Genomic DNA, 72,089 nt, shown 5'->3' on the forward strand with positions numbered 1-72,089 from the left:
TTGGAAAGCTTGACCGGGAGTTGACTTTTTGATATTGGGGTCAGATTTCGATTCTGAAAGTTGGAACAGGTCCGTAATATCAAATGTGACTTGTGTACAAAATTTTGAGGTCAATCGGACTTGATATGATAGGTTTCGGCATCGGTTGTGGAAGTTTGAAGTTTCAAAGTTCATTGAATTCAAATTGTGATGTGATTCGTCGTTCCGATATTGTTATGTGTGTTTTGAGGCCTCGAGTAGGTCCGTGTTATGCTATGGGACTTGTTGGCATGTTTGGACAGAGTCCCAAGGGGATCGGGCGTGTTTCGGATTGATTTCGGATCATTTTTCTTCATTTTGGTACTATTGTGCTCTACTGTTTTTCTGGTGTCTTAGTTCTTCATCGTGTTCGCGTGGCTAGTGTCGCAAACGCGTAGTGTATTTTGATGGCAACAACAAATTGTTTTTCGCGATCACGAAGTATGTCCCGCGTTCACATAGAGTTGGGGACAGTCCTCTTCGCGTTCGCGTATGGAGGATCGCGTTCGCGAAATGTTGAGGTTGGTAGCTGGGAATTTGAGCATTCTTCTATGCGATCGCGTAAGGTCAGTCGCATTCGCGAAGCTTTGGCAGCGATGTTCATCGCGTTCGCATGGATGTATCGCAAATGCGTAGAGTCTTTTGTAGCTGTGTGAGTTTTATTCATCGCGAACGCGATGGATTTCCCGCGTTCGCGAAAGAGGAGACCTGGGCAGATTATAAAGTACTCTATTTCGAGGGTTTCAACCATTTTTACATGTTTGGAGCTATGAAGCTCGGATTGAGGCGATTCTTGAAGCAATTTTTACCATATGAATTGGGGTAAGTGTTCTCTACTCGGTTTTGGTTATATTCCATGAATCTATCTTCGATTTTAGTTTTTGGTTGATGAATTTTAAAGAGGAAATTGGGGGGTTTGGCCTAAAGTTTCATAATATGAATTTTTGAGTTTTGAACATCGAATTGGGGTCGGATTTGAGTGAAACTAGTATGGTTAGATTCGTAATTGAATGGGTTATTGGATTTTATAAATTCTATCGGGTTCCGACGTGCGGGCCCGGATTGGGCTTTTGGCCGGTTTTGGGATTTTGATTCAAGATTTGATCTTTTCGATCGGGATTGGTTCATTTAGCATTGTTTGAAGCATTTGAGTTGTTTTTGTTTAATTTCGAGCCGTTCGGAGGTCGGAACGCGCGGGATGGCATCTTTGGAGCACCGCTTCGCTTGTTCGGCATTGGTATTGGCTTGTTCGAGGTAAGTAACTCTTCTAATCTTAGTGCTTAGGGTATGAAACCCCGAAATACATGTTATGTGATTGGTATTGAGGTGATGCACATGCTAGGTGACGGGCGTGTGGGCATGCACCCTGTAAATTGTGATTCCGTTGTTTCCATGGCACTGTATAGTGGCCCTATTTTGTTGATATCTGTGTTGTCACCATGTGATAAAGTAGTTAAGCTGTCAATTATGCTAAATTTCATGTTTAGGCTTTATGCTAATATTGTTAGGACCCATAGGGTCGTTTCTTGCTGTCATCTTACTGATTTCATTGATATATTGTACTCAGTCATATTCATGCATTCATATCATATCTGAGTCTCAGTTGTTGTGTATTGATACACCATATCATTGTTGTCGGGCTAGTTTCATGGAATTTTGAGCCCGTGAGTGAGACTAGAGAGATTGATGACTGAGTGAGGCCGAGGGCCTGAGTGAGAGTGACATTTTGGGATCGGGTTGTACGCCGCAGCATATGATATTGATTATATTTTATATGGATCGGGTTGCACACCGTAACAAGTCTTCGGGCTATATATATATATATATATATATATATATATATATATATATATATATTATTGGATCAGGTTGCACGCCACAAAAATATTGGATCGGGTTGCACGCCGCAATAATATTGGATTGGGCTACACGTCGTAGCAATATAGCGCTTGGGCTGAAGGAGCCCCTCCGGAGTCTGTACACCCCAAGTGAGCGCAGTCGACTATATATATGTGGATCGGGCTGCACGCCGTAATGGGCTTTATGGTCATATATGGATCGGGCTACACGCCGTAGCAAGTATTGTACAACACTGAGTGATTGAGTGTGCTGAGCACAGTGAGAGAGAATGCGAGACAGTGAGATTGAGTACTCTGAGAGTGTGAGTATATGAGCTCATCATTTAGATGCATTGTATTTGACATGCGTACTTGTTATACATGCATAGAGGTGCATTTCCTTCTGCTACCCAGTTGTGGGGACATTTATGATTTTACCTGTATCTTAACATGTAGGCATAGAGGATTACTTTCCTCATGCTATCTGAAAATGAAAAGTCTTACTATTTGTTGAAAGGAGTTTTGGAAAAAACCACAGCTTTCAAACTTACTCGTACTTTGGCGTTTTCGGTAAAAGATTTTGGGTTTTCACTGAGATACTTGAAATGCCTATTTTTTTGGAACTGTGAACGAAATGAGCCTTTTATTTTCGAGATACTCTTTTGTTATTGTACTATGCTATTATGAACTGTGGTGGAATATTAGTGTTGTACCCGACCTTTTTGTTAGCTCGTCACTACTTTCAACCTAAGGTTAGGTTTGTTACTTATTGAGTACATTGGGTCGGTTGTACTCATACTACACTTCTGCACCTTGCGTGCAGATGTTGGTTGTTGATGTTGTTGTGTTCGATGAGAGCTGGATTTGAAGATGTAGCTACGTCCCGGTTGTAGCTGCCCCGTGTTCTTGGTAGCTTTAGGTCTATGAATCTCTATTTATGTACTATTCAAACAGATTATGTATTTAATTCATTTCAGTTTTGTAAACTCTATTCTTAGAAGCTCATGATTTGTACTACCAGTTCTTGGGGAATATATCAGATTCAGATAATTTTTTTACTTAATTGCTTTATTGATTGTTATTGGAATTGGTTAGTGGTTAATTGGCTTACCTAGTGGGTTGGGTTAGGTGCCATCATGACTAGTCAGATTTTGGGTCGTGACAAGGTGGTATCAGAGCTCTAGGTTCATAGGTTCTACAAGTCATGAGCAAGTGTCTAGTAGAGTCTTATGGATCGGTATGATGACGTCCATACCTATCTTCAAGAGGCTACAAGACATTTAGGATATACTTCCCATCTTTCTTTCCTTATCGTGCGACACTGATTCAGCTTGAAGCGTAACTCTTTGAATTCCTTCCACGCATTCATATGCGCATGAGTGCTCGGTATCAGTTGTGCATCACCGGCTTGTGATTCTATGAACGAGGTTCGAGATGTGTATTCTGTGTTTTAGTAATGGGCCCGCAGCTTAAGCTCGGTTGCTTCAGTGGTAACTTGTAGATTTGGACTCATATGTCCGGTAATGTTCCTACGAGAGGAATTTGTGGCTCGATGAGCGGTGAAATGGCTATGTTGTGAGTATGATATGATAGCGAGATGTGTTCGGATCATTCGAATGTGACGAGAAGAGTTTACTTGAGAGGTAGAAAGGACTATCGGGTGTTTGATTTTTGTCTTGATTTGGCATATAGTCTCGAGTTATGGGTGTGTTGAGGGATCTCTCATGTTGTTTAGTTATGGAGTAAAGTAGATTCTCATGTCTTGTTGATGAGTTCAGAATCAAGAAGATTAAGTGATTGCGTAGTAGTTGTGACTGTGGAAGGGTATAGAGAGATATCAGTTTGAGGCAGAGCAGGTAGGTTATCTCCTGCGAGGTGTCCTGAGGTTGTGTGGTCCTTATGAAGTTTTGTAGAGAGTTCTCTTTTACCAGTGAATGATATATGTTGCAATTTGAGTTTGGATCGCCTGTGGAAGTTGACTTAACCATCACGAGGATGAACGCGAGATTTGCAGATGATTTGAGGTACTAGATGTTTGGTGTTGCATGAGCGGATGAAGAATTTAGTAGAATCTCACTGTGGTATTATGGTAGTAATGGGGTATGGTTATTGTAAGTAGTCAGATGTTTTATTCCATGGCTTTGAGCCAAGTGGAGGAGTCTGCTATCGACGAGTTGATTGCACAGTTATGTGTGGTAGTGGTTTCGATTCGGGGTATACTGGTGAATCAGCTATGACTACAGGGGTTGAAATCGAGGATGAATCAGGTAAAGGAATTTTTGGATACATGTTGTATTGCACTTTATGGGTATATGGGAATCATAAAATAATTGAGTGATTATTCGCAAATGATGTAGTGTACATGGAGTAGGAATTTTCTTAGTTGCTTAGGAGTGTGGGTTACTCTTTATTCCCTTGGGTGTTGATGTGCTAATGGGGCACAGGTCGTTCGGTCCGTTTGGTTGGTTTAATTGAGATTTGAGTAGAGTGGATGACTCTTGAGAATGGTTCTAATGGATTCAAGAATTATATGTAGAATTGAGAATTTCGGATTGGCATATGGCTAGGATCTGATATTTGCATGGGATGGTGTCGAGACTTGTGGCATTTTTATATCATTGTGGATTTTGCAATTCAGTATCAAGAAGGTGAAGGAAATAATTTTAGGTTCACTTTTGAGTGGGTGTCTCGGTTGTGGTGCCTTGGGGTGCTTAAGAGGGGAGTCAGCGGCTTATGGGCCTTAGGGCATTATAGTTTTATACTAGGGTCTCTTGTGTAGTGAATTTTGGTTAGGGATCGTGGTGTTCTAGCAAGGAGAAGTATCAATTTGAAGGCAATTTGGAAAGGACTTGGAGAAATAGGACAGCTTGGTAGTAGGTTGGGTTAGCACAGTAACGGGTATGATCGGCTCTTTGGGTACTTATGACATGGCTAGTCTCTACAGGTGTTTCGTGGCAATGCTCTTGGATTTTGGCAACCTGCGTGGCTGGGTTGAGTTAGAGAGATTTGGTTCAGATAGCTTGGTTATGGGCAGATGGGTTTCGAATAGTTCTCAATGGTTTTTACCAAGGTTCGAGGGGTATATTTCCTGCTGGCGTGAGGAGCATGTGGTGTATAGTGAATTTCTCCTAGATGAAATCAAATGGAAGGTCCTTGGCTAATTGAGTATGTAGTTGCTTGTGACTCGGAGCGTACTATGAAGTTCTCGTATTTTCATATGATGGCATGGTATATGCGGTGTGTTGTATGGGATTGAGATTTACGTAAGCGGGATCACAGTTTCATTTGGAAGCATAGACGGTTTTAGATGACTAGGTAAATGATATTACTAATCGGTATGGCCTGATGAGAGTATACATTTCAGAAGGAGCAATGTGTTTTGATTTATGGATACTTCATTGGTATTGTGGCATTCTTCTGGTTGATCGACTGCTGATATTCAAATTTTGCTATGTGGCACGGAAGAATTTTAGAAGTATTCCTAGTGGGATGATCTTGTATGAGAGATGTGTTAGATATTCCGGAGGTGGATATGCAATCAGATATGGTGATTTGTGTGTTTTATGGATTTAGAGGCTGGGAGTTATTAGGAGCAAATTGTTTCATGGTTGTGGACTGTGAGGTTGTGGCCGAAGCTAGCTAGATGATAGTATGTGTTATGATTCAGTCATTGTGGATTTTCGGAGGGTTATTTATCTATTTGTGGGTGACCAGAGTCGATTTAGGGGTCCATTGGTAGGCCCAATTAGGATATGTATTCTACACCGAGCCGGATTGGTTGGCTCCGTACTGCTATAGTTGAGGGATGTGCCATTCGATTGTTGTTGAGCATAAGTGTTCTGAGATGATATGTGAGTTACTCTTTTATGCTATGAGAAGTTGTGATTCGTTGGTTATATGCACATATGGTGCGGTTCTATTGGGGCCTTATAGCGGAATTTGAGCGAGATGAGTAATTGGGTATTGCATGGTTGATGGCGTATGAGTTATGTCCTTTCGGGTTTTGTGTGGCATTGTGTCATCTACTTCTCCGTGGTTATGGTAATGCACTTTGAGTACTTGATGTCGGATTGCGCGTGGTTATTGATTTTGAACATGGCGGCTGAGGTATTTCATATGGATCAGTGTTTGGATGGGGTCACGCATTGCAGCAGAGTTATATTGAGATATGATCCCTCGTGTTAGATTCGTGTGTTTTGGTTCTACGGTGTGTGTTAGGTTCTTAGCATTACGTTGTGGTGGTACTTGTTAAGCTTGCGGGATAGTTCTCCCATCTGAGTCAGGTTTCCATGGTTGAGTACATTTGGAATGTTGCTTATTGGTACACGTATTGCACGGGTTATGGCTTTAGATTGTATGGGTGTGTTATGTCACTAGAGTGGTCGTGTTGGATGAGATGAGGTCATTGGACCTAGAATGGATACTATCGGAATAGATTACAGCATGGTTGGAAGGATAATATCGGAAGTCGGCTTAGAAATTTGCTATAGTCTTGTCGAAGTAGATGGAGTACCGTGACTTGTTGATCTGATGAATGGTTATGAGTTCTGCATGTTTCTTTCATTATTGGCAGTGTACGAAGGTTTTAGAATGGAGTTTTGTTTGATATGAGCTTATTACCGGTATTGTGTTATTTTGAGCAGCTACTGTGATTAGAAATCATTGATTCGAGCATTTGAGCTATGTGATATTTGAGTTTTGAGTATTTGAGTTATGGTTACGGCTTTTGGTACAACTTGTTCAAAGTTATACAGTGTGTAGATGTGAGATTCTGATCTTATAGAAATTTCGGATGTTGGGAATTGGATTATAAGGTTTATGGGCTAGGTTGAATTAAGAAACTATAGTTATGCTGTGTTGTCGGGCCTATATGGGATAGGGTGACATGAGATCACCCCCGGGTATGTGCATGGTAAGGTTACACGGCGAGTTGATGGCTTTTGGAACAACTCTTGGCACGTTCGAGGACGAACGTATGTTTAAGTAAGAGAGGATCTAACGACCCGACCGGTCGTTTTGAGCATTTACACTTCACTCGGTTGTTTGAGGGCACAGGTAGCTCCGTATGATGTATTATGACTTATGTGAATCGTCGGTTTTGGTTTTCAGGTTATTCGGAATTTGATTTGGAAGAACGATTCTCAGCTAGAAGCTTTAAATTTGAAAGAGTTGACCAAGTTTTACTTTTTAGTAGCTGACCTCGGATTGGATTTTTGATGGTTTTGTTAGTTTCGTTGGGTGATTTTGGACTTAGGAGAGCGCCCAGATTTTGATTTGGAGGTTCGTGGTTGAATTTGGTTTGAAATGGCGAAAGTTAAAATTTTGGAAAGTTTGACCGGGAGTGGACTTTTTGATATCGGAGTCGAATTCTGATTCCGGAAGTTGGAACAGGTCCGTAATGTCAAATGTGACTTGTGTGCAAAATTTGAGGTCAATCGGACGTGATTTGATAGGTTTCAGCATCGGTTGTGGAAGTTTGAAGTTTCAAAGTTCATTGAATTCGAATTGAGGTGTGATTCGTCATTCCGATGTTGTTATGTGTGTTTTGAGGCCTCGAGTAGGTCCGTGTTATGTTATGGTACTTGTTGGCATGTTTGGACGGGGTCCCGAGAGGCTCGGGCGTGTTTCGGATTGATTTCGGATCATTTTTCTTCATTTTGGTACTGCTGTGTTCTGATGTTTTTCTGGTGTCTCAGTTCTTCATCGTGTTCGCGTGGCTAGTGTCGCGAACGCATAGTGTATTTTGATGGCAATAACAAATTGTTCTTTGCAATCGCGAAGTATGTCCCGCGTTCACGTAGAGTTGGGAAAAGTCCTCTTCGCGTTCGCATATGGAGGATCGCGTTCGCAAAATGTTGAGGTTGGCAGCTGGGAATTTGAGCATTCTTCTATGCGATCGCGTAAGGTCAGTCGCATTCGTGAAGCTTTGGCAGCGGTGTTCATCGCGTCCGCGTGGGGTGTATCGTGAATGCGTAGAGTCTTTTGTGGCAGTGTGAGTTTTATTCATCGCGAACGCGATGGATTTCCCGCATTCGCGAAAGAGGAGGCCTAGGCTGATTATAAAGTACTCTATTTCGAGGGTTTCAGCTATTTTTACATTTTTAGAGCTATGGAGCTTGGACTGAGGCAATTCTTGAAGCAATTTTCACCATATGAATTAGGGTAAGTGTTTTCTACTCGGTTTTGGTTATATTTCATGAATCTATCTTCGATTTTAGCTTTTGGTTGATGAATTTTAAAGAGGAAATTGGGGGTTTTGGCCTAAAGTTTCATAATATGAATATTTGAGTTTTGAACATCGAATTGGGGTCGGATTTGAGTGAAACTAGTATGGTTGGATTCGTAATTGAATGGGTTGTTGGATTTTATAAATTCTATCAGGTTTCGAAGTGCGGGCCCGGATTGGGCTTTTGGCCGATTTTGGGCTTTTGATTCAAGATTTGATCTTTTCGATCGGCATTGGTTCATTTAGCATTGTTTGAAGCATTTGAGTTGTTTTTGGTTAGTTTCGAGCCGTTCGGAGGTCGGAACGCGCGAGATGGAATCTTTGGAGCACTGCTTGGCTTATTTGGCATTGGTATTGGCTTGTTCGAGGTAAGTAACTCTTCTAATCTTAGTGCTTAGGGTATGAAACCCCGAAATACATGTTATGTGATTGGTATTGAGGTGACACACATGCTAGGTGACGGGCGTGTGGGCATGCACCCTGTGAATTGTGATTCCGTTGTTTCCATGGCACTGTATAGTGGCCCTATTTTGTTGATATCTATGTTGTCACTATGTGATAAAGTAGTTAAGCTGTCAATTATGCTAATTATCATGTTTAGGCTTTATGCTGATATTGTTAGGACCCATAGTGGTCGTTTCTTGCTGTCATCTTACTGATTTCATTGATATATTGTACTCAGTCATATTCATGCATTCATATCATATCTGAGTCTCAGTTTTTGTGTATTGATACACCATATCATTGTTGTCGGGCTAGTTTCATGGAATTTTGAGCCCGTGAGTGAGACTGGAGAGATTGATGACTGAGTGAGGTCGAGGGCCTGAGTGAGAGTGATATTTTGGGATCGGGTTGTACGCCGCAGCATATGATATTGATTATATTTTATATGGATCGGGTTGCACGCCGCAACAAGTCTTTGGGCTATATACATATATATATATATATTAATGGATCGGGTTGCACGCCAGAAAAATATTGGATCGGGTTGCACGCCGCAATAATATTGGATCGGCTACATGTCGCAGCAATATAGCGCTTGGGTTGAAGAAGCTCCTCCGGAGTCTGTACACCCCCAGTGAGCACAGTCGACTATATATATGTGGATCGGGATACACGCCGTAATATGGCATATATGGAAGAGTGTAAAGCACGAAGGTTGATGCCGTGCCTTTGTTTATACATTATCATGTGAGGGAGAGTGTAAAGTACGAAGGGTGATGCCGTGCCATATTATTTGAGAGTTAAAGCACGAAGGATGATGTCGTGCCATATTATTGAGAGTAGAAGCACGAAGGATGATGTCGTGCCATATTATTGAGAGTAAAAGCACGAAGGGTGATGTCGTGCGATATCATTGTGAGTAAAAGCACGAAGGGTGATGTCGTGCCATGTTATGTGAGTAAAAACACCAAGGGTGATGCCGTGCCATTATATTTATATTATTACGCTTTCATGTTATGGTGAGTTCATGGCACGAAGGGTGTTTCCGTGCAAGTGAGGACGAGAGACATGCATTGTGTTGTGATATTTCTTTCTTGCAGATACCCTCATGTCTTTACCTGGAATTGTTATTATCGTGTTCATGGTTCTTATGTGATATGTCGTTATTGTTCTGTCTTTATCCTCTATCACCTTTGTTGTCATGTTATCATGCCTTCTATTTGCTTAAACTTGCTAATATCATGCCTATTTCCTGCTGTTATGTTTTCATCCATGCCATCTGTTTTGTTGCACTTAAGTGTAGGTCTTCTTCCATACTAGTTGTGCATGTCCCTACTTGCTAACTTATAAAGATCATGTGTCGGTTTCCTTTGTCATATTTGTCTTCATGCCTTCACCTTGCTAGTTAGTTGAAATTACATTCCTTTTTCCTAATCATTGTCATTACCTATATGCTTTCTGTTCAGTCTGTTACTGATGTTCTCATGTACATTCTCGTCCTCCATAGTTATTTGCGTATTTCCCACTCTGTCATTTCTGTTATCGGCATTTCTGTCATTTGGTTGGTACTGCTTTACGCATAATTGGTGATGTCACGGCCCAAATCGATGGGCTGCGACTGGCACCCGGTACCTTACTCAACCGAGTCCCAACATGACGTATCTTTTCGTATCATACTATCATAGATAACTGAGCCGGAGAGGCTGCCGTGAGATAAGTAGAATACAGCATGAAATACCAACTTATACATATGACATACTGGCCTATAAGGCCATACCAGTATCAGTATATATGATATATGTCTACAAGCCTCTAAGAGTACATAAATATCATAAAGGTCGGGACAGAGCCCCGCCATACCAAACAATACACGTCTAAATCATACTAACTAAATAAGCAACTTTGGAGCAAATGAATCGCACCAACACTTTCCACTGAGCTGATAGCCTATTTGGAGGACTCCCGACCTGTCTATCGGGACCTGCGGGCATGAAACGCAGCCTCCCCAGGCAAAAAGAACGTCAGTACAAATAAAGTACCGAGTATGTAAGGTATGACAGTAGTATATAAAAGACATGAAAGAAACATGGAGTAAAGAACTCAACCTAAAATTCTGAATAGCTCTGTGAATCATGAAAATTTATAATGTCATGCATGTGCATATAAATACCATACCATGTATAGGTATATGTGTACATAACATCATCAAGCCTCTGAGGGCATCCCATCATATCATCTCAGCCACTGTGGGCAAAATTATCAACGTATACCAACTGATCAGGTGGTGATGCGTATATAACGCCATAACCTCTTCCCATATACCATATACATATAAGATACGCGTATATAACGCCTTCTGGTCATGGGTCAATGTACATGTATAAATGCATGAAATGCATAAGAAATACGTTAATAAGATTTCTCGAATATCATAAAATTAATATGCCTTTCGGACAAACTTTATCAATTACGTATTTTTCTGAGACCCATGAATAGGGAATATAATAATAATTCACATGGGGAATCAAGAATATAGACACCCCTAGTATTTCTATGAATAGAGTCATTTATGAAAGTTGCGTATTTTGCTCGTTTTATTTGTATCATTTGGATCATGCCAAAAGGAAAGAAGGGATAGCCTTAACATACCTTAACTCCGTTGAGTCCTTAATACCTTCCAAGAAATTCTTCAAACAACTCAATTCAATCTACCACGTCATAAGGAGATTCAAAATCAGTGTTGAGTAAAGGCTGAGTAAAGGCTAAGTACTCAACTTAAACTAGTAGCTCGTTTACGTAAATTTGGGCAGCATCTCCCCTGTAACTAGGCCCTCCTCCAATACCATATACCAACAACAAAAAGAACACAACAATAACAAAATGTAAGCATCATTTTTCAAACTTATCTCTATCACAATATATCACAAAATAGCCCACACACCCTGATCACTTCATACATAAAACGACAACCAAAGTAGTGTCAAACAACTTAAAAACATATAACGACGAACGACCATCCCACCATTCCGTCATTATGTGGTGTTTCTCCACACAATTTGTCCTCCAAAACTCTATTAAACATTAGAAAAATATACAGCCCAAAGGCAACACGAAATAGCCCACAAAACAATCCACTATAAGTCAAATAACTCGAACTCACGGCTTCCGATCACCGTCCCGTGAGGTCTAACTATTAGGAAATGAATTTGTCAACTTTTCTTGATATTTAAAAGCTTAAATACAGAAATTAGGAATTTTTATTAACAATTAAATACATTCCAAAACTCAAACTACAAAGAAAAAGAGAGGCAATATAGCGATACTTACGTTGTAGGGATCATTTTAATATTATCACTTCTTGATTTCGTGTCCGAGATGATAGTCTTGTTTGAAGCACTATTAGAGAGATTAAGCACCATTTTTATGGAGTTCTCTGGTCAGATGCTATGTAAAAATGAATAGAGAGAGAGAGACGAATTAACAAAATATATATCAACTTTTGAAAAGTCAAAAGGTGCTAGCTTGGCACCTTCTGATTCGCCCATATTCTGATGCTTATATCTTTTTATTCGGATGTCGTATAAATAAACGGTTAAGTGAGCTGGAAACTACATTCCAAGACCTTTAATTTGGTATATAATATGTCCCAAAAATACCTCATATAGCATACGAAATAGATTTCTCAAAAAGCTCTGTTACAGGGCAAATCCTTAGCCGGTGTTTCCGCAACTTTAATCCGATTTTTCTCAAACTTCATATTTTCTATCCAAACATCATATATAGCCATATTATGACTTTAAAATTATTTAAATCATGATTAACAAGTCTCATATTCATTATGTCACCTTGGTACGCACAGGGTGTAACAGGTGAGGATGAGATAAATGCACGAAGGGTATTGCCGTGCCGTTGAATTTGATGTCTTGAGTATATTTATCACATTATGAAAGTTTTGAGGTGATTGTTGTGATTTATTGGATTTCACTCTCAGCTTAAGGATTGGGTGAGATTTTGATACTTGTTGAATTGTGTTTTCTTTTAGTACTCCATTATTGCTTTGTATAATCGTTTCGTGTGCTCTACTCTATTGTACTGTAGTATAGTTCTATTGTTAGTTACATTACAAGTTTTATCAATGAGCATCTTTAAATCAAAGCCTCGTCACTACTTCGACGAGGTTAGACAAGATACTTACTCAGTACATGGGATCGGTTGTACTGATACTACACTTCTGCACATTGCATGCAGATATTGGTTGTTGTTGTTGCTGTGCTCTATGGTTACCGGGATTGAAGATGTACTTGCATTCCTGTTGTAGCTGCCTCTTGTTCATGGTAGCCTTAGATTTATAAAAACTCTGTTTATGTGCTTTTCAAACAGAAGATGTATTTACTTCATATCAGCTTGTAATTCTATTCTTAGAAGCTCATGATTTATACTACCAGTCCTTAGGGATATATAAGATTTAGATAACTCCTTTGTTAAATTGTTTTATTAAGTTAATTAAAAATGGGTAATCGTTAATTGGCTTACCTAGCGGGTTGGGTTAGGTACCATCACGACTAGTGAATTCCGGGTTATGACAGGTGGTATCAGAGCTCTAGGTTCATAGGTTCTACGAGTCATGAGCAAGTGTCTAGTAGAGTCTTATGGATAGGTATGATGAAGTCTATACCTATCTTCGAGAGGCTACAGGGCATTTAGGATAAACTTCCCATCCTTCTTTCCTTATCGTGCGATATTGATTTTCCGCTTGGAGCGTAACTTTTTGAATTCCTTCCATGCATTCATTTGCGCATGCGAGCGCTTAGTATCGACGGAGCATCGACGGCTTGTGAGTCCCTAGATGAGATGCGAGATATGATTCATGTGTGCTGATGATGGGTCAGTCTGTAGGACTTGAGCCCGGGTTGTGACTGTAGTTTGAGCATGGGGATCTCGGTTATGTGAGCATGTGCTTTTGGACTTATACGTCCGGTTGTGTCCCTATGAGTGGAGATTGTGCCAGGAGAGTGGTCGGGTGACTAAATGATGAGTAAGATGTGGTTGCGGACTATATTCAGGTGATTGAATGTGACGAAATGAGTCTGCTTGAGGTGTAAAAAGGGGTAATGGGTATTGGTTTCTATCTTGATGTGGTGTATAGTCTCGAGTTATGAGTGTATTGAAAGGTTTTCATGTTATTTAATTTGTGGAACGAATTTGATTCTCATGCCTTATTGACGAGTTTAGACTCAGGAAGTTTAAGTGATGGCATAGTGGTTGTGGCTAGAGTTTAAGATTCACATTGGATGGTGTCGAGGCTTGCGGTATTTCTACATCATTGTGGATTATACATTTCACTAATAGGAAGACTAAGTGGTGGAGGGAATGGCTTTAGATTCACAGAAGGTCCCTTCAGAGCGGGTGCCTTGGTTGTGGTACTTTGGGGGTGCTAAGAGGGGATGCAACAACTTATGGGCCTTAGGGCGGTGTGTTTTTATGCTAGAATCTCTTATGGCGAGCTTTGGGGTAAGGATCATGGTGTTCTCGCAAGGAGGGGTATCAACTTGAGGGTAATCTAGAAGGAACTCAGAGGAAACATGGAGGTTTGATAGTAAATTGGATCAACACGGTAATGATGTGATCGGTTCCTTGGGTACTTATGATGTGGTGGGTCTCCACAGGTGTTTCGTGGTAATGCTCATGGGTTTTGGGCAACTGCGTGGCTTGGTTGAGTTAGAGGGATTCGGTTCTTATAGCTTGGGTATGTGCCAATGGATTTTCAGGGGGTTCTCGATGATTTCTATAACGGTTCGGGGTGAATACATCCTATTGGTGTGAGGAAACATGTTGTGTATTGGGATTTCCTCCTAGATGAGATCAAATAGAATGTTTCTAACTGAAGGGGATTGAATTTTGGATGTGCAAGGTCACGGTTCCGTTTTGAAGGGAAAGTCATGAATTCTTAGACAACACGGACGGTTTCGGACGTCTAAATGGATGTTATTACTACTTGGTATTGCAAGAGAAGGGTGTGCATTTCAGAAGGCGCATTGTGTTATGACTTACGAATGCATCATTTATATTGCGATGCTCGCCTGGTTAGTCTGTTGGTGAGATTCAGATTTTGTTATATGACACGAAAGAATTTCAGAAATATTCCTCGTGGGATGATTGTATACGAGAGATGTGTTAGACATTTGGGCGGTGGAGTTGGGATCAGGTAGGGTGATTAGTGTGTTCCATGGATTTGAAGATTGGAGTTCTCAGAAACAGATTATTTCGTGGTTGTGGACTGTGAAATATGGCCAAAACTAGCCAGATGATAGTGTGTGTTACGGTTATGTTGTTGTGGACTTTTGGAGGGCTAATCGTCCGTTCAGGGATGACCGGAGTTAATTTGGGGGCTCATTGGTAGGCCCAATAAGGATGCGTATTCTGTATCGGATCGGATTTTCTTGCTCCTGCGTAGCTATTACCACGTGTATATCATTGGGCGGAATGAATGTTATTCGTGCCTTGGTTTATGTTATATGTTTTCCTCTGGTACTATGACGGATTGTGGGGGTTATATGGCCCTTCACACGTATATTGTAATTCAGTTTAGGCTTCATGGTACTATGGGTGAGATGTCCTTCATGATGTTGATTTGCTTATTGCACCATAGTTGTGCTTGTCCTTCTCAGTATTGTTTGTTCCTGATAATTTTCCCACGATTGTATTTTTGTGCACTCTATGGTGCTTGATATTGACGCACATATGATCATTGAGCCTGAGCGTTATGGCTCGAGGGGTACCCTATGTGGATTGATATGATAAGATCAGGTTACATGCCGCAACGGTACTATGATGAAATGTAACTCCTGATGTTTACCTCGTGTAGTTTTGCTTTCACCTTGTTGAAAATAGTTCATAGTAAAATGCTAAAATTTCCCTGCCTGCTTAACTTGTTTATTAGTCTTCTTATTTAGCTCTCCTACGGTTATCTGTCATGTCTGAATTATTACTTGTTGGTGTTCGGGACCGTATTATGTAGGTTTCCATATGATTACTATTGATACTAGTCGGTGGGCTGCTTGTAATGGCTGGGATGAGGTTTCTAGACTTGAGAATGGCACTATTGTAATGGGATGAGGAAGGTTTGGAAGAATAATACTATGTTTTGCTAGGGATTCAGGAAAAATGGCCCTGGTCGGACTAGTGAGTTTCTTGGATTATTGATCAGATGAGTGGTTAAGAGGTTATGCATGTTTCTTTCATCATCGGCGGGGTATGAAAGTTTTAAACGAGGCTCTAATCGATATGAGGTTTCTACCGGCACTGGATTTGTGTTCGGGCAGTAATGGTGGTCAGTAGTTCCTACTATGATTGTCCGACTGATGGGGCGCATCATGCGATTTCATCTTGGGGTTTATGGTTATGACCTAATACAGCTTGTTTAGGCTTATACAGTGTGTAGATGTGAGATTTGGGGCTTGTAATAAATTCAGGGTGTTAGAGATTGGGTTCAAAGGTTTAAGGACCAAGGTTGAAGTAAGGATCTCTAGTTAGGTTGTGTTGGCAGGTTTATATGGGGCAAAGTGATGCGGTATCACCCCTGTGTTTATGCATAGTAAGATTATACCGTGATTTGATAGCTTTAGAATGACTCCTGGCACGTTCGAGGACGAACGTGTGTTTAAGTGGTAGAGGATGTAACGACCCGACTGGTCGTTTTGAGAATCCACACTTCGCTCGGTGTTTTGAGAGCTCGAACATCTCCGCATGATGTATTATGACTTGCATAAATCGTCGGTGTTAGTTTTCAAGTTATCCGAAATCGATTTAGAAGGATGAACTTCAAGATTTAAGCTCTAAGTTGGAAGAATTGACTAAAGTTGGATTTTTCGGTGAACGATCTCGGAATCGGGGTTTGAAGGTTCCAGCAGGTTCGTATGATGACTTCGGACTTGGGTGTATGTTTGGATTGGGTTTTGGATAATCCGGGAGCATTTCGGCGCCTATTATGGAAGTTAGCATTTTGGAAGAATTTCATCATATTTGGGTTGAAGTGCATTTCAATGTTATCGATGTCCTTTTGAGATTATGAATCTGAGAATAGCCCCGTATGGTGATTATGGTATTGGGAGTGCGTCCGGAAATGGATTTGGAGGCCCATAGGTCATTTTGGAGTCGTTTGGCAAAACGTTAGAAATTTTGAAGTTTTTTGAGAAGTTTGATCGGAAGTGGACTTTTTGATATCGGGGTCGGAATCCGATTCCGAAAGTTAAAGCAGGTCCGTAATGTCAAATGTAACTTGTATGCAAAATTTGAGGTCAATCTGACGTGATTTGATAGGTTTCGGCATCGGTTATGGAAGTTTGAAGTTTCAAGTTCATTGAATTCGAATTGAGGTGTAATTCATCGTTCTGATGTTGTTTTGTGTGTTTTGAGGCCGCGAGTAGGTCTGTGTTATGTTATGGGACTTTTTGGTATGTTGGACGGGGTCCCGGGGGCCTCGGGTGTGATCCGGGTGGGCTACGGGTCATTTTCCTCCTATTTTAAACTGCTAAATCTGTCATCTGGTTTTCCTTCATCGCGTTCACGTCCTTGATCTCGCATTCGCGTAGTGTTATTTTGGAGGGTGGAATATTTTCTCTTCGCATTCGCGAAGTTCTGCCACCTCTTTCTTCGCGTTCGCATTCCATATGTCGCGTTCGCGAAGTGCAAACCAGGACCTGGGCACTGGTGATCATTTTCCTCTTCGCGTTCGCATGTCTCGTACGCATTCGCGTAAGTCCTGTCCCTTGTTCATCACGTTAGCATCCCGTTTCTCGCGTTCGCGAAGGGTATTCTGGGCAGCTTTTGTTTTCTTCTGCGCGAACGCGATAGTTCTTCCGCGTTCGCGATGCATAAAAGACATGGGCAGTTTTCTTTTAAAAATCGCGATTTTGACTTCATTTTAACATTTCCAAGCTCGGATTGAGGCGATTCTTGGAGCAATTTTCATCTTGTGGACAAGGGTAAGTGTTCTCTACTCATTTTTGATCTTATATCACGAATCTACCCTCGTTTTTGGTAATTGGATTATGAATTTTATAGAGGAAATTAGAGGTTTTGGCCTAAAGTTCATAATATGAATTTTTGAGTTTTGAACATCGAATTGGAGTTGGATTTGAGTGAAACTAGTATGGTTGGACTCTTAATTGAATGGGTAGTCGTGTTTTGTGAAATTTGTCGGGTTCCGGGGTGCGGGCCCGGGGGTCAACTTTTGGGGCGATTTTTAGACTTTGTTAAAGATTGAGACTTTATGATCCGGAATAGTCTCTTACGAGTTTTATTTGTACTTTGAAGTTATTTTGATTAGATTTGAGCCTCCAGGAGGTCATATCACTCGAGGAGTTCATTTTTGAGTATCGGCTTGCCTTCTTTGAGTTAAGTGTTTTGCCTAACTTTGTTGAGGAAATTTTTCCTACTATTTGACATTGTTTGCTACATGCGGGGATGATACATATATGAGGTGACGAGCATATATGCATGTGCCAGGGTAACCATGCTCAGGGGTAAAATATGTTATAAATTGTGTCTTGTAGTATCACGTGATCTTCTTGCTTCATGCCTTATTTGGCTCCTAGATACTAAGAACATAGTATTAAATGTTAGAAACTAAGACTTAGCTTATTATAACTTGATCAAATTTGATGGAAATTCTGAGAATACATTAGTGTGTTTAATTCGGTCATCAATATGCATAATCATTGATATATTGCTACGGTTGATATCCTTGAGATACTAGATTCTATACTTGTGTTGTAGATCAATTGTAAAATTTGTTGGAATACTTGAATAATAAGATTCTTGTGGGTTTATTGAACTATTATTGGCTTGAAAAGTTGTGATTGGGATTCATTTAAAATATTCGTTTAAACACTCTCTTTGACGTTATTTACGCTTCCTGCCTTGTTTGTCATTGATATACATATGCTTGGTAAGGAAGAGTGTAAAGCACGAAAGGTGATGCCGTACCATATTATTGAGAGTAAAAGCACGAAGGGTGATGTCGTGCCATATCATTATGAGTAAAACCACGAAGGGTGATGTCGTGCCATGTTATGTGAGTAAAAGCACGAAGGGTGATGCCGTGCTATTGTATTTATATTATTATGCTTTCATGTTATGGTGAGTTCATGGCACGAAGGATGTTTCCGTGCAAGTGAGAATGAGAGACATGCATTATGTTGTGATATTTCTTTCTTGCAGATACCCTCATGTCTTTACCTGGAATTGTTATTGTCGTGTTCATGGTTCTTATGTGATATGTCATTATTGTTCTGTCTTTATCCTCTATCACCTTTGTTGTCATGTTATCATGCCTTCTATTTGCTTAAACTTGCTAATATCATGCCTATTTCCTGCTGTTATGATTTCATCCATGCCATATGTTTTGTTGCACTTAAGTATAGGTCTTCTTCCATACTAGTCATTCTTGTCCCTACTTGCTAACTTATAAAGATCATGTGTCAGTTTCCTTATTTGTCATATTTGTTTTCATGCCTTCACCTTGCTAGTTAGTTGAAGTTACATTCCTTTTTCCTAATCATTGTCATTACGTATATGCTTTCTGTTCAGTCTCTTACTAATGTTCTCATGTACATTCTCGTCCTCCATAGTTATTTGCGTATTTCCCATTCTGTCATTTCTGTCATTTGGTTGGTACTACTTTATGCATAATTGGTGAGGATGAGATAAATGCACGAAGGGTATTGTTGTGCCGTTGAATTTGATGTCTTGAGTATATTTCTCACATTATGAAAGTTTCGAGATGATTTTTGTGATTTATTGGCTTTCGCTCTCAGAAAAAGGATTGGGTGATATTTTGATACCTGTTGAATTGTATTTTCTTTTAATACTCTGTTATTGCTTTGTATAATCGTTTTGTGTGCTCTACTATGTTGTACTGCAGTATAGTTCTATTGTTAGTTATATTACAGGTTTTATCAATGAGCATCTTTTAATCAAAGCCTTGTTACTACTTCGACAAGGTTAGACAAAATACTTACTTAGTACATGGGGTCGATTGTACTGATACTACACTTTTGCACATTGCGTGCAGATGTTGGTTGTTGTTGTTGCTGTACTCTATCGTTGCCGGGATTGAAGATGTACCTGCGTTCCTGTTATAGCTGCCTCTTGTTCATGGTAGCCTTAGATTTATAAAAACTCTGTTTATGTGCTTTTCAAATAGAAGATGTATTTACTTTATATCAGCTTATAAATTCTATTTTTAGAAGCTCATGATTTGTACTACCAGTCCTTGGGGATAACTCCTTTGTTAAATTGTTTTATTAAGTTAATTGAAAATGGGTAATCGTTAATTGGCTTACCTAGCGAGTTGGGTTAGGTGCCATCACGACTAGTGAATTCCGGGTCGTGACACTGGTATTTGTGAGACGACCAAATTAGTTTTGTCCATGAAAGACAAAATAACTAACTTTCCTGGCATTGCCTCATTGTTTCTTATAAACAGCCTTTTTATTTGAATGTTGAAGATCTTCCCAGTCAGTAGCTTTTGCGCGTTCACAAGAGGCGGCAATTCTTTCTCGAAAGATAAAATTGGTTATTTATGTGTGAGAGGAGGCTCAACCTGTAGAAGATACTTGTTTGTGGTTTTTTGAAGTTAACAATGTACCTTGACATTACATATATCATAAATCTCTTCCGAAGTGAGAAGCAATATTTTTTCTGCATGCTCGTCGGAAATAGTTGATGTTGTAGAACCGCTCTGGTCTGTAAGCGTCACTTCAAATTGGCACCTAGTTGTAAGATAAAATGATTGCTTAGTTAAAAAGATGGTGAATATCTAATTATTAAAAATAAACAGTTATGTGGAAAATTATGTGGAAGAATGTTGTTGCATATATACCTGGGAACCAACTGGGTAGATTGACAACAATTAGTACAGTAGAATTTTCTCCGTGAGATAGCTCGTGTGAAGTGTTGTTTGCAGTCAGAACAAGCTAGGATACAGAATCGTTGGTTCTCATTTTATAGTGCGATATTTGGCCCTAGAAAATGTAAGGATGCCGCATATTAATTTTTTGTTATTAGAGAATGAAGGTAACAGTATATAGATGAATATTTAGTATACTCACTGGAGCTTGCTGTTGGATTTCTGCAATTGGTACTATCTCCTCTTCGAAAGGAACAAATAAAAGAGAGCATGTTGGACTTGTGCTCTTTATTGTGTACGCTATAAGCATCTGCTCATTGTTTTGGGCCCTTCATGTATGTTAACATCTCAAAATTAGTTCTTGTATATGTCTTAGCATTGCACGACCAAAAAATTATTTATAGAGAAGCAAATCTGTAATACCATGTTCTCAGCGCCTTTGCTTGCAGGTATGGAGGATTGATTTCGATTTGTTGTACTGAATTTGTTAGTCAATCTTGCATGCAATTGAACATTTAGTTCTAATTTGATCGCCTGTTATATGAAAAAGTAAAATATAATTGCGTATATACATTACCTGTACTGAATTTGTTAGTCCATCCTGCATGCATTTGAGTTGCTTTACCTGACGACGACTTTGGTCTTCCAATTTTTCTAGCAAGGATGATTGGATATTCTTTAAGCTGTTTGAGTAGTTTGTTCCCGTCATGATCAATAAAATCTTCCCAAAGTGTGAGCTTTGTTGGTTTTTTCCTGTATAAAATAGAAAGAAATTGTGAAATAATTATGTTAAAGCGAAGCGGGAATCTCAATGCTTAAGTAGTACAAATGAGCACCAATTGGAACATTTAAGTGTTAGACATGATTAAAAAAAATGAACACATATTGGTATGTTAATGTGCAGAAATTTCAGTAATGTAATTAGTTTCGAAGAAAACAGATATTCCTTAAGGTCTTCACTATTGATTCCTAACAAAAGCTTCTAAAGCAAAATAGTTTGAAATATTAGATGTTTTCGAAGAGCCGATAAGTCTCAGATCTTAAATAGATGGTAGAATTGTTTCATTACACTCTAAAAATATTCAAGCTTACTAAAAGATAAATAGATATAATTCACAACTTACTGTAGCAATGTTCCAATTAGTTCCAACATAAAGATGTTTTGAATAAGTTCTGATATTGCGATGTAATTGTATTATACAATGGAAGAATATTTAATAGAGATGTTCTTAACATTGATATGCTGCTCTCTTCTATTAGATCTTTCGGCATTGGTAATATCTGCACATTTGAAATACAATAGTTTGTAAGCACATTTGTGATATACAAAGTTTTAGCATTCAGCAATGGTCGGATGAATGCTTTGAATAAAATTTCTATAATCTACTTATTAGCTCTTCTTCAAAGCCATTCAAAGGTTTATTTTCTGCCAAACCTAAAGCAGCTTGATTGAAGATAGAGACATCAAAGGATATTATTTTTATAGCAAGAAAGTGAAAATACTTGTACATACAACTACACAAGGTTATGCCTCTATAAAACACAAGATCATGTTTCCCTGCAATACTGTTTTACAGTACAATATACCTTATTGGTTAAATAACTTTATTTATCAACTCTAACTTCTTTTAATTAAAAGCTAGTACATATAAGATTCATCCATCTTATGCAATTTATGCAAGAACTACTATATCTCAAATTCCTAATAAGAGCGAGATTATGTCGGCTACAATTTGAGATAAGTTATTTATTCGTTCGGAAACATATAGGATTAGAGGAGACAAAGTCGCTCTTCTTTATTCAGCTTTCTAATCACATGAATATTCTGGCCAATCTTAATCCAAAGTACTGAATGAAAACAACATATTTTTGAAATATAATTTGATTTAAAATCCAACAACTAAACATGACATCGAAAGGATCGAATTTCTTAGCAAACCTGGATGAGTCAATAGTAGGTAAAAAATATTAAGTATAATCATAATTTTTGAGAAACTAACTTTATTAAAAAACAACTACAGATAAATCAGAAAGTCATTGTTAAAAAGAAAAATAAGCAACTACAAACCTAATTATGCTATATTTCTATATTTGAAGGCAATATGTTTTTCTCTGAATAACTCTTAGCAACAATCTAATTCTTTGGCGCATATAACAGTAAATAACGAAACATATTTTTAAGTTAGCTTTTAATAGTTTCTTCCTAATTTGTTGTCTTGCCATAACTAAAATTTGCTTTTCTGAATCATTGCTTCTAACTTTATTGAAGTACAACTAAAGATTTTTAAAATCTTAAGGGGCAGTGATATGCTTTTTAGACTCTTGGATTGGTGTGTGCTTTTAGCAACCACACATCGTCACTCCATGCAGCTATCCCAAAAATTAAGCTTATAAATAAAGAAATAAATTGAAAGTTTGAAGTCAGTCCTGAAAAAGCATAAATTAGTTGAAAAAAGCCGAGACAAATTAAAACTTACAAAATCAAAAGCACAGTGTGATATTAGTCGTAATTTTACTTAGATTCTGATATAAAAAGAACGATGAATAAGTTAATAGATAATGAAAATTATTATAGACAATAATAGTAATAATAATACTAATAAATGTGAATTTTAAGTGAACAAACAACATAGATAGTTAAATATTCAATTACCGAATTCAAATCCCTCGGGTTGATATTCAAAGTTGCCAAATGGTGTAAGATTTAGGCGCGTTGGTGTCACGACCCAAAACCTAACCCGTCGTGATGGCGCCTATCGTGATACTAGGAAAGCCGACCTTTCCAAAAAACACTTTCAAAATTTAACAGAAATAAATTAAGACATTTAAAATAACCGGAGTTTTTCATAAAACGGGGGTAAAACCCAATTAAAATATAAGTGCGAAAAAATAGCCCGAAATCAGGGTGTCACTGAATCATGAGCATCTAAATATCCAGTCTAATACAAACAGTGTCTGAATGTCAATACTGAAAAGAAAGAAAACATAGAAGGAGAGACAAGGTCTGCGGACGCTGGCAGCTACCTCGTAGTCTCCGGTACTCGATCGCGCACGAACTCAACGACCTCCGTGATCAAACACACCTGGATCTACACATGAAGTGTATGGTGTAGCATGAGTACAACCAACTCAGCAAGTAACAGAAATAAATAAAGAACTGAGAAGGTAGTGACGAGTTATACAAATACAGTTCATTTCCAATAATTCCAGCAAAGAATAGACATGCTTTCAAATCTGGTAGTTCAAGTCAAATCAGTTTATATAGTTACAGTTCAAGTAATCCGGATATAGAATCTTTCAGAAATTTTACAACAATGATAGATAACAACTAAGTGCATCAACAAATAGAAAACAGGCACAGCCTCTCAGGGCAACAGACACGCAACTCGTCACAACAGCTCAATCGCTCGGCTCTCAGCCCTCAGTACTCACACTCAATAAGTACCTGTGCTCACTGGGAGTGTGCAGAATCCGGAGGGGCTCCTTTCAGCCCAAGCGCTAAAATCCGTATGGACAACTCACGTCCTATTGTAACAATATGTGGAACCGCACAGACAACTCACGTGCTGCACGGACAACTCACGTGCCATAGTATCAGTACCTCACAGACAGGCCCTCAGCCTCTCTCAGCCATCAACCTCTCTAGTCTCTCGGGCTCTCGAAAATCACAAAGATCAACCCAAACAAAGATAGCATAGTGTATCAACAAAATCAAGAAGAGGTTGAGATATGATACGCAAGTGAAACCATGACTCAGTACAAGATAACAATTAGCAAGTAATTCAACCAGTATATGACCATTGCGGGTCCCAACAATGATATCATATGTCCTAAGCATGGTTTCTAACATGAAAGCCAATCAATTGCTCAAAGACAAGGAAAATAAGTAATAACAATGGCTATTCGACTTTACAGTCTCACGGGACGGACCAAGTCACGATCCCTTATGGTGCACGCTCACACGCCCGTCACCTAGTATGTGCGTCACCCCCAAATATTCACATTATACAATTCTCGGGGTTTCATACCCTCAAAACCAGATTTAAGACTGTTACTTACTTCAAACCGAGCCAATCTCTACTCCGAAATGCCTTTGCCTCTAAAATCGGTCTCCAAACATCCCGAATCTAGCCACAAGTAGAATAATACAATCAATATAGGCTAAAGGGACCAATTCCACAAGAAAAGTACTAAATTATAGCCAAAAATCTGAAATTGGCTCAAACTCGGCTCCCGGGCCCACGTCTCGAAATCCGACAAAAGTCACAAAACCTGAAAGTCCATTCACTCACGAGTTTAACCATACCAAATTTACTCAAATCCGATAACAAAATCCTCTTCAAAACCTCAAAATCCCAACTCAAGAGTTCTTCCTCTTTTTCCCCAATTTCTCAACCCAAATCATAAATTAGATGATAAAATTAAAGATGAAATCATGGAATTTAACCAAAACCAAGTAAGAATCACTTACCCCAATCAACTCCATAAAAATTCCTTCAAGAATCGCCCAATTCCGTGTTCTCTAGCTCAAAATATGCAAAATGTGTTCAAACCCTCGTTTTTGAAATTAATACTGCCTGCCCAGATATCCTTCATCGCGACGGAACATTCCTCGCGATCGTGAAGCACAACTACGCTGCCCTATATTTTTACCCTACGTGATCGCGAAATCACTCACGCGATCGTGGATCACTGCCTCTTATACCGACGTGATCGCATTCTGCCTCACGCGATCGCGTAGAGCATAGGCCACGCTTCCCCTCCTGCTCAAATCCTTCTGCGCGAACGCAACCTTAGCCACGCGTTCGGGAAGCACAACTTCGCACCCATACACAATCACGTTCCTAACTCTGCGATCGCGTAGAACAAACTCACCTTTGCCCCGAATAAGCTTACGCAATCGTGAATGAATCCATGTGATCACGTACAAGGAAACCAGAACCTGCTGCAACCAGACTTCACCTATCAAGCCAAGTCCAAAAATGATCCATTAATATAAATCCTCTATGTCTCACTGTACCTAATAAGGCACGATATAAAAAGCTTTTTCCAGTTCTGCCCGGACCATCAATGAAGAATGCTCCGGGTTTATTTGAGAATATTCTATCAAGGATTATATTGTAAGCTCTTCTTTGTTCAATGTTTAGTTTATATGGTAATAGTAGATTTTGTTCATTAACGATAATATTCCTTTCAAAATGTACATCTTTAGCTTCTTTGGCTATTGCAGATGGTTGAAGTTTGCCCAGAGTTAGTTCAAATTCGATGATATCATGACCCATTGAATGAAGAATATCATTAATATGGTTTAGCACTTTGTAACGAATTTCTCTTGTATGCATGTTCGGGAATTTTTTGAAATCTTCAGACATCGGAATTTCAAATTTTTCCCACAACTCTCTTGGATTAGCGGGATTACAATAAACTAATAGTACAATAAATAAGTGTCTTAAACAGTGTGGTATTTGTTAACTTACTGCCTCTGACATGCATTCTATTAAATTATTATCGTAAAGTAATAATCCTCTTTTTTCTGCAGCTTCTCTAAATATGTCACAAATTATTCTGTTTACAGTTCGCAAATCTTTATACGATTTTGGCCCTCTTACATTCATTAAGATCAATATAAGATAGCATCTTTCTCCTTCGGTTGGATGACATGTTACAACTCTACCAATAGCATATCCTTGTTGGCGACGTGACCACATTTTGTATGTTGCGGACCATACAAAATATTCTGGAAATTTCTGGTATAATAAATTCAAATTCATAGCATTTTTATTTTCGCTATTCATTGTAAAAAATTCAGTTAACATTATTTTTTTAATCATAAGATTATTTACAATTCTACTAATATTTCTGTATTTTTGAAGGAAAAAATTTGTTGTCCATCAAGATGGAGTTGAAGATGGTATACATTTGGAATCATTTCACTGATAGGAAAAGCAAATATGCGCCACGCCGCCTCAGGTAGTGTCACCCACCTAGCAGATTGGTATTTCTTTATTTCATCTACTTCTATATTCATATCATTAGGATGTATATGAAATGTAATTTTATCATGTCCTATACAAATATATTTATAAATGTACTTAACAACTTTAATATCATAGCAAATCTCCACATTTATGTGGCAATTAAATTTACTAAGTAAGAATGGATTGTAGGAAGCAACCCATGAATTATCAAAAAGTTATCCTCTAATTTCAACACATTTTTCTGTATTTCGTCTTCTATAAATAGGGTATGAATTTTTTCCTTTAGTTGTCTGTTCAGCAAACTCTTTTGGAAACTTGAATTTACAATGACCGTTTTTTTCTTCATACAGGGACTTGTTGGATTTAACTGACCGCAAGGACCATGTAGCATGTGTTATGTAATGAGCTTAAATAAATCAGAGTTTCTTTTAGGATCCGGTAATTCAGCACAAACAAATTTATCATGTGCCTCAGGAGTAAGTAGTTTGTATTTTTCATCGAGTATAATAAGAAAATGAGCATGCGGAAGTCCCCATTTTTGGAATTCTACTGTGTACATAAATGCTGCAACTTTACCAAATATTTATCTTTTTAGTATATCCTTTTTAAGATCTTCTAGTTTTGCTCGAAATATTCGGCTAACTAAATCGGATCTATTTTGGGCCTCATCTTTCGACAACAAGTTTTCTTGAATTTCAAGCCAAGAAGGGTTGCATGTCATAGTTAGAAATATATCGGGTATTTCAAAACGTTGCACTAATGCAATAGTATCCATATATCGGCGGCGCATATCTCTTGGTCCTCATGTGAAGCTAAGTGGAAGTATTCTGTTTTTACCTACCTGTGAGCCTTCTCTCTCACCGCGGCGTAAAAGATCTAAAAGTCCCGCTAACACGTCCATCCTGAATAAATCTTGATTGAAAAAAGCAAAATCCAATCTTTGAGTTTCAACTTTTATCCATTCGTCTACAACATATTGTTGTAATAATCTTCCTGAATGTAAGATAATATTTTCATCATCTCTAATTTGGAGTTGATAACAATAGTATTCACGACAAGATACGGTATCTCTTTTTCTTTTGCACTTTTTCATTACTTCAACTTCCATGTCAAGGAATCCATCATTTGAAGTCATATTGGTTACACGTGGTAATTGTTCGTATTGATAATATGGATGTGTTCTAGAAGGGGTAGCTGAAGGCTTAAGTTTTTGAATACCACAATGCCAACCATTTTGAACGTAAGGGAACAGTAATGGATATTGCAATGGGTCATAACATCTGTAATAATAGTTTACCAGCTGGCTTTTATCACTTTTTGTATATATTCGGATATGTGGTATAGGGATACAATTATTAGTATCTTCTTCTACCCATATGTCACGACCCTAAACTCAAACCTGTCGTGATGGCGCCTATCGATGGTACTAGGCCAGCCGACTCCCACAATACTACAACAATTCATTTAAAGATATGCCAAAGGTGTCATGTATAGCAAAATTTCATAAAAGAAACAAAGGTTGAACTCAAAAAATAGAAATGTGGAATGAAAAGTCCCAAACATCGAGGTGTTACTGAGTCATGAGCAACTACTAAAAATTGGTCCGACCACAATAAGACTAACATAGTCTGGGAAAAAAAATCTAAAATACAACTAAGGGGAAGACAAGGAAGAAGAAAAACAGGGCAGCGATCGCCAGGCAGCTACCTTGCTATCTCCGATGATCCGCTACTGAATATATCGACAATCGCTACCGTGTCCAGAAATGCCTGGATCTGCACACAAGGTGCAGGGAGTAACGTGAGAACACCAACTCAGTAAGCAACAGCAATAAATAAAGGCTGAGAAGTAGTGACGAGCTAGATACAAGTATAGTTCATATCACAAAAATTCCGTAAAGTACATCATGATTAAAAAAACCCAGTGTTTATGTCAAATCAGCTTGTTTAAATCCAGTTCAGGTAAAACCAATAAAAATATCTTTCAACAGTTCTCAAACAAGGACTCAAAGCAGCTATGAGCACACCGGATGAAATTATATACCGCCCTTTGGGAAAAATATCACTTAGTCCTCCCAATCACTCCAACCTCACAATCACTCATGCCTCCCAATCACTCAGCACTCGGCACTCGTACTAAGTAGGTGCCTGCGCTCACTGGGGTATGTACAGACTCCGGAGGGGCTCCTACATCCCAAGCGCTATAATCTGTATGGACAACTCACGTACTGCACGGACAACTCACGTACTATAATATCATATCAGAATCTGCACGGACAACTCACATGTTGCACGGACAACTCACATGCTATAATATCATATCAGAATCCGCACGGACAACTCACGTGCCAAGGTACAATACCTCACAAACAGGCCCTCGGTCTCACTCAGTCATAAACCTCTCTAGTCTCTCGGGCTCTCAGAAATCAAAGAAATCAGCCCAAACAACATTAACATGATGCAACAAATAGAATAACAGAGACTGAGCTATGATGTAAGAATGCATGAACATGACTGAGTACGAGATATCAACTAAAGCAGTGAGAGGACAGCAGGAAACGACCTCTAAGGGTCCAAACAATGCTGGCATAAGGCCTAGACATGGTATCTAGCATGATTTACAGTAAATCTTTCGAAAGCACATAAAGAGCATATAGCTACAATAGCCTGTTCAACTTTACAGTTGCTATGGGACGGACCAAGTCACAAATCCCCAATGGCGCATGCCCACACGCCCGTCACCTAGCATGTGCGTTACCTCCAAATAGTCACATGACACAAAATTCGGGGTTTTATACCCTCAGGACTAGATTTACAATCGTTACTTACCTCAATCTGAGCAAATCTCTACTCTGCAATGCCTTTGCCTCTCTAATTGGCCTCCGAGCATCCCGAATCTAGCCATAAGCAGTACAATACCATTAATATATGCTAAAGGAATCAATTCCACAAGAAAACTACTAAATTAGACTCAAAATCTGAAATCGACTCAAATCCGACCCCCGGGCCCATGTCTTGAAATCCGTCAAAAGTCACAAAACCCGAAAGCCCATTCACTCACGAGTCTAACCATATGAAATTCATCAAAATCCGACATCATTTGGTCCCTCAAATTACACTCTCCAAAATCCCAAGCCCTAACCCCCAATTTTCACTTCAATCCCCACTAATTAGATGAGAAATCAACGGGAAAGCACCATAGCTAGGAGTATTAGAGCTCAAGCAACTTACCTCTATGAAAAGCTCTTGAATCCCCTTCAAAAATCACTCCAAAATCTCCAAGGTCCGAATTGAAAATGGTGGAAATGAACAAAAATTCGCGAAGTCTTCTATCTATAGGTTCTGCCTAGGTTTTTGCACCTATGGCTCAAAATGCGCACCTGCAGAGTCACTTTTGCGCACAAATCTCCACATCTGCGGAAAATCACTTAAGTGCCCATCTCCACACCTGCGCTCCCTATCCGCTTATGTGACCTCGCAGGTGCGGAAAAGAATTTGCACCTGCGGCCACTGCCAGCCCTCCTCATTGCCGCATCTGCGACTCATCCTCGCATCTGCGTGCTCGCAGATGCGACCACTTCTACGCACCTGCGGTTCCAGCCCAGGTCCTCCATGTCCGTATCTGCGGCTTACCAAGCACACCAGCAACCTCGCACCTGCATCACCCCCTCCGCAGGTGCGGAAATACCAGTAGCAGCAGCTTCAGCTGCATTTTTCCAACTTCAAATAATCCGTTAACCACCCGGAATCACCCCGAGCCCCTTGGGACCTCAACCAACCATACCAATAAGTCATATAACAACATACAAACTTAGTCGAGCCTTCAAATCACTCAAAACAACATCAAAATACCAAATTACCCTCAGATTTAAGCCTAAGAACTTCTAAACTTCTGAATTCTACAAACGGCGCCGAAACCTACCAAACCATGTCCGAATGACCTCAAATATTACACACACGTTATAAATGACACCACGAACCTACTTCAATTTCTGGAAATCCATTCCGTCCCCGATATTAAATTTTCCATTGCCGACCGAAATCGCCAAATTTTTAACTTTCGCCAATTCAAGCCTAATCCCACTATGGACCTCCAAATCACATTCCGGACGCGTTCCCAAGTCCAAAATCACCTAACAAAGCTAATGGAACCATCAGAATTAAATTTCGAAATCGTTTACACATAAGTCAATATCCGGTTGACTTTTCTAACTTAAGCTTCTAAATAAAAGACTAAGTGTCTCAATCCACTCCGAAATTACTCCGGACCCGAACCAACTAACCCGTTATATTATAACATAGCTGAAAAGCACAAAAAGAAGCAGAAATGGGAGAAACGGGGATATAACTCTCAAAACGACCGGCCGGGTCGTTACATCCTCCCCCACTTAAACATACGTTCCTCGAATGTGCCATGAGTTGTTTCTAGGCCATCAAATCACTATTCCATCTTACCATGCACGTACCCGTGGGTGATCTCACGTCACCCTATTCTATATAGGCCTGACCACACAACATAACTGAAAAGCATTAATTTAACCTTAGCCCAAAAACCTTGGAGCCAAATTTCTAACATCCAGAATTCTTTTCAAGACCCGAATCTCACATCCACACACTGTATAAGACTGAACGAGCTGCATGCATGCATCGAGCCATAACTATAACCACGGATATAATCAACTAATATTTTACACAACTCGCATGCTCGTGGCACCATTCCTGATCGCAGAAACTACTCCAAAACCAACCAAGTACTAGTATTAAACCCCATATCGAATCAAACATCACCCCAAAACTTTGTACATTGTCGATAATAAAAGAAACACGCAGAATCTCGTAATCTATTTATCAGATCAGCACGTCATAGAGCTCTCTCTCGCCCCACGCAAAACCATAATCCCTTTCTTAGACGACTTTCAATGTCATCTTCCCAAATATACCGTAATCAAATCTGATAGTACCCATTCTGGGTCCAATGATCTTATATTATTAAACATAACTATCCCATAAACATGCCATACCAATATAATTCAGAGCCACAAACCGTGCAATCCGTGCGCCAATACGCAACAATTCAAATGTATTTAGTCATGGAAAATGACTCAAATAAGTGTACTGCCCCCGCCAGATTAACAAATACCGCCACAAAGAAATGTTGTAAATTCATCACACACCGAAGAACCATCACACGATTCTAACGCAAGATTCATACCTTAACATAACTCTGCTGCAATGTGTGCCCCTATCCAAATGCTGGCCCATATTATCTACCTCGAGCCACCTTGCTCAAAATTAATTACGACGGAGAGGTAAATGACAAAAATGCCACACAAAACCTGAAAGAACATAACCAATACGCAATTGATCATGCAATACCCAAATACTCATCTCGCTCAAATTCTGCCATAAGGCCCCCAATAGATCTACACCATGTGTGCATATAACTAATGGAACACAACTTCTCGTAGCATAGAAGAGTAACTCACAGATAATTTCAGACCACAAATAAGTTCAACATCAACCGAATGGCATATCACTTGACAATAGCAGTATGGAGACAACCTGTCAGACTTGGTGTAGAATACACATCCTAATTGGGCCTACCAATGGACCCCAAATCAACTCTGGTCACCCACAAATAGATAAATAATCCTCCAAAAGTCAACAATGACTGAATCATAACACATACTAACATCTGGCTAGCTTCGGCCATGACTTTACAGTCCATAACCATGAAACAATCTGCTCCTGAGGACTTCCAGTCTCCACATCCATAGAACACACGAATCACCATATCTGATCCCAAATCCACTGCCAAATGTCTAACACATCTATCATACACGATCATCCCACGAGAAATACTTCCATAATTCTCCCGTGCCATATAGCAAAATTTGAATATCAGCAGTCGACCAACCAGGAGAGTGCCGCAATACAAATGAAGAATCGATGAATCAAAACACATTGCCCCTTCTAAAATGTATACTCTCATCAGGCCATACAGATTAATAATATCATTTACCTAGTCATTTGAAACCGTCCATGTTGCCTACGAATCTATGTCCTTCCCTTCAAAACTGAACTGCGACCTTGCACCTGCAAATCTCAATCCCACACAATACACTATGTCTAGCATGCCATCCTGTGAAGAGTACAAGAATCTCATAATCACTCTGAGTCACAAGCAGAATACATACCCGATCAATCAGAAACCTTTCATTTGATCTCCTCCCAGAGAAAATCCCAATACGCAACATATTCCTCACGCCGGCAGGAAGTATACTCCTCGAACTGTGGTAAAAACCATTAAGAACTCATCGAAACCCATTTGCACACAACCAAGCTATTAGAACCGAATCTCTCAAACTCAACCCAGCCACGCAGGTCGCCAAATCCAAAAGTATTGCCACAAAGCACCTGTAGAAAACCACCATATCATAAGCACCCAAAAGAACTGATCATATCTATTACCATATTGTTTTATTTCTCCGAGTCCCTTCCGAATTTGTCTTCAGATTGATACTTCTCCTTGCTAAATCGCCACGATCTTTAGCCACAACTCACCCCACAAACCTTAGCATAGAACCACAGCGCCCTACGGCCCTTAAGCAATTGTATTCTTCTTAAGAACCTTTATAAATACCCCGACTGTAACACTCACTCTGAAAATACCTTTTGTGGATTTAAAATTGTTCTTCTTGCCTTCCTTATACTAAAGTGTAGAATCCATAGTCATACAGAATTTTCGTAAGTCCAGGCACCATCAAATGCAAATCTCAGATTTTATCCATGTACAAGTCCGGAGAAGTTCTCAATTGCTATATATAAATCTTGAACCCATTAGAACCTTCTAGAGAGTCCTCCACTCTGCTCAAATCTAAATTGCACCGCTCGAACGGGCCGAAAGACACATGCTCCCTTAGCTTGACCACACTTAAAGAAGTAACCCTACCTTAACGTCACCAATAAAATTCATACTTCGTGCGTACTACATCCAACAATAACAACTCGATCATCCCATGATTTTCATATACTCATAAAGTGCAATATAACCTGCATTCAGGAATTTCTTTACTCGAGTCATCCTCGATCTCAACCTCTGCAAGCTATAACTAATCCACAAGTATGCCTCGTGCCAAAATTAAAATTTAACACATAACCATAAAATCAAATCGTCAATAGCAAGCTCCCCCACTTAGCTTTAAGCTGCAATTATATAAAATTAGAACCCGCAAGGATTTCTCCTTCTCAATTACCGAGATCTCGCACTGTTAACCCGCCCGACTTCTCGAAGTCTTTTGTTAAGCTTTTCATGAACATTCCGAATCACCAGCCATAGTCATACACTCGACCTCTTACCGGGTAGCAAGTAATATTCCTCGCAAAAGCTTCATCAATATCACGCCACCGCTAACCCACCTGTGGAATTCCTTACCGACATATACTAACGACACTACACTGGGTTCAATGACCACGTAATCAGTAAATTCTCCTGAGCTCATGCTCTCCACCATTAGTATAAGTCTGCACTTTCCCTTTTGACGTCAACTGAAAGTTCAACAATATCTTTCGAACTCAAGTCGTATTGCGCCTGAAACGATAATCAGATCTTCACATCCCTCTTCACTTCAAACAAACTCCTTTCTGCCATATCCAATCTTTCTTCGTACATTAACCATCACTCCAAATAAAGTCTGTATGCCAAATCACATTTTATCATGATTCCAAGTCGTTCTACACTTTCTCAAGGCGCACGACTACCCTACCATTGAATTCATATGCTAATCTGCCACTCTTACTTCGGTTAAATCATCTTCTTTAAGATACTTCTCAACCTCTACTTCTCTTACTTGACCTTCTAGTACTTCAACCACCGCGAAACAATTCCCTCCATGTCTTCCCTCATACTTTGCTGCCCAACTATTACATCAAATCGAAATGTATCTCTGTTGCACCTGATCCAATAAAATGTTACCGACTCTAAATCTCTTCGAAGATCATCTTTCTCGAGACATCAACATCATAAATACCCATTCGCAACTACAATTACTACACAATCACTTACTCTTCTTGAGTCCAAACTCATTGACAAGACATGAGAATTTAATTTGTCCCACAATTTAACAACGTGAAAGATCTTTCAATATGCTCACAACTCGAGACTATACGTCAAATCAAGACAGAAATCGAGTACCCAATAACAAACTCTTAAGTCATAAGCAAACTTTATTCATCACATTCAACCCATCTGAACACATCCTGCAGTCACATCATACTTACCATATAGCCATTCAATCGCTCATCGAGCCACAAATCCTACTCGTGGGGATATTACCGGATATAGGGGTCCATATGTACAAATTCTCACAACCAAAACTACCGAGCCTAAGCTCCGGTCTAACCCCGGCCTCAAGTCCTCCAGACTGGCCCTTCAACAAAACACATACTCGAACCTCGTTCATAGAATCATAAGCCGGCGATGCACAGCTGATACCGAGCGCTCGTACGCGAATACGAAATGCGTGGAAGGAATTCAAAGAGCTATGTTTCAAGCTGAATTAATTTCGCATGATAGAATACAAGAAAGTGAAATTTTTCTAAGGGTTCGGCAGCCTCTGGAATATAAGTACAGATATCTCTGTACCGATCCACAAGACTCTACTAAACCTGCTCATGACTCGTGAGACCTATGTAACCTAGGGCTCTGATACCAACTTGTCACGACCTTAAAGTCAAACCTGCCAGGATGGTGCCTATCGATGGTACTAGGCCAACCGAATCCCAAAACACTACAATAATTCATTCAAAGATATGCCAAAAGGCGTCTTGTATAGCAGAATTTCATAAAAGAAACAAAGGTTGAACTCAAAAAATATAAATACGGAATGAAAGCCCCAAACATCGGGGTGTCACTGATTCATGAGCAATTACTAAAAACTGGCCCGACCACAATAAGACTAACATAGTCTGGGAAAAAAAATCCAAAATACAACTAAGGGGAAGATAAAGAAGAAGAAAAACAAGGTTGCGATTGCCAGGCAGCTACCTTGCTATCTCCGATGATCCGCTACTGAATATATCGACAACCGCTACCATGGCCAAAAATGTCTGGATCTGCACACAAGGTGCATGGAGTAACGTGAGTATACCAACTCAGTAAGTAACAGCAGTAAATAAAGTCTGAGAAGTAGTGACGAGCTAGATGCAAGTATAGTTCATATCACAAAAATTCAGGTAAAGTACAACATGCTTAAAAAAACCCAGTGTTTAAGTCAAATCGACTTGTTCAAATCCAGTTCAGGTAAAACCAATAAAAATATCTTTCAACAGTTCTCAAACAAGGACTCAAAGCAGCTATGATCACACCGGATGAAATCATATACTGCCCCTCAGGCAAAACATCACTCAGTCCTCCCAGTCACTCCAACCTCACAATCACTCATGCCTCCCAATCGCCCATGCCTCCCAATCACTCAACACTAGGCACTCGCACTCAACAGGTACCTGCGCTCACTGGGGGTGTGTACAGACTCCGGAGGGGCTCCTACAGCCCAAGCATTATAATTTGCACGAACAACTCACGTCCTGCAATATCATATCAGAATCTGCACGGACAACTCACGTGCTATAATATCATATCAGAATCCGCACGGACAACTCACGTGCCAAGGTACAATACCTCACAAACATGCCCTCGGCCTCACTCAGTCATAAACCTCTCCAGTCTTTCGGGCTCTCAAAAATCAAAGAAATCAGCCCAAACGACATTAACATGATGCAACAAATAGAATAACAGAGACTGAGCTATGATATAAGAATGCATGAACATGACTGAGTACGGGATATCAACAAAAGCAGTGAGAGGACAGTAAGAAACGACCTCTAAGGGTCCAAACAATACTGGCATAAGGCCTAGACATGGTATCTAGCATGATTTACAGTAAATCTTTCGAAAGCATATAAAGAGCATATAACTACAACATGTTGTTCAACTTTACAGTTGCTATGGGACGGACCTAGTCACAAATCCCCAATGGTGCACGCCCACACGCCTGTCACCTAGTATGTGCGTCACCTCCAAATAGTCACATGACACAAAATTCGGGGTTTCATACCCTCAAGACTAGATTTACTACCGTTACTTACCTCAATCCGAGCAAATCTCTACTCTGCAATGCCCTTGCCTCTCGAATCGGCCTCCGAGCGTCCCGAATCTAGTCATAAGTAGTACAATACCATTAATATATGCTAAAGGAATCAATTCCACAAGAAAATTACTAAATTAGACTCAAAACCCGAAATCAACTCAAATCCGACCCCCCAGGCCCACGCCTCGAAATCCAACAAAAGTCACAAAACCCGAAAGCTCATTCACTCACGAGTCTAACCACATGAAATTCATCAAAATCCGGCATCATTTGGTCCCTCAAATTACACTCTCCAAACTCCTAAGCTCTAACCCCCAATTTTTACTTCAAACCCCACTAATTAGATGAGAAATCAATGGGAAAGCACCATAGATAGGAGTATAGAGCTCAAGCAACTTATCTCTATGAAAATCCTTGAATCCCCTTCAAAAATCACTCCAAAAGCTCTAAGGTCCAACTTGAAAATGGTGGAAATGAACAAAAATTCGCGAAGTCTTCTATCTATATGTTCTGCCCAGGTTTTTGCACCTGCAACTCAAAATGTGCACCTGCGGAGCCGCTTTTGCGCACAAATCTCAGCATCTGCGGAAAATTGCTTAAGTGCCATCTTCGCACCTGTGTTCCCTATCCGCTTCTGCGACCTCGCAGGTGCGGAAATGACCTCGCACCTGCGGCCACTGCCAGCCCTCCTCATTTCCGCATATGCGACTCAGCCTCGCATATGCGTGCTCGCAGATGCGACTACTTCTACGCACCTGCGGTTCTAGCCCGAGTCCTCCATGTCCGCATATGCGGCTTACCAAGCGCACCAGCGACCTCGCACTTGCTGCTCCCCCTCCGCATGTGCGAAAATACCAGTAGCAGCAGCTTCAGCTGCATTTTTCCAACTTCAAACAATCCGTTAATCACCCGGAATCACCCCGAGCCCCTCGGGACCTCAATCAACCATACCAATAAGTCATATAGCAACATACAAACTTAGTTGAGCCTTCGAATCACTCAAAATAATATCAAAACACCAAACCACCCTCGGATTCAAGGCTAAGAACTTCTAAACTTCTAAATTCCACAAATGACGTCGAAACCTACTAAACCATGTCCGAATGACCTCAAATTTTACACACACGTCACAAATGATACCACAAACCTACTCCAATTTTCATAAATCGATTCTGACCCCGATATCAAATTTTTCACTGCCGACCGAAATCGCCAAATTTCCAACTTTCGCCAATTCAAGCATAATCGCGCTACGGACCTCCAAATCATATTAAGGATGCGCTCCTAAGTCCAAAATCACCTAACGAAACTAATGGAATCATCAGAATTAAATTCCGAGATCGTTTACATATAAGTCAACATCTGATTGACTTTTCTAACTTAAGCTTCTAAATAAGAGACTAAGTATCTCAATCCACTCCGGACTCAAACTAACTAATCCGGTATATTATAACATAGCTGAAAAGTACAAAAAGAAGCAGAAATGGGGAAAACGGGACTATAACTCTCGAAACGACCGGCCGGATCGTTATATCATATCTTTGCCACTTCTGACGTAGTTGGTAGATTGTATATTCGTTGATCTTGACCAGCATCACACTTAAGCGCAATGTATAAATCTGATAATTGTGGGATATTTATTAAGAATTTCAAAAATATATAGTAAGGATTGATTTTTAATATTTCCATTAAATGTTTCACAGTACACTCGTTCAATTTATTAGAACATGCCATTCGATTGCTCACTTCATTTTTATTATCATAGAAATATAATTGTAGATTTTTTCCTTTTTCATTACTTGGCATCAAGTCATTTATGAAATGATACATTTGTCCCTGAACTCGAAACGTATAAATACCTTTATTCCTTTTTGCCAGTTCTTTGTCATAGCTTACTCCCAGGGATGTGAATGCAAATATATTATTGTATGTTCTTATGTAGGTTCGAAAATGCTTTGATTCTTCAGTATTTCCTAGATACATATTTCTTAATTCTTGTGGTACTTGATGTGAAATTAGCTTAATAGTGCCTTTGCGATAACAGAATGCCGGTGGTTCGTATTCAAATTTTTTGGTTCCGCAAAATTTGCATTTGGGAACAGTCTTTTACATAACATAATTAGTTGGTGTTTGGATTTTTATTGACTCTTCAGTATATTGTTCATGATTTGTGTTAGATGTAGATCCTAGAATACTACAATAGCAAGTGTAAGTATATAATTTTGATAGTTATAAATGCATATATGTATTTATAATTGCGTATACCATCAAGAAATGATAGTATAGCTCTCTAACATGTTTCATATATTGAATGTCCCACAAAAAGAAGATATTGCTCGCTTGAAATATTAGCACTCATAGAGGATGATGCGTTAGCGGAGCTCTTAATTAGCGAGCAGGCAGGACGTTGTCGGCCGCTTGTTTCAGCTTTATTTGCTCGTGCTCGTGCTAGGAGAGCCTCCTTTTTATCGTCCTACATCATTCTGTATAATTCGCGTCGCCTAGTCTTCTTGTCAGCATGTATTTTTTTGAAGTTTTCAATTTTATGATTTTTACTCGATATTTCACTTGTTTACTTCCTGAATGGGAAATGTCACGTTTATATTTACATTACTGAATGTATAAAAATCCACATCTGGAATAACATAAAAGTTGCACGTAGTATGTATGTATGTATGCATTCATTTTTTAGAAGAACCCACGTAAAAATGTACAATACCTATAAATAAATGATGAGAAATTAGAAAATTTACCTTCTGGTTCAAGTGCTACTGCATAGGAGAAGTAGAAAACAACCATAACGGATCGCAAGAACTGCAATAAAAAAGAGAGTAAATTGTGTCATGTACAACAGAGGCAAAAAAGCAAAGAACAAATAGAGGCCTCATATTAAACTTTGACTTTATCCCCTGCATATGCTTGAAATTGAATTGCATCTACCATAGACTTATCAAAAAAATTTGAAACAAAAAACTATTCATTTTTCTACAAAAACATGCATTAAATTCATCAATGAGAAAGGGACCAATTTCTTCATACTCATTCCTAAGCACTTCTCCTAAAAAATATTTTAGATGATGCTTTTATAAATATTTTATATTCTGATTATTATGCATGTGATGATTGTTGGTTAGTGTGTGGTTTCTTAATGTGAAAATAGGAAAAGTAAAGGGAGAAGGAACAGCTGCACAACAGCTTGACTTAAAAAGAGGGGAGGGATCTAAGAGCTTAAAAGAAGAGCCAAAAAGGGCACTCGGCCTTCTTCTTCCAAAGGAGTCAATCCCAATATCGTCTCATGGTAGCCATAGAAACCACCACATAAAGGTCATTTTGCTTTCTTTCTTCTCTTAACATCTATATACAATAGCTAAAGACAAAGGAATAATACTAATTACTTCTTCTAAAAATCCAGCAAATTGAGCCATTTTTTTCCATTAAAACAACCCTTCAATCACTCCAAAAACGTCGCCCATCAACAACCAAGAACTAGAAATAAATCACCGCTAAACTTGCCCCCAAAATAACCCAAAAACAGCCCAGAAATCCAGCTGAAAGCAGTCGAAAACATCACCAAAATCACTCCAAAAAAGGCTGAAAAATATAGCCAAAAACCAATTTCATCTCCAGCCCAGAAACACCATGAAAACTATCCATAAATACCTGAAAATCCAGTCTAAAATCAACTTGCTTTACCCTTAAACAGACCACCAACCCAGCTTCAAAACAGTCCAAAAAAATGGCAATAAAAAGTAGTTGCCTCATGCGACCAAAAACGCAGTTGTTGTTGTTGTCTTCTTCCTCTAAAAAAATGATCTCAAATAACATGTAAACCAACTGAAAATACAAACCCAACAGTTGGCTTCTATCTCCATTCGAGTTCGTCGATTCCGGTTTAAGGTTCTGATCGGTAAGCTCATTTGAGAGAATTTCCTCCCAATCTCCAAATATTCAATCCAAGGCAATAAAGAACATGATTTCATAGCTTTCAACACCAAATTAAATGAAGGGTGATAATTTTAAATTCTAAATAAATGGCATTCCAATGACAAAAACGTATAAAAACTTAACCACACACTGAAACATAATCGAAAAATCCGTAAAAATCACATAAAAATTAGAACAAAAACTACCTGGAGCTGCCTTGGGTAAAAGAAGAGCAAAAAGAAGGGATGGGGTAAAAACTCTAATTTTGGATGATGAGGTTATTTTAGGGGTTCAGAGAAAATTACCAAATATTAAATTCTTCAAATTCTTTTGGTAAGAAAATGACTAAGATTGTCTCCAACCTAACACTAAATATTACACCAAATCCTATGTTGGTGTAATATTTGGTGTTTTGGTGTTCCAATCCAACACCATTTTTCTCTTTTAATTACTGCACCATTCACTTTTTCTCTTCTTTGATTCCATCATCATGGCCACAATTTCTTTTTTTTTTTTTTTTTTTGCAACTTTTTGGAAGGACAATCTAATCTTAAACTTGATGACTGAGTTATCACAAAGCCGAGTTTAGGTCACTCTGTCTACACATATCAGGTATCTCATTTTTCAAATTTGCTGGTGTTGTGTTTTATTTTTTGGTGCAATTTTTTGCTTTCTAATGCTGTTGCTGCTGTAGTCTTTGTTAATTTTTTAGTTGACTTTATTTCTGATGTCAAAGAAAGTACAACAAAAGAAAAGCAACCCAAAAGAACGCAATTACAAACAAAAAAAGTACATCAACGGACTGCAGAAAAAACTCACGAACACAAAGAGCTCAGATGAACACAAAAAGAAGAAGCTGATGAAATTAGAGACTCACAAAAGGAAAATTGCAGAAATGAAATTGAGAAAGAGAAGAAATTCCAGAAAAGCATCAAACACTGCTCTTCAGTGCCACCATGCCGACAGAAATTAAACCAAGTAAAAAAATTGAATTTATTTTCTTGATTTCAATTCATCTCCGCAACAAAAACAAACAGAAAGAAATTTCCCAATTTCAGCCATCAAAATCCTAACTCAAAAATCCGTAATTAATTCAATCTATTTTCATAGATTTGAAACAAAAAAGAAGGAGAAACAAATAGAAAACAACAAAACTGATGTTAAAGAATAAGAAACGCATATGTAAGTTGAAGAGATAAGCAAAACGGAAGATAATCTGAGAAACTCTGTAAATTGTGATGTAAAGAAATTGGATAAAAACCCACATCTGGAATAACCTAAAAGCTACAAGTAGTAGTTGTGTAGGTACAGAAAAACAATGTATAGAGATAAGCTCAAAAACATACCGTTCAATTTTTGACATTAGATTAGATTCTGTCAAATGTCTAATATGCCCTCAAACAAAACTTAAAAGACACATAAGCGACACATAAGCAACCATGTCGAAACTCATGCTCTTCTAGTATATATATATATATATATATATATATATATATATGTAAGCCTCTAATTGTCAGATACATTATAACAATTTTTTGTTCTTTAGGTTTTTCAAGAACTAGGTAGCATTCGACTACTGCTCATTGATTCTATCAACTATGTGTTACAGGCAATTGATGCTAAGGTTTCATTCGAAATATATTCATTTTGGATAAAAAAATTTACCACGTTTATGTTTATAATAGTATTCATAAAGTACGTAGCCTAACAAATTCCCAATGCAGTTTACTGGTAGTTTTTCGAAAAATGATGAGCATCACAAAGAAAAGAACAAACAATAGAATCCGGGCAGTAGTGCTAAACCAATGTTGGTTAGCAGCAGTAAAACAGGTTTTTTAACAATTATAACACTATTTGATGACAACTAATCTACATTATATTTACATTATATCTACAATATATCTACATATAGCCTAAATTACCAACATTATATTTTCAATTATTCTCTTAGATACATGGCGTGACACATGTCTGATATTCAAAATGAGGAGAATGTTCCTGTGGGTGTTGACTTATCTTTTCAATTTCAAGGGGCATTGGAGGAAGAAACTGCAACCATGAGTTAATACATTTTATCTACATATTGCACAATACATATTACATCAGGTCTACAGGACAGTATTTAAACAAAATAATAACAATTAAACTACAATTTATCTACAGTGTAGTTACTGTTTATTATAAATGATCTATACTTTTATTAAGTTGAACACATTTTGTAGTTACAGAGAAGGAAACAATGCATGTGGACTCTCCAAAATAAATTAACTACAATTTATCCTTAGTGTAGTTTATGTTTATTACAAATGATCTATAATTTTATTAAGTTGTACACATTTTGTAGTTACAGAGAAGGAAACAATGCATGTGGACTCTCCAAAACAGGATACAAAACTTGGCATAAAAGGAGAGCATTTAAATGAGGAGAAGGAGACTATGCCTTTGCAATCTCCCATTTAACAAGGAGACGATTGCAATGAAGATTTTACTGGTATTATATGTTACAATATAATTGTAAGAAAAAAATAACAGCTTTCATATAAGTTTTATTTTCCCAAAAGAACTAATGCAACCAACATACAATGTTGTTCTTTTGTTTTAAATATTGTAGGTGAACCAGCCGACTACATCAATGTAGGTGATTCGGACAATGACTCCACGTCTGGAAAAAGGACAGTAACACTTGATGATTTTGAGTTTCCAGAGAATTTCTCATAAATTTTTAAGTTCGGAGAGGAAAATGAAGATGAAATAACCCATGTGCATCAGGGAAGAACAAGGGTTCTTGGAAAGCATGCCAGATCCCCCTTTCTCCCTTATTTCAATTTCAGGGAAGCACTTTTGTTGGACGTCCTACAATTTTCAACATCAAACATTTATTTACTGGGGTTATTGGCGACGATATTGATCTTGACTTGTTGGAAGAATTCAATAAGTGGTTATATTTAGGTACCGACAAGGTTTCAAAGAGGTTAGATTATACAAATTTTTCATATTATCGAGTGCATATAATTTATGGATTTCAAACTGAAACTACATAATATTTATACTTGCTATGTCTTTAAATAGGAGGAAGGTGCCTTATACTTTAAAAGATAATCAGCTCAACCCGTGGTTTGATCTTGGAGTGGAGAAAGTTGATAAAAAGGACTGGATTTATACTTTGGCACATCGCGGGCAAGTACTCAACAATACGGTACATACATACCCTGACAGAATTTAATGATTAGCTGTAGTATTTTGTTATTTTATAAATATGTAGATTTTTTGTTTGAAAATTATAGTTAAATTGTATGAAGCATTGGGAAATAATAAAATCTATTTTTTTTTTTGGCAGCACATTGATGTTATTTTATACTATTTGAAGAAGAGAGAAAAGTATGGTCCTGAAAATAAAATACGGTTTACAACCACTGGCTGTATGTTCAAGACTAGAATTGAACAAATTTATGAGAGGTACATTAATGCTCATGCCGATAAGAAGCTTGTTGTTGTCAAACCCTAGGACGTCGAAGCAGAATACATATTGGGGTACCGATTACTTGCAAATATTGCATGGGACAAAGTTGATTTTGTGATTATGCCCATAAACATTGTGGAGAAATTTAATTAAATGTTGGCTGTGTTTGGCATCACCGATATAGTTCTATATGTTTATGATTCTATGGTCTCCTCACGAAATCACAAAATTATTGAATTTGTTGTCGACAAGTTTGCTATTATGATCCTCCTCTACTTATCATGCACTAGCTTCTATGGCATGCGTCCATACATTAACTACAAGAACACAAAGGCATACATTAAAAAAGGTGTTATTGACCCTCTTGAAATTTAGTGATTGGTCGGTGAGATACCCCAGCAAAAAGAAGGATCACTATATGTGCTGCTTTCCTTCTATCTATTTAACTAATTATATTTTACATTGAATGCTAAAACTTTTTCCCTATTATTTTTTGCAGTGATTGTGATGTATACGTGGTGGTATTTGCAGAATATGTCATTATTGGAGAGCTATCGATTTCAAAGGAAGACCTTTATGATATTAATCAACACTGTCGACGCTATGGAGCGCTCCTTTGGGATTATGCTAGGAAAAAGCAAGAGTTTAGTGCAATTAGTGAAAGTGAGGTGACTCAAAGATTAACAAGAAGAAAAGGTGCACCAGCTGTGAATGAGAGAACACAAGTCCGGAAAAAGAATAATTAGTTGCCCTTTCTAGTAGAAAAATTTTAGTTAAAGTATTTAGATGTAGCTGGATTGTAGTAAAGTTGTAGACAAAATTATTTATTAAGAAGGAGTCAGTTGCAATTTATTTGTAGCAGATTTGTGCTACAGTTGTTTTACCTTTTGTGTTGTTATTTTGTCCAAAATTCTACTACATAGAATAGAAAATATATGTGGCTTTTTCTTTGGTTGAAAGTTGTTAGTACTTGATCTCGATATTAGTACTATATAATTTCTTTACAACATAACTTCAATTATTTCTACAACTATTATACAAAAATACATAATCTATTTAATTTAGCAGTGTTATTAGAAAAGGCTGAAAGTAATAAATAAATTCAGTATTTGAGCAAAACAACTACAAATTAATTGCATTAAGAGTTAAAATCTGTTTAGCAAACATTCATTATATGAGAAAATATTTATTCAAATTAGCAACACATTTACACCACAACTATAATTCTCTAGAACAGAATAAATACAACTTCATATGTATTAAAGGACAGACTATCATCAACAGTACTCAGTAAAAAAAAACTTTAAACTGTATCAATTTTTATTTTCTTTTGGGATCATTCTACAAGATCTTTTGTTATGCCCTTCTACTCCGCAATTGCCATATGAAACCTTGTACTTTTTTGCATTTACTTCATCATATGGTTTGTATCTTTATTTTTGAGGTTTCTATGGCTACCTTTTCCTGATAGGTGGCTTTATAACTTCTTCGGCTATATGTTGTGGCACATTCCATTTGCTTTTGTCAGGCAACGGGTCTACTGATATTTCATAAGTATGCAGAAGACTCTCCCTCGTGTAATAAGGAGAACAATAGTTTTTATAAGACTCGTTCATGTGTCTCAAAGCCGCCAAAGTATGTGCACAAAGAAGTTCATCAAGTTGGAATTGTCCACAACTATATCTCTTATTTTGAAGGCAAACAATGAAGCGCTTCACACCATCTATCACAATATGGATGTAATCTTTTGAAGCCCTCACCTATAATTTTATTACAAACACACAACAAGTTGTCAGCAACAGATACAAAATAAAATAACTATAATTATACAACAACTTTTCTATAATTAACAGTATATATTTAGTTTGACTGAATCAATGATCTGATGTTATTGGCTATAACTTACTCCCATCTTCTGTGATAATGTCATGTTGTCCTCTAACTCTTTGTTGTATTTTTTCCCAAGGTATGTGAACGTACCCTTTGTATTCAATAACTTTTCATTAGTCTAACGTTCAAGAAGAGTCTTCATGTACTCTAATAGTTCTACTATGGGCAACTCTCTTACATATTTGGTTACCGCATTTAATGACTCTGTAATGTTTGATGTCACCGTTCACATTCTGTTCATTGTAGCATGTACCCGAGACCATCTGTGATAGCCAATATCGTATAGATATGCTTTAATATGTGTGTCGATCTCTTCAATCTTTGACATTCTTTCATTAAATTCATCAAGCGTGTATGATCATGCCGTGGCAAAGTACAATTCACTTAACTTTAGATGACCCTTCTTGAACTTTGACCTTACATTTGTCCAAATATACCACATGCAAGCATAATGTGGCATGCCGGTATAAACAGTAGATGTTAGCTTCAAGATACACTCATTCTGGTCCGAAACAACACACATATTTGGTTTTTCACCATATGCATGTTTGAATTGCTCAAAAAATTACCTCTATGATGCGTCACTTTCTGAATCAACAACGACGTATGCTAGAGGTAATATGCTACCTATTACACAAGTGGCAAAAAAAAATTTAATTTCTGCAATAAAATTTGAGAATACAAAAAATCCGGTCTCAAAAATAACTTTATAATTTTATAATTAATCTACATTATCTGTTGCATCCATTGTGCTAGTTGTTAGCATGATTCCCCTATATGCCGACTTCAATAATATTCTATCAACTACTACAACTACCCTACAATGCTCCCAACCTTTGATAGACGTACTAAGTGCAACAAATGCATACAAGAAACAGTCATTTTTAGTCTTATGTAATTTCACTACCGACCTCGGATAAGTCTTCTCCCGAATATACAAATAACTCGGCAAACGACTATAGGAATCAGCAGGGTGACCTCTCAAAAATTCCAAAGCCTTTTTCTTTGCTCTCCAAGCTTGCATGTATGTTAAGTTCACATCATGATCCGATAACATATCAGTTTGTATGTCTTTTGGTGTATATATTGTCTTAGGATCGGCATATTTTGGCATCACCATGCTGCCAACTACCATGCTGCCAACTACCATGGCAGTAGGTTTGCATTGTATATATGTGTTGTCCATCAAAGAGCATGTGTGTAAGCTGTTGAATTTTTGAACTTTGAACAATGATGATTCATTTATGTTGGTGGACTTGAAGTGCCACGTACAATTGTCACCAACACATATGAGGCGGTAGCTACAGAATAAAAATAATTCAAAAAATGTTATGGTAATTGTAGCTGCAAATTACGAGGTTGTTTATGCACAAAAACTTATCTTAAACAATTTATATACAAAAAAACTATAACTTATACACAATATGAATTTGACAAATAAATTGTTCCTACCTTCTTGCACTAGACCTTTTCACCCTAAATTGAAACTTATTCATGACAGAATAGTGCTTCATTACACTGACAATTGTTTGCTTATCTTGGTAAACTTGGCCTACTTCAATTACATTTGGCGTATGTTCGGTTATGATGATATTTTCATATTTCACAATTGTCGGAGATGTTTGCATATCAATCAACTTAACTGTTCCTGAAACTTCTCCAATTGTGTTACAATTACTTGACAATTGTACCATGTTAGTGTTACGATAATCAGAAGAACCTGCACTCAATTAATAGTATAGCAATTCAAACCTCTGTATTCATGTGTTCAGTATTTGACAGAATCCTGGTAGAGACATAACAGTTAAACTACATTTGTTATGTAGTAAAATTGTAGATAATATGTAGAAAAATTGTAAAACACTTGAAATTGGAAAAATATCAGCACTGAAAAAAACAGAGCAAACATGCAATTGTACTCGCATTCGACATACTGCATTCCAAATCGAAATCACGCACTGTTATACACAACGGATACATTCCTAAATTTTTGTTTTCCTTTTTCGTCTCCATATACACTCGAACTCTCATATCGCTCCGAATTTCCACTAGAGGACAACATTCATTGACAGTGTATTTGATTTCGATGATTTTTGCGGAAGTATCAATCATTAGATGCTCTGCAATTGCGGAATTCAATTGACTATAATTTGAATCGTCATTGACTACAATTTCGTCAACATCAAAATCTTTGTATCTCCCAACGCTATTCCACCGACCATTGAACTGAAGCATAATCGCTAATTTTGACATTATGTCGTGAAATTCAATTCAATTGTAGCTAATTGTTTACAATTGTTTTGTTCAAAACCTTTGTTTATGAAAAAGTACAGAAAACCAGAGAAAACCAGAGAATAGAAGGATGCGATGATAACCAGTGAAAATCTGCGTAATAGATTCTACGAATATGTTGCCTTCATAATTGGTGCGTGGATTGCGTCAATAAAATCTCTAAGTGATCCCAAAAATTCCTCGTCTAAATAAAGAAGACTATCGCAGAAATGATTCTAGTTTAAATAAATGTATAGATTTTATAGCTAAATCGTGTTTAGGTCGGGTAAATTCAAAAATATGGACAATTTTCATAATAATATTTCAATATGGTGTATAAGAACGAAAGAATCCGTTGTTTAATTAAGAGTAAGCTTCTTGTATTATAACAAGAGCATTATTTACTCTATTTAAAAGCCGGACAATCATTTCCAGGGGAAGTTCTTCTACATATTTCCTTATTTTTGGCGATCATCTTCTAACAATTTATGTGGAGAAAAGTTCAGTACTGTTTAGATGATCGAAACTTTACATACGGAGCACATGACTAGTGCCGTCATATTTTTGCACTATGATGGTCAAAACTCAAAAGATAAATAGTGGACAATTCAAATACAAACGAGAATAAAGAGATTCAAAATTTTATTTTTGATTAACAAAGTATTTAACATCGTAACATCTTTATATAATTATAATAAAAATGCGTTTTTACGGAAAGAAAGCTAAATGACCAAGTACATGATACTATGACATTGTAATAATTGGGGAAAAAAAGGAGCTAAAGAGAAGTATTTTATGAAATTTAAGTAACATCTTTTTATATGTCCAATTTTTAGTGGATATAATTATTATCTGATAATTTGCTAGTGAGAGGTAATAGTTAAATGATGAATGATAATTTGCTAGTGAGAGGTAATAATTACATGATGAATTAGTAGAAGTACATGCAAACAATTGGAAAATCACTACCATAAAAAAAGTTTTTTTTTTGTTTTGAAATTATGCTATTCGGATGAGAAAAGATTAACTTTTATGGTGCAATTCCACACTATGAGAAACTTATGGGTTCTTTTAGAAAATATTAGTTCAAAGTTTCATGCTGAAACCCTAAAGCCGTCCTGCTACATATAAAGCTGCAGCTGCACCAAATTGTCTCCTCTTAAGTCTGAATTCAACAAATCTCTGTATTCAAGACCAGTGTTTCAGCACAAGTCTCATCAGCAACAACACCATGGTAATCAAATCTCTGGAAATAACTACTTTCTCTTGTCTTTGATACACTAGTTTGTATGTAATTTGCTGGTTTATCTTTAGGATAGCGTCAGTTCAATCCATGGGTAATTTGGGTTTACTTAGATTAGTAATTGTTCTGGATTTGTAATCACAAGTGTGTGCCTTTCCTCGTGAAAATCTGGGTAATTTTGATCTTGCTTAAAGACATGGTCCCCATTTTCAATCTCTTGCTTAAAAAAGCACGAGCAGAAAGCATAACTTTACAATGTTTACATATCAGGCTTTAATTGTTTCGAAAAGTGATGCAAATCGGGTACATCGCATTTTGGGCGTATATAATGGTTGAATAAAGTTTTGCTTAAATGAAGATAAAAATGTGAAACTTATGACTAGTTGGTTAGATTTTCTGCACAAGCCTTAGATGGATTTGAAGTGATGTAAAATCAGATATAGCTCATAATTTCTTATTCTAGACAGGGGATGCTTACAATTTAGCTCTATAAATAAACTGCGCTGAACCTTGAGACTATTTCGTTTAATTTTGTTTGAAAATTTGTTGTTTTCTCGGTTGGCGTTCATGAAATAATGGTCTGTATTAAGTTTTCTATTGTTACTGATTTGTTGTATTGTTGATGACTTGGTCTTGCAGTCGAAGAGGAGGACTAGGGAGCCAAAGGAAGAGACTGTCACTCTTGGACCTGCTACAAGAGAGGGAGAGCTTGTTTTTGGTGTTGCCCATATTTTTGCGTCATTCAATGACACTTTCATTGTATGTGATAACCATTGAATTCAATGTTCTTTATTATCTGATTATGTTGTTTCAAGTAGTTATGGACTTTGTTTTTGGATTGCAGCATGTGACTGATTTGTCTGGGAGGGAAACAATGGTTCGTATTACTGGTAAGGACTATATTTTTTCACTCAGTAGCTTTATTTAAATCTGAATACCTTGGTACTTTGCTAAGGATGTTGTTGAGGAGCTGATAAATTAAGAGCTCAAATTCTGGCTTTTATTTGCTTTGTATTCATTAAATTTTAAGATACTCAAATGTAAGCTCTGTTCGACAACAGAAAATAATCAGTGGAATACCATCTTCGCCATGCATTTTCTTATATTATTTGATGTATACCTTGATGCTACCTTTGACAGCCATCAAACAAAATCAACATTTGGTTTTCAATGGGAGTAGGTTGTGTTGGTTTCACTTATAATTCCTGTCACATTTTAGATGTGGATTGCAAATTAATTTAGTGTCATAATTCGTGCATATTGTTCTTACTATGTTCTTCTAGTTGGCATTTGTGGTTTATTCCGACTTTGGCTAAAATTCCTTTCTGCTACTGTTTATCTCAAGCATTATGGGCCATGGTACTTCTGTGATGTTTATTTTGTTTGGAAATTGAATGGATATGTTACCTTTGCATTATATTTATGGTTATGTTGAACTTCACAAGTTCTTTTGTCGTTCCTAGTTATTATTGTCCTTTTTTTCCTATTCTATCCTTTCACAAGTAGCCTATAATCTTTGAAGCATTAGCTACTGAAATTCTGCTACTTAGAATCCTGGTTCTTCCTTTGCCAGCTATACACTTCCTCAAGTTTTTCAGTATAGCTATACCTATTCCCATACACTTCCTCGAGTTCTTCAGTATAGCTATTACTATTCTATACTTGGCTTCTAAACTCCCTTATTCTGCATTACCTGTATTAGTTTTTCTAAAATGCTGTTTTACTCCATATTCACCATTACTTAGAAGCTCATTTTTTATAAGCTTAGCTTTTAATATCCTTCCCCTTCTTTTTCTCTTACCCAGTGTAAGAACTTTGAAGCTTTTTTCTAGTGAAGTTTCAAAAGTTCTGAATTGTGAGCTTGTTATTATTGTGACCATTTAAGCACTTCAGATTCTACGTCCTAGCATGTCTGTTCAATAATCTTAGCTTAAATTTCTACGTAACCAACTTTGTGCTTTTGTTTTCTCTTTTACATTGCAACCATATGCTTTACACTTCCTCTTAGAGGTTAAGAACCTTTGCTTTCTCAATGTCATTCTGGTGCAACAATCTTATGTAACAATCTTTGTGTTTTTCCTTTCATTCTCTCAACTTGAATAGTTTGAAGGATCACTAGATTTTCTATTGATTTTTTTGGGGCTCCCAAAGCTTATCTACGTTTCTGCTTTTTATGATTATCTTTATTATTTATTGGAACAAGTTGTAATGAATCTCTGCTGTCACCTGTTTCTAATAGGTGGTATGAAGGTCAAAGCCGATAGGGATGAATCTTCCCCATATGCAGCTATGCTTGCCGCACAGGATGTTTCTCAGAGATGCAAGGTCTTAGCTTATGTTCAGTTCTTATTTTCTTACATCCCTTACCAGCTGCCATCTGTTGCATAATGTGTTTCTTTTTTGCCGACACTCATTTGGGTTATGTCTTCTTAAGTACAGGAGCTTGGCATTAATGCACTTCACATTAAGCTTCGAGCCACAGGGGGAAACAAGACTAAAACACCTGGGCCTGGTGCTCAATCTGCTCTCAGGGCCCTTGCTCGCTCAGGAATGAAAATTGGGCGTATAGGTACTGTTTAGTCTTACTTCTAGCTTTTGTACTCAAAAGTTAAGAACTCTGTAGTCAGTTATGTTACTAAAACCTTCATATAGGGCACAAGTAATGGTTTGTATATTTTACGAGACATGCTTAATGTGGATGATCATAACTGACTTTATTATATTGCAGAGGATGTGACTCCAATTCCTACTGATAGCACTCGTAGAAAGGGTGGTAGGAGAGGAAGAAGGCTGTAAGCTTGCTGCTCTTGTCAAGAAGCAGATGCGGATTCTTGTTGAGAATGTTGCAGGTGTTAGTTTTGATATGAACTTAAATCTTGCTCATCTACTATGTAGTTCTATTGATGTTGGCATTGCCTATAGATTTTGCTTCCTTTTTCGTGGTTAAATTTGTGAGACAATTATGAGCAATATGAATTGTAGCCTACAATCTATTAGCTGGTTGAGAATCTATATTCTAAGTTTTTCCACTCGTCTGTATTGCTAGATTGAACTTTTTGAGTTAGAGGGAAAGGAAGAGAATGGAAATAAAGTGCGCTATTGTGGTAATTAAAAAATGTTGAAGCTAGTAATTTCTAGGATTATTTGGAATGAGATGTGTAGTTTTCCATATAGGATTTTAATTACCATCTACTCTAGCTAACCCAGTTTGTGTTTAGAAAAATAGATGATTTGATGGGAGTAAAATTCTATCCATAAGGAATTTATGCTTCTTTTTGTTAGGTGTATGGTAAATTCCTTGGGATTTACAAAGCCAAATTAATTTAAGTTGAGCAAAAATCTTGAATTCCAACAAGAATACAAATGGAGAAGTCCTGGCAAAATAGATTTAGCTATTTTGAGAAGGCACTTTGATAATAGGCATCTAATCAGACTAATCTAATCTGAAAATTAAAAACATTTAAAATTAAAATAAAAAACTTGATTCTACTAAAGAGCACAGTGAAAAAGTCATTTCTGTTAAAAACAGATTTAACGAATTTTGTAAATTAACTTAGAATAGTCATCTTGAAATTCAAAAAACGTCTAAAATAATTATGTTAAAAATGTATTAAATTTTTTAAAATAGCTGAAAGTTAAATATTCTACAACTTGCCTACTCTTCTGTTCTCAAATCGTAATCACCCGAGAAATCCCCTAATTTTTGCGCGTTCAAAATCCACCTACTTTTTTGTGTAACATTCTTATTACGTGTTACATAACAAGTTATTAAATTATCAAGGTTCATAGGAAACCCTTGAGAATTATATTTTGACACGCCAGAAAACAGACAAAAACAGTTTAGCATCTTGCAGTGAAATTCGAGGTTTAAAATGCATATTTGAGCATGTTTTCATATCTTGGGTCACATCTGGTATTTAGAGCGTAAAAATGGGCTTGGTCCGTGAGGCCAGCCCAACCAAGCCTGCTACTTGAGTAGGGTTGGGTTAGAATTTTTTTAAGCACATTTAAAATTGAGGCTTATAAACCTGGCCCAAGTCAGCCAACTGGCCCTTGAGACTTGACCGAGGCTGGGCCTGGGCCGGTCCGTGAGCTGAAAATTAATTAACTATGAAATATTTAATATTTTAAAAAGTAAAAACTAAAAAAACTATTAACTATAATCCTCATTCCCCAACCCTAGAATACTCATTTACCCTTCCATATCAACTAGAATTTAGATTTTTGACATGCATGTAATATGACAGTTAGTTTTTCTTTTCCTTAATTAATAACGAACTCGAAAAGTTTTAGGTGGCCAATAATAATCTTTTTTCAAAAGAAAATATTACTTTTAGTGGCCAATGATCAGTTTGGATTACTTTAATATATTATTAGTATTTAAACTGCTCTTCAGTATAGAAAAAGATCAATTTTAAATACACACACAAAAATTGACCACTAGCAAATTTCAGGAATTTTAAAAATTTTATGGACTATAATGATGAAATCAGCAAATGATGTTAATCCTAAATTAAAAAATCTCACCTTATAAACTTATTGAATCAATCCCTGAATCTGAGGAAAATGAAAGAAAAGTATTAGGAAAATATTCATGTAACTTTAAAAAAGAAGAGCTAGAGATGTAGAGAATTTGCATTTCAATTACGAGATTCCTCGTCAAATATTAAGTTTTTTGTACGCTCTAAGCAAACAGAAGTTGTTTACATGATTAATCTACTATGTCACGAAAAAATATTTAAGGATTAAAGAAATTCTTTTTTCTAAAAAAAAAATTAAAGAGCCGGCCCGCCCTAGCCCGCGACCCTCTTAGTGCTGGGTTGGGCTGGCCATTTTAAGGCCCATTCATATGACGGGCCGGTCCGTCCTAGCACACTAAATTTAAAAGCCCACGAAGCTTGGGTTGGGCTAGGCTGACCTGTTTTGACAGCTCTACTAGTATTTGATTGGATGTATTTTTCCTTCAAATCAGCCTGAGAATACCATGGGATCTGTCCTTTTAAATATGCGCTGAGTTAAACTCTTTCATTATCGGCAGCCGTATGAAGAAGTCCAACTAAGGAAAATCACTAATACTAGTATAGGACGAATGGTATACTAAATATATATACTAAAAACTGAAAAATATATATGTCAGGAGGAAAAATAGAAGCTCTATGTAACAAGGTCTCTACCAAAAAGGAAAAGGAAAGTTTTATTATTTTTTTTTAAAAAAAAAGGCAAGATGAAGATAAAGAATTGTCTAAGACAAGTAGAGTTCAAATCTCGACAAAATAAAACACTACTGATTAAAGGTGTGTTTGATACGAAGTAATATGTTTTCGTGGAAAATGTTTTCTTAGAAAATATTTTTCGGAAAATGAGTGGTTTTATCATTTATTTTTTCTTGTTTGGTTGGTGAATGGAAAATATTTTTTGGAAAATATTTTCTAGTGTTTGGTTAGAGAGTATAAAATATGTTTAGGAAAATAATTTTTTATGCTACTCTCCTCAACCCACTTTCCCCGAAATTCTCATGTTTCCCGTACTCCTTCCTCCCCCCCTCCAATCCCACCCCACCCCACCCCCTAGACTCTATTTTTTTCAAGAATTTAATTATTCTTTTCAAAATTCACACAAATCTAAAGGAAATAATGTGCTACTTTACTTTTTCACACAATAACAATATTAAAATTCGAGTTTGATAACTAAAAAGAAAATACTTTATTTTGTTGAAAAAGAAAGTATCTTTTCTACAACATGAAAGGAAATTACTCATTTTGTTGAATGAAAGAAAATACTTTTTCTATATCATAAAAAGAAAGTACTCGTTTTGTTAAAATGAAAGAAAATATTTTTTCTACATCAGGAAAGAAAACACTTAGTTTGTTGAAATGGAAGAAAATACTTTTTCTACATGAAAGTATTCGCTTTATTGGAAAAAAATATTTTTTCTATTTCAGGAAAAGAAAATACTTAGTTTGTTGAAATGAAAGAAACTACTTTTTATATATCATAAAAAGAAAGTACTCGTTTTGTTGAAATGAAAGAAATTACTTTTTCTACGTCATGAAAAGAAAATACTCATTTTTTTTAAAAAAATTACCTTTTCTATTCTAGGAAAAGAAATTACAGTTTATTGAAATGAAAGAAAATATTGTTTCTACATCATAAAAAGAAAGTACTCATTTTGTTGAAATGAAAGAAAATATTTTTTTATACCATGAAAATAAATTACTTACTCATTTTTTGAAAAAAAAAAATACTTTTTCTATTCTAGAAAAAGAAAATACTTAATTTGTTGAAATGAAAGAAAATATTTTTTTTACATCATGAAAATAAACTACTTACTCATATTTTGAAAAAAGAAATACTTTTTCTATTCCAGAAAAAGAAAATACTTAATTTGTTGAAATAAAAGAAAATATTTTTTCTAAATCATGAAAAGAAAATACTTGTTTTGTTGAAATAAAAAAAAAAATACCTTTTTCTACATCATCAAAATAAGTACTCATTTTATTGAAATGAAAGAAAATACTTTTACTACATCATGAAAAGAATATACTCATTTTGTTGAAAAAAAAAATACTCTATCTACAACACAAAAAGAAAATACTCTTAACAATAGTTTTATTTAGGGTGGGTGGTGGGCAAGGTTGGGGTGTTGTCGGGGAGGAGCAGAGGTGGTTTGGGGTGGGGTGGGTGAGGGTAGGTTGGTGGGCACGGGGAATAGGGTCGAGAAGGTTGAAATTTTTTTTTGAAAAATATTTTCGTTCCTATTGATAGGGAAAACATTTTCCTTCAATTGAGTTAACGAGGAAAACAAAATATTTAATCCAACCAAATATGAAAAAATTACAAAATATTTTTCGAAAAATATTTTCCTTAATATCAAACACACCCTAAGTTGTGATTGAGCTCCACGGAGCTTTAATATCACCATTTTATAGAAAAAGATAAAGAATTGTCTAACACAAATACCAGCTTTTTCATATTAGTTAATCGTGCAACATGGATTGAAAGTCCCGTAACGTTCAATTGGTGATAGGATTTTGGACAGAGAGATTCAAAGGAGAAATGCAAATTTCCCATGTGCTTGTCTCTTTGCAAATGTCTTGGAATCTTCCACTTATAACCAGCTGGATTTCAACCCCACCACAGCCCAATATGGGATTACCTGTTTGCTTTTTGTATGCAACAACAGCCAACAGGTCCCTTTAATTAAAATAGAAGCATTTTCTACTCTAAAGTTTAATCATTGTTGTCTATTATATTGCTAATAGTCAACAAACTGATAGCCTAATAGGCGTTTCGTTAATCGTTATGGTTAAGACTCGATTCCTTAACCCATAATTTGACCTCTTCTTGTTTCGTTTAACGAATATGGCTTATGTATTGAAATATTTTCATAATAGGATCTGGCCTCACACCTTATCATTTTTACTCTTCTCACCTACTCAAACATCAATCCAATCTTGAGGATTGAAATTGACTTGGGAAGATACTGGTTGTTACCGTTTATGCTGTTATCATATTATTATTTTATATACGATCTGTTTTGATTATTATTTAAAGTTTATTATATTATAATATTAAGTCTGTTGTTGTGTAACGATAAAAATATTTTTCTTGTGTAACAATCGATTTGATGTGGTTGCGTCTTTATTTTATTTTTTTCTCATCTTGCCCTTACTAATATTTTACACTTTACCTTATTTTTAAATAATTAGTCTATTTCATAATCTACTTTTTTTAAATAATATTTTAAGCTTATTTTTTAAATTATAGTGTGTGACATAATGAAATGATGAATAACGATAAGATCTATCTAAATATTGTATTCATTACAAGCTTTTGAATCATTCTAAAGCAGTACTAATAGACAAAAATCATATTGAAAAGAGGGCTCTCAATTGTCATTTTGTTTTTGGCTCTCTGATCCATCTTTCTCCCTTCCAATCTTTCCAACAAAAACGCAATTCCTATGCCCAATAGCACACTTTCTCCCTCTCAAAGCCCCTCCCAAAATACAACTCAGACCACAAAACTAATGTAAAATCCTCCTCCTCGATAACAAGCCATGACCACCTGTAGTCAGGACTCACGATAAATTACCCATATGACTGAGACACTGTACTCAGCAGCCAACCGCTTTTTTTCTTTGAACAATCTGAGATTTTTTGCCTTTAAACAATTCAGATTTGGTCTCATTTTCTCCTTCCACGTTTTCCAAGTTTTATTGCACAGTTTTCCTTATTTCCTTCAGCTTTGCTTGTTTGACCCACCAATCCACCCTTCCCATTTTGACCCATCTTCCTTCTTCCTTCCTATTATATAAACCCATTACACCAAAAACCACAGAGCGTTTATATTCATATTCATTAGTAGCACAAATTTGGAGGGGGCCGGGGAAGAAATAGAGCTGAGCTGAGCTGCCCATGGCATCCATTTGGGTCATTCTATCCCCATGGACACCTTATTTCTTCTCCTTCATAGCTTTCCTACTTCTTCTTGAACAGATCTCTTACCTGAAGAAGAAGCGCTCTATTCCTGGTCCAACTCTAGTCTTCCCTTTCCTCGGCAACGTGATTTCTTTAATCACCAATCCCACCAAATTCTGGGAAGACCAAACCTCTTTCGCCAAGTCTACACGCCATGGCTTCTGTGCTAACTATATCATCGGTAAGTTCATTCTCTTTATCCACTCCACTGACCTTTCCCACAAAGTCTTTACCAATGTCCGTCCTGACGCTTTCCACCTCATCGGTCACCCTTTTGGGAAAAGGCTATTTGGCGAGCATAACTTGATTTACATGTTTGGTCAAGAACATAAAGACCATCGCCGTCGAATGGCCCCTAATTTTACCCCTAAAGCTCTTGCTACTTACACTGTTATCCAACAAAAGATTATTATCAAACACTTTCAGTCCTGGTTGGACGAAGCATCCCAATCCCCTAACAAACCAATCACACTTCGCCTCCTTTGCCGCGATATGAACTTGGATACTTCCCAGACTGTCTTCGTTGGTCCATACTTAAACGAAGATTCCAGAAAGCAGTTCAATGTTGACTACAATTACTTCAATGTTGGGTTAATGAAACTCCCTGTTGATTTACCTGGTTTCGCCTTCAGAGATGCTAGGTTAGCTGTTGGGAGACTAGTCGACACGCTTTCCGTTTGTGCAGCACAGAGCCAAATTAAGATGCGAGGTGACGAAGAACCCACTTGCTTGATTGATTTTTGGATGCAGGAGAATTTCAGAGAGATTCAGGAAGCTAAGATTAATGGTTCACAAAAGCCGTTTGAGTATACCAGCAAGCAACTTGGTGGCTTCTTATTTGACTTCCTCTTTGCGGCTCAAGATGCTTCTACTTCATCTCTGTTATGGGCAATGGTGCTTTTGGAATCTCACCCGCAAGTTCTGGAGAGAGTCCGAGCCGAAGTGGCGAAATTCTGGTCGCCAGAATCTGAGCAGCCGTTGACGGCGGAGATGCTTAGGGAAATGAAGTACCTGGAGGCGGTGGCGCGTGAGGTTGTTAGGATCAGAACTCCGGCGACTTTGGTGCCGCACATTGCCGGCGAAGAATTCCGGTTAACTGATGATTATGTTATTCCAAAGGGGACTATTGTTTTCCCTTCGGTTTTTGACTCGTCTTTCCAGGGGTTTCCTGAACCGGAGAAGTTTGACCCGGACCGGTTCACAGAGGAGAGGCAAGAGGAACGGGTTTACAAGAAGAATTATCTAGCATTTGGAGCTGGGCCCCATGGATGTGTGGGACAGAGGTATGCTATAAACCATTTGATGCTCTTTATTGCGTTGTTCACGGCTCTGATTGATTTCAAGAGGCACAAAACGGACGGCTGTGATGATATCGCGTATATTCCAACCATTGCTCCAAAGGATGATTGTAAAGTGTTCCTTTCACAGAGGTGCACTCGATTCCCATCTTTTTCATGAACTAATTGCACCTTTTATTTAATTCTGATCCTCAAATTGGTCCCATTGGACCATGGATGTAATAGGACCAATTGCAAGAATGGGGTCCAATGTATTTGTTCTTTCCATTTATTTTTTTTACGTTAATGAGTGTGAATACATGTAACTTGATCAAATGATCAGGATTCTTTGAGATGCTTGTTTGTAGCAATTGATGGAGTGGCAAATATTTGGGATTGTGTGGAAATTTTATTTTATTTTGACAAAAGATCCTTTTAGATCCATTTAGCTCATCATATCTTGAATTTTGTACAAATTTATTTAAATAATTAGTGAGACAGTTTAGTTAATTTGTGGTAATGTGGGTTGTGAGTTTTTCTAAGTTGGAAGTATTATAGAAGCTGTCATTGGTCTGGAAATCTTGTCTTTATTTTAAGGGACCTTTATCTACTATTTGTGGTTGTCCCACATGCGTTTATTTTGTAGGTCAATGATTAGTGTAGTTTGAAAATTCAGAAGTTAAACGAGGCAAATTTTATGTTTTTTTTGGTTGAAGGTCTACGCAAAATATCCTTTTTACTCTTATAAGTTAAGAGTAAAATTTACGTACACTATATTCTTCGGATTTCATGGTGAGATTACCTTAGATTTATTTTCGTTATTATAACGAGTCAAGTTACACCCAACTGATTTTCGTTATCCCAACTGATTTTCGTTATCTTTTGAAGAAAAGTTATCTTTTGAGGCTTAGGACTGAGTGACAGAGACTGGCCAACTGATTTTCGTTATTTTAGTCATGCTAATGGTTTAGAGGCCAATTGATTTTCGGTTTTCAGTAATGCTGATGGTTTTGAATTTGGATGGAATTAAGTTGACTTTGGATTTCAAAGCTATTGCTTCTAATTCTACCATTGTTAAAAAGCAGTCCTATCTTGCGAGGAAAAAGAAATCATCCCTTAGCATTTGTATTGGTTTATTTTAAGTATTTTTAAGTCAAATTAGCTTTTAAAATATTTTGTAGTGTTTGAATAAAGTAAAAAAGTATTTTTAAGCACTTGTTTTTAAGCTAAAATAACAAAAACAAATCAAAAACTAGAATTCTTACCTTATGGCTTAAAAACTATTTTAACTTAAAAATAACTTAAAATAAACTTATCTAAGCTGGCTCTTGTCCCTAATTCTGATTTTGCTAATTTGTCCCTATATAGTCAAACACAATTTTTTAGGGGTCTCGCTGATGTTATGACATTTGTTATTTGTCCTTTTTCTTCTTCTTTTTAGAATTGTTTACTACTCGTATCTTTCCTTATTAAACAAGATTTAAGTAGCTTTCACATCGTTGCAAAATAATGTGTACATTGCTTTGTGCTCTCGCTGATAAACAGAGTTGAAATAATCTATCTGTGACAGTGATCTAGATGTATTACTTTATGAGTGGGCGACCCTCCATATAAATGAGATGGATATATAAAACCGTGAATATCGCTGGTCAAACAGTCCGACGATCAAAATTAATATAGGTATTTGCACTAAAGTAAAAGGGCCTTTTTTTACTTTTAGCCCACACCAATAACTATTTATGTTCATTAGTCGAAAAAATATAAAAAATTTGTATATAACATACAAAATATATATATATATATATATATAAAATATAATTTTTTTTAACTATTATTTTGAGAACGGCTATAGAGTGTCATTTTCTCAAGTAAAAAATACGTGACATGGTTTTTACTTATATTTGTATTATTTAAGCATAATTATTTAAAATAATTCCTTAAATATCAATGACTCTTAAAATCAATTTTTTTAATACGAAAAATGAGTTTTTTTCCCTTCAAACGGTGGAGAGGCATTGACAACGTAGTTGAAGATAAATAACTAATGAATTGATAAAAAAGAGGATAAAGAGATGCATGTCAAACATACTTTAGGTCACAATTATATCCAAAGTGTGTAACATATAAAACAAAGAAAAAGAAAAAATTGACGGACAATATATGACATCATTGACATGGACAAATTATGTTTTATGACATGTGTGAAGCACACTTTAGAGGTCTAGAGTTCAGAATTACTTGCAAAAATTGCAAAAATGAAAATAAAATTAAAAAGAATCTTGAGGGATTATGGATGCGTGCAAGCTTTGATAAGAAATAAGAAAAACATTGACAGTTATATTTTTGTCGCCATAATACTCTCTCTCACCAAAGGCACAACAGCCATGATTTTGAAATATATTTTTTTAGGCGATTTTGAAATAATTATTGTGATTGATGCATTTGGATTTTTTTAATTTGTGATAATGGATTACGATATAATTAATTAGAAAAACAGATAACGATGCGAAGTTGGCATTGCACTGGAAGTTTGTCTGGATTCCTCTAATTGGAGCTTAAGAGTCAAAGACTTGGGATTCTTCTCCATATGAAAGTATATAATTAGAGATCCAGGGGTTTCATTGTTTTATTAAAAAGAATTACATAAATAAAATGTTCACACAGAGGAGAGGAGCATAACAAATTAGATGACACATCAAATTTGCTTTCTTTTTCAATACAAAGGGTTTATGAAGTAAGTAAACTTTTAAAGATATCACTTGTATTGTAAAACTGTAAATTAGAAACATAATCGTTGCCTTAAAACTACAAATAAATCTTCATTAGAAGCAACATGTAAACATATGAGATTTAGAACTAATACGGTAAGAAAAAGCGTAGAGCACTAACTGAGTTAAATGCAAATTAATTATAGGCTTTTTGGATGTCATATCAAGTGGTCAGACTAACTGGTGATATATTATATCGGAATTTTCTCTATTTTGGAGAAATAAATTGTTTCCCTAAACCTTTTTGGTCGCATAACTCCATTTTATTTCTTTTTCACATAATACAACTATACAAGTGCTTAAAGGGAAAAATAAATTAGAGTTCAATTACAACAGGTAAATTACACAAATAGCCCTTAAAGTATATGATGTTGAATTTTTGTCCCCACTTGCCTTATGACTTCAAATTTAATAAGTGTTGCCTCTCGCTTGCCACATGACAATACTTTGACTTCAAGTTTAATTTTAATTTTCGACATAGAAATTCTGCCCATAAAACAAGCGAAAATCAAAAATTAAAGATCAGCCAAAAAAATATCATATTTATATGCAATTTTTTGGATTACAAGATATGTTGTGCATTTACCACTTTCTCAAACTTGGAAGGGCTCAGGTGACACTTTTGAAAAATTCAAGAGTCAAGGGCACCAAAACGGACCAAACAAGTAAGCACATATATAATACTTTATACTTTATATATAGGCACATGATAACATCATTTACTTGCATAGAAATAATTGTTGCCTATAAAATTATGTTGACATGAAGTAACAAACTGAATGGATAATCTTTTCAATAAAGAAAGAAAAATTAGCTAAGCAACAATAATGAAATACCATAATTAGCTAAGATTTCAATACCTTCTCAAATATGAATGTATTGTTAAGAGCAAATTTTACTTTTCATGTATTACTCTACTAGTTTGATCATCTTAATGGTATTGAAAAGTGATGGAGGCTTTTTAATGGTAATGATATTTGCGAAGGAGCCCATTAAATTTTGAAAGTGACACTTAACTCACATATAAAGAAAAGTCTCAAGTGGCATTTTCTAGAATGAGGGGCTTAACTGAAAATTTTCTGGTTGGATTGGGATAGTTGTATTTCCACAGCATCCTTAAAAATAGTCAGTTTATGACAACTTACAATGACCCCATTAATTAATTAATTAAATTAAGAAGATTTTAGTTGACAAATTAGGAAGATTTTCTGGTGGTTGGTCATAGGTCGCTGGCCCCTTCGTAACTGATTAGGATGGAATAGACAGTCTTCTCTTAGACAAATTGTTTTACAACTACTCTGTTCGTTTTAGTTATGTGTTTCCTTTTTTACCTTTTGTTTTAATTAAAAAGTGTCACTTTTTTTTATAGTTAGTACTAAGTTTTTATAATTTTAATATTCTTATTTATTCTTAATACCACTTACTTGTAGCAGCAACATGACATACTAAAGACAACGAGTATATTTAATAGCAGTATGTTTTATATACCTTTAGTTTGAGAGTAGAAATTTCAAAACATTTATTTATATTTTTAAATTTTGCATCAAACCAAGAATTTTTTTATGTGAATTGAAGATTATAGTTAACCAAGAGGCTAGAAAATTGGGCACATTTTATCTTAGTTTCCAATGTGCCTATAATAATCCCAACTTTTTAGAAAAGTGCTAAAAGAGGACATTCTTTTGAGAGAATTAATATTTAGTTTTAAGAAATGTTGTGCACATGGTAGGATGTTCCTTTTACAAGCCTTTTTGTCACCTCCTTAGTTGTTAATTAATTACACATGCGTAACTTCTTGAGAACTCGCTCACGATCTTGCACAACTTACTCATGTTTTTGCTATGCCAATTCAGCCTTACCACACTCAAGATTGTTAAGAGAATGGTAGAAAGAACACAAAAGAATTGTTAAAGGAAGCTTTGTATTAGAGAGAATTTGAATTGTTTGATTGATGAATTACAAATGAATGACCCCCTTTATATACTAGTCTCCTAGGGGCTAGTGAGTAAATAATAATTATTACACAAATCCCTTATTATTTACAAATAAGACCCCTCTTTAGAATTATCTACATAACTAGAATCTTCCAAGGACTTTTTCAGCAAATTTATAGGGTTCTAGGGTCTTGCTAGGAAAATCTCTATATTTCTCTAGATGTTTTCCTACAAGTTCTAACCTTTTTCCTATGACAAAAGTATACGCCAAGTGACATCTATGACATAATGATGCGGCCGGTCATGACATTTTTCTCCCTCCTTCATGTGTTAAAGAAGGAATAAGAACCGTCTATTAACTCTTAAATCTTTTCATACGTAGGTTTTTCAAAAAAGTTGATCACGAAGTTAAACGCAAGACACACGACCTTTTCCGTCAAAATTAGCACCATTCAAAGGAGATCATATTTCGTTTCTTTTTAAATAAAACTGGGAATATTAAGTGAATATTTTAGAAAATTGGGACAAAGAAGGCGAAAAGACCTTTTGAAACTAGGTACAAAAGACCTTTAACAATAATAAATCAGACAACAAGAAAAAAATATATATAAAAAAATATAAATATTTAACATGATTTGATTTATTGACCTAGATAGGCGATAATCAACAATCTACTATAAACAAACATAGAAGATTCTTCCATTTTGTCGGTTTTAAACAATTAAAGGACACGAAAAATATTTATCGGCAACATAGCAGCTGTTTGGACTAAAACTTATTGACAACAAGTCGCAAAGCATCAATGTGAACTTATTGACAACTCCTATGAGTGTAAGGACTAAAACAGCAGTTCACACATTCCCAACTGTAAACTTGACAAGTTTATAGACAACATACATTTTGGTCATAGTCAGACCAGAGAATTCACATATGCAAAGAATCGTTTACCAGAAAGGAACTACCTATGAAAAAGAACAGAAATTGAGGGTGTGTTTGTTTTCCCCTTATTTGATTGGTGAGTGAAAACCTTTTTTCGGAAAATAGTTTCTAGTGTTTGGTTAGAGAACAAAAAATATTTTTTAGGAAAATAATTTTTTATGCAATAGGCGAGGCCGACCACCTAATGATAATGTTCCTGTCCCCCCCCCCCCCCCCCCCCCCAAATAACCCAACATTTTCATGACTCTATTTTTTTCAAAAATTTAATTATTTTTCTAAAAATTCACACAAACCCAAATGAACTAATGTGATGTTTTACTTTTTTTACGCCAAAAATAACATTGAAATTTGTGCTCCTTAACTAAAAAAAAATACTCTTATTTTTGGCTGAAAAAGAAAGTACTATTTCTACAACATGAAAATAAAGTACTCATTTTGTTGAAATGAAAGAAATTACTTTTTCTATATCATAAAAAGAAAATATTCATTTTGTTGAAATGAAAGAAAATATTTTTTCTACATCATGAAAAGAAAATACTCTTTTTGTTGCAATAAAAGAAAATACTTTTTATTACATCATTTTGTTGAAATGAAAGAAAATACTTTTTACTACATTATTTTATTGAAATAAAAGAAAATATTTTTTTTACATCATGAAAAGAAAATACTTTTTTTGTTAAAATGAAAAAAAAAATATTGTGAAAAAAAAATACTCATTTGTTGAAATTAAAAAAAAATTGTATATATAACATGAAAAGAAGATACTATTAATAATATTTTTATTTAGGGTGGGGGTGAGGCGAAGATGGGTTGAGGTTGGGGTGGGTGGAGTTGGGATGGGGTTGGTGAGATGAAGAATAGGGTGGAGAAGGTTGAAAAAAAATTTTGAAAAATATTTAATCTTCTCTAGAATACATTTTTCTCCAATTGAAGAAAAATGAGTTTACGAAGAAAATATTTTTCAAAATATTTAAACCAATCAAACATGTAAAAATTAAAGGCTAAGAAAAAAACTCAGTTGGGAACACAAATAAAGATGTGATGAAGCAAAAGAAAATTCAAAAAAGTACCATACACAAAGGAATTCAGTATTGACCATTAGAGTATTCAAGTACTAATTGATGAGTGGAATGAGCGACAGAAATTGGTTGAACAATCTGATCAACTAGTCAGATAATCAGAATTAGAACCTTCCAGTATAAACATCAGAAGGTTGTAAAACAGCCAGGGCAGAAACTACATACATGCTACCTACCAACTGAAAAGATGTCAAAGAGTATTTCATCTATCTCTGAGGTTCGCAAAAAAGGGGGTAAACAGGGCGTCTGTGTTTCGTGCAAACTAGATAGCCGAGTTCACGAGAGGTTTGTCTCTACAAAGTTAAGGCAATCGCAAATATTTGTAAGTTTCTCATAATCTCTTTTTATGAGTTAAATTTCATTGATTTAGTGGGAAAATCCAACATAGAAGATGTATGCAAAAGGTAGAAAAAGCATATATATATTTTTTTAGAAGCACTCCATGAATTTAATATCTGAAGAACAAAAATACTCCATTTACTAAAAATCCTATAAGAAAGCATGTGTCTTTACGAATAGTTCTGATTGAGATTTGGTGGCAAGGAGATGATGCCACCATAGAAGTTGTATACGGTCGAAATAGATTTCGGTCTTCGCTCGTCCGATCGAGTTCGAACGATGATCTATCGAAGTAAGATCTCGAAGGTGGAACCAACTAACCTCGAACCCGGGGGGCCGAGCCGTGTCAAGTTCGACATCATTATCAAGCTCGAATCCAAATTGAACCATGCTGCAAAGTAGATCTATCATGCTTATAATCCAGAGACCAACCAACATTGACCTCGAATCAATTCGAGAGCTCGAGCCAGGATCGTGCTTGAACCAAGATCAAGAGCTCGAGTCGAGATCGAGCTCAAACCAAAATCGAGGGCTCTAAGCAAGATCGAGCTCAAACCAAAATCGAGAGCTCTAAGCAAAATCGAGCTCGCAGACAAAAGTCGTCGCAATCCCACTAGAGAGAATCTTGGCAGAAATTGTGAAAAAACTGACTTATCATGGGTCTCCCACTGAATGTTTATTTTATTATGCTTAGAGCTAAATCCCTCCACTATAAAAGGGCTTGGTTACCATTTCTGGAGGACAAGTTTTCCTCAGGCTTACATTGTAATAAAAACGCTATATTCTTCTACAGTAAAGAATCGTTCTTTTAGATTTCTTAAATTGATTCTATTTGTTGAGTCCTAAGATTCATTAATCCTTACAACCTTATCTACTTCGCATTCTCTGCAATCCATATTTACATTTTTATTTATCCATATAATTTGTATTAAGTTACGCCACATATCCTCAAAACTACGCATAAATTCAACTCTATCCATTTTTCGGGTAAACAGTTTTGCGCCCACCGTGGGGCTGAGGATAACAGTGGTTATTTGATACAAATCTAAAAAAACACGCCATTGTGCTTTGCGCTTATTTCCGAAAACATCTTGAATCTCGGATCAGCTACGAATAACCATCAATCAAATGGCTTCACCGATCGATAACGGGGCCAGTCTTCAAGACGAAAATAACAACTTGACACCCAGTACTGAAAGACCACTTGTGAACACCGTTGGAGCTCGAATCGGAGCGCCAATTGATATCAATTCGCATGTAGCCATTGAGGCGAACCTACATGCTGAACCCGAGAATATCATCCATGGTGGAACTCGGTCTACGGTTCGAGATACTCACAACGTCGATGAAAACGGTGTTAGCTTATGTATGATTTTCGAAATGTTGCAAGCCCAACATGCAGTAATAGCCCACTTGCAAAGCCAAACCCAGCTACAAAGCAGGCCGGAGCCCAATCCACCCCGAGAAATCACCCACAGAACGGAACCAGTCATAGTGAAGTCAAATAAGAAAGAATCGGGGACTACTCCCGAAATTGCTAAATTGCTCGAGGAACTCACAAAGCGAGTCGAAGCCAATGATAAAAAAGTAGAAACTTATAATTCTAGGGTCGATCAGATCCCAGGAGCTCTACCAATGATATAAGGGCTGGATTCAAAAAATTTCATACAAAAGCCTTTTCCCTCGAGTGCGGCCCCAAAACCAATCCCCAAAGAATTCCGTATGCCCGAAATTCCCAAATATAACGGTACGACAGATCCTAACGAATACGTCACCTCTTACACATTTGCCATCAAGGGTAACGATTTGGAGGACGATGAGATCGAATCCGTGTTGTTGAAAAAGTTCGGGGAGACCCTCTCGAAGGGAGGAATGATCTGGTATCACAATCTACCGCCAAATTCCATCGATTCTTTTGCCATGTTAGCAGATTCGTTCGTAAAGGCACATGCTGGTGCCATAAAGGTTGCAACAAGGAAATCAGACCTTTTCAAAGTAAAGCAAATGGGTAATGAAATGCTGAGAGAATTCGTATCCCGATTTCAAAAGGAACGCATGGAATTTCCACCGGTCACAGACGATTGGGCCGTACAAGCTTTCACCTAAGGGTTGAACGAGCAAAGTTCGACAACATCACGTCGGCTGAAGCAAAATTTGATCGAGTATCCAGCAATAACTTGGGCAGATATACACAACCGATATCAATCGAAAATTAGGGTCAGAGATGACCAGTTGGGAGCTCCATATGGACCCATGCATCAGAACAGGACAGCTACTAAAAACCAAAGGGAGATCGATAGAGAACAAAGGTTGAATAGAGACCGATATCAACCGTACGTCGCAGATCGGATGAACAACGGTTCAACACACAATACAGTTCGGAACAATCGAAGGATTGATCGAGGGCAAAATTCTCGGGGACTTATGAGCAAGAGTGGCTTTGATAAATATGCCGATCCTATAGAAGCACCTCGGTTATCAGAGTATAACTTCAGTGTTGATGCATCCGCCATCGTGTCGGCTATCGGACGCATCAAAGACACTAAATGGCCTCGACCCATGCAGACCGATCCTGCCCAAAGGAATCCCAATCAAATGTGCGAATATCATGGCACCCATGGCCACAGAACGGAAGATTACAGGAAACTAAGAGAGGAAGTAACCCTCTTATTTAACAAAGGGCACCTTCGGAAATTTCTGAGTGACAGGGCGAAGAACCATTTTAAAAACAGGGATTTCGGCAAGCAAAACGAGTAAGAAGAACCGCAACACATCATTCACATGATCATCGGCGACGCCGATACCCCTCAGGGACCAGTGCTTAAACGCACTAAAATATCGATTGTGAGGGAAAAACGGTCTCGAACTCAAGATTACGCACCCATAGGGACTTTGTCCTTCGATGATGAAGATGCAGAAGGAGTCATTCAACCTCATAACGATGCACTGGTAATATCCATACTCATGAATAAAACTAAAGTTAAGCGTGTGTTGATCGATCGAGGTAGCTCGGCCAACATCATCAAATTGAAGGTCGTAGAACAGCTCGGCCTGCAGGACCAGATCGTACCCGCAACTCTGGTTCTAAACGGATTCAATATGGCATGTGAAACCACCAAAGGCGAGATAATTCTACCAATAAACGTGGCCGGAACCATCCAGGAAACGAAGTTTCACGTGATCGAAGGTGACATGAGATACAACACCCTTTTCGGAAGGCCATGGATCCATAACATGAGATCTGTACCTTCGACCCTACACCAGGTCCTCAAATTCCCAACATCGAGAGGTGTCAAAACAGTGTACAGAGAACAACCAGCCGCAAAAGAAATGTTCGTCGTCGAGGAAGCGAAATCAATATCCTCGCCTTCGCCAATAAACGGATCGGGCTCAGAAGGAGAACGGGACGCCAAATAGCAATCACAGATGTCGGCTTCGACCCAGCCAGATAACCAGAAGATCGAAGAAGATGATGATCAAAGGGTCCCTCGATCTTTCATGATTCCCGATGACTCCGGCGCCACCAAATCAACAATTGAGGAACTAGAGCAAGTCACACTAATTGAGCACTGGCCCGAGCGAAAGGTATACTTGGGAACGGGGTTGAGCCCCGAACTCAGAAAGAAACTTGTTTAATTTCTTAGCGATAACATTGATTGTTTTGCCTGGTCCCATTTAGATATAACAGGGATCCCACCGGACATAACGACGCATCGGCTGAGCTTGAACCCTAAGTTCAGACCGGTGAAGCAAAAGAGAAGACCCCAGTCCGAGGAAAAGCACGCATTCATAAAGGACGAGGTAACCAAACTTCTCAAGATAGGGTCTATTCGGGAGGTGAAATATCCTGAATGGTTAGCCAATGTAGTTGTAGTGCCTAAAAAAGAGAACAAACTTAGAATGTGTGTGGACTATAAGGATTTGAACAAAGCATGCCCCAAAGATTTCTTTCTGCTTCCCAACATCGATCGCATGATCGATGCCACGGTCGGCCACGAGATCCTCACTTTTCTCGATTCCTATTCCGGGTATAATCAAATCTAGATGAACCCGGAGGACCAGAAAAGGACTTCATTTGTCACCAAATATGGAACATATTGTTATAATGTGATGCCCTTTGGGCTAAAAAATGTAGGGACTACTTACCAACGCCTAATAAATAAAATGTTCGAAGAACAAATAGGTAAATCAGTAGAAGTTTATATTGATGAAATGCTAGTTAAGTCCCTGCGCGCAGAGGACCATTTGACCCATTTGCAGGAAAAGTTCGAGATTTTGAGAAAATATAACATGAAGCTCAACCCCGAAAAATGTACTTTCGGGGTCGCTTCGGGCAAGTTCCTCGGTTTCATGGTGTCAAATCGGAGAATCGAGATTAACCCCGATAAAATCAAGGCCATCGAATACATCACCATCGTGGACAGCGTGAAAGCTGTACAAAGGCTAACGGGACGGATTGCATCCTTAGGCCGATTCATTTCTAGATCATCAGATCGAAGTCACAATTTTTTCTCTCTACTCAAAAAGATGAACGATTTCGCTTGGACCCCGGAATGCCAACAAGCATTAGAGGAACTAAAACGATATCTATCGAGCCCACCACTACTTCACACTCCCAAAACCGATGAAAATATTTGCTTGTACTTGGCAATATCGGAAATCGCCGTAAGCGGTGTCCTAGTTCGAGAAGAGCAAGGTACGCAATTTCCCGTGAAGGGGTCCGGGCTAGGCATAGTTTCGAAACCACCCACGGGTAGCACTATTAGACAATCTATTAAAACTACCAGGTTGACCAATAATGAGGCAGAGTATGAGGCCATGATTTCAGGTCTCGAGTTAGCTAAACACTTGGGAGCAGAAGTTATTGAAGCCAAATATGACTCCTTGCTGGTGGTAAGTCAAGTAAACAAAACCTTCGAAGTTCGAGAGGATAGAATGCAACGGTATTTGGATAAATTACATTTCACTTTGTACCATTTCAAACAATGGACGTTACAACATATTCCACGAGAGCAAAACAGTGAGGCTGATACACTTGTAAATTTGGGATCGTCTGTCGAGGAAGGTGACTTGAGCTCGGGGACTGTCGTTCAACTCTCAAGATTAGTAATCGAAGAAGGTCACGCTGAGATAAATTTTACAAGCTTAATCTGGGATTGGAGAAATAAGTATATTGAATACTTAAAGAGCGGAAAGCTCCCATCGGACCCTAAAGATTCTAGGGCCCTACGAACTAAAGCTGCTCGATTCACTTTGGCTTCGGATGGAATGCTATATCGAAGGACATTCGACAGACCATTGGCAGTATGCTTGGGTCCAGGAGATACTGATTACATCCTACGGGAAATGCACGAGGGCACTTGTGGGAATCACTCTGGTGCCGATACATTAGTTTGAAAAATAATCAGAGTAGGGTATTATTGGATCGATATGGGCAAAGATGCAAAAGAATTTGTTCGAAAATGTAACAAATGTCAAAAGTTTACGCCAATGATCCATCAACCCGGGGAGCAACTTCACTCAGTCCTATCCTCATGGCCGTTCATGAAATGGGGAATGAATATCGTCGACCCTCTGTTTACCCGAAAAATGGATAAAGTTGAATTTATGCGTAGTTCTGAGGATATGTGGCGTAACTTAATACAAATTGTAAGGATAAATAGAAATGTAAATATGAATTGCAGAGAATGCGAAGTAGATAAGGTTGTAAGGATTAATAAATCTTAGGACTCAACAAATAGAATCAATTTAAGAAATCTAAAAGAACGATTCTTTACTGTAGAAGAATATAGCGTTTTTATTACAATGTAAGCCTGAGGAAAACTTGTCCTCCAAAAATGGTAACCAAGCCCTTTTATAGTGGAGGAATTTGGATCTAAGCATAATATAATAAACATTCAGTGGGAGACCCATGATAAGCCAG

General features: G+C 37.2%; 2 protein-coding genes and 3 long non-coding RNA genes across 6 annotated transcripts; 2 read left to right on the top strand and 3 right to left on the bottom strand.

Moving 5' to 3' along the window:
• Positions 1-19,929: 19,929 nt before the first annotated feature.
• Positions 19,930-20,538, bottom strand: LOC108945233 (uncharacterized). The gene is made up of 3 exons (XR_001969367.3): positions 20,411-20,538; positions 20,177-20,300; positions 19,930-20,086 (listed from the first exon to the last, which is right to left on the bottom strand). It is a non-coding gene; the product is annotated as an uncharacterized lncRNA (long non-coding RNA).
• Positions 20,539-20,681: 143 nt separating this feature from the next.
• Positions 20,682-21,224, bottom strand: LOC108945238 (uncharacterized). 2 transcript variants are annotated; one of them, XR_011413463.1, is made up of 2 exons: positions 21,015-21,224; positions 20,682-20,766 (listed from the first exon to the last, which is right to left on the bottom strand). It is a non-coding gene; the product is annotated as an uncharacterized lncRNA (long non-coding RNA). The 2 variants fall into 2 exon arrangements; XR_001969370.3 differs by lacking the exon at positions 21,015-21,224 and adding an exon at positions 20,861-21,003.
• A 17,206-nt stretch (positions 21,225-38,430) lies between these two features.
• Positions 38,431-39,393, bottom strand: LOC117276933 (uncharacterized). The gene is made up of 2 exons (XR_004507192.2): positions 39,316-39,393; positions 38,431-39,141 (listed from the first exon to the last, which is right to left on the bottom strand). It is a non-coding gene; the product is annotated as an uncharacterized lncRNA (long non-coding RNA).
• A 9,775-nt stretch (positions 39,394-49,168) lies between these two features.
• On the top strand, positions 49,169-52,379 carry LOC104096819 (small ribosomal subunit protein uS11y). The gene is made up of 6 exons (XM_009603254.4): positions 49,169-49,341; positions 49,990-50,109; positions 50,195-50,240; positions 51,590-51,675; positions 51,790-51,919; positions 52,079-52,379. Exons 1-6 carry the CDS (start codon positions 49,339-49,341, stop codon positions 52,144-52,146), a joined length of 453 nt encoding a protein of 150 aa, XP_009601549.1. The 5' UTR covers positions 49,169-49,338; the 3' UTR covers positions 52,147-52,379.
• Positions 52,380-57,239: 4,860 nt separating this feature from the next.
• Positions 57,240-59,535, top strand: LOC104096813 (cytochrome P450 710A11). Its single transcript, XM_009603246.4, has one exon. The coding sequence runs from the start codon at positions 57,768-57,770 to the stop codon at positions 59,286-59,288; it is 1,521 nt and encodes a 506-aa protein (XP_009601541.1). The 5' UTR covers positions 57,240-57,767; the 3' UTR covers positions 59,289-59,535.
• Positions 59,536-72,089: the final 12,554 nt, after the last annotated feature.

This window comes from Nicotiana tomentosiformis, chromosome 2, assembly GCF_000390325.3.
Source record: "Nicotiana tomentosiformis chromosome 2, ASM39032v3, whole genome shotgun sequence".
Taxonomy (NCBI): Eukaryota; Viridiplantae; Streptophyta; class Magnoliopsida; order Solanales; family Solanaceae; genus Nicotiana; species Nicotiana tomentosiformis.

Coding starts and splice junctions, on each gene's coding strand:
- LOC104096813 (XM_009603246.4), top strand. CDS start 57,768: ATGGCATCCATTTGGGTCATTCTATCCCCATGGACACCTTATTTCTTC.
- LOC104096819 (XM_009603254.4), top strand. Junction 50,110..50,194: donor CATTCAATGACACTTTCATT/GTATGTGATAAC, acceptor TTTGGATTGCAG/CATGTGACTGATTTGTCTGG. Junction 50,241..51,589: donor AACAATGGTTCGTATTACTG/GTAAGGACTATA, acceptor TGTTTCTAATAG/GTGGTATGAAGGTCAAAGCC.